This window comes from Notolepis coatsorum (genome assembly GCF_963971535.1).
Source record: "Notolepis coatsorum genome assembly, chromosome: 15".
Lineage (NCBI taxonomy): Eukaryota > Metazoa > Chordata > Actinopteri > Aulopiformes > Paralepididae > Notolepis > Notolepis coatsorum.
In genome coordinates, this window is record NC_140179.1 from 1,915,257 (window position 1) to 1,987,345 (window position 72,089).

At 43.7% G+C, this 72,089-nt stretch overlaps 2 protein-coding genes and 1 long non-coding RNA gene across 3 annotated transcripts; all 3 read right to left on the bottom strand.

Annotated features, from left to right (window-relative positions):
* Positions 1–9,540: 9,540 nt before the first annotated feature.
* On the bottom strand, positions 9,541–39,022 carry LOC311241624 (B-cadherin-like; the record flags this gene model as incomplete). The annotated part of the gene is made up of 12 exons (XM_084330500.1): positions 9,541–9,798; positions 12,222–12,305; positions 17,813–17,976; positions 19,568–19,792; positions 20,469–20,611; positions 21,113–21,357; positions 24,363–24,551; positions 29,218–29,346; positions 30,074–30,246; positions 33,470–33,611; positions 34,071–34,226; positions 38,975–39,022. 12 exons carry the CDS (start codon positions 39,020–39,022, stop codon positions 9,541–9,543), a joined length of 1,956 nt encoding a protein of 651 aa, XP_084186626.1.
* Positions 39,023–39,071: 49 nt separating this feature from the next.
* Positions 39,072–40,244, bottom strand: LOC311241421. Its single transcript, XR_014620538.1, has 3 exons — positions 40,175–40,244; positions 39,487–39,544; positions 39,072–39,100 (listed from the first exon to the last, which is right to left on the bottom strand). It is a non-coding gene; the product is annotated as an uncharacterized lncRNA (long non-coding RNA).
* Positions 40,245–57,180: 16,936 nt separating this feature from the next.
* Positions 57,181–66,179, bottom strand: klhl42 (kelch-like family, member 42). Its single transcript, XM_084330054.1, has 3 exons — positions 64,860–66,179; positions 63,704–63,909; positions 57,181–60,276 (listed from the first exon to the last, which is right to left on the bottom strand). Exons 1-3 carry the CDS (start codon positions 65,624–65,626, stop codon positions 59,822–59,824), a joined length of 1,428 nt encoding a protein of 475 aa, XP_084186180.1. The 5' UTR covers positions 65,627–66,179; the 3' UTR covers positions 57,181–59,821.
* Positions 66,180–72,089: the final 5,910 nt, after the last annotated feature.

Consider the following 72,089-nt stretch of genomic DNA (forward strand, 5'->3'; position numbering starts at 1 on the left):
GACAGCTGCCCACAGAAAAGCCCATACGATCGGCAGACGTCATGAACGTGCAGGGGCACCCTCAACCGGAGAACCGGGAGTTGACACTGCAGCAACACACCAGAGAACCAACCACCCAGGCATCACCCCATGCAATGGTTGGTCCCATAACCCCTCAGGAAAGAACCCCGAAACACACCTGCGGCACCGCCGCAGCCCGCGTTCCGGTTCCCAACAGGGCTATCCCGGGCCTACGGGTCAACGAGCATCACCCCGGACCGGGCCCGGTGATACGGGGAGCACAGGATCCCAGAGGAGGTTAACCCCACCCAACAGGCTCCTCAGCGCCAAAACGCAAGAGAAGAGCGTAATATGGAAGACCAGCCCCAGCACCCCGCACTCGGTATTCCCAGGAGGTCACCCAACCAAGTACCAACCAAGACCAACCCGTACAGCGGCCGAGATCCGACGAGATCGGACGCGTACAGGTCGGCACGGCCGTAAGCCATTACGACAGTGCAGAATACAACGCACCCAACAAGGGTCCCATAACGCTCAACCCTGTGACACCCGGATCGACCTAGCATTTTTCCCCCTGAAAAAACCCCAAGTCCCTCAGGGTACCAGAACAGCAGATCTGCATCCCCAGCGGACAACGGGTGCACTGATCTGGACCAGCGCGACCAGAACCAGTCCCGTGCCCTAATCACGCCGACCTGCCAACCCCAGGAGAAGGGGCAGATATGCGCGTTTGATCCCAACATAAAAAAGAAGGCGCCACCCAGACGTGTCGGTATGAACCGCGTCCGGTGGCCCACCCCTAGGGCGTGAGACCCTTCCCCATATGTCCAGACCCATTCCGTCATCATCCCCTGACATGAACGGGAACCCATCAACAACACACAGGATGTCGGAAGAGGAAAAACCCCCATCCCAATTGCTCCATAAAAACGCTGTTTTACCCAAGCAAACGAGGCGCGCCAGTCAGCAAACGGCCCAAAGCACATCCTGAGCCAGCACTATGTGTGCGTTCTGACATACCCACATCAACAATAGGCCGTTTAGACCACCATATTGAATCCCCAAGACGCCCAGGGAACGACAAGAGGGGCGAGATGCAATCAACTCCATGAATGAATGAATGAAAATATTTACCCAACAGACTGCAGTACAGGAATACATACAAAAAGATAAGGGGAGGCAGACCTGAGAAAGACGTTAGTCTTGTTTCCATCAGGGACCCTCATTTCATATCCATCAAGACACATTCAACTCTTTATAAAATAAAGAAAAGGCATCACCCGTATGACCCAACTGCACAGCTGGGAGTAAAAACCCTGTTTTTCACATGATTTTAATCCAGTCACTCCTTTTAATCAGAGTGTAAGACCAGACTCCCCCAGAAAACACCTTCCCACATGAGACTACGGTCAAGAAAAAGATATGTAAACTTTGAGACACGTGACCAACAGACTCAAGTTTGACACATAAAACGGGCGCAGCAGGCCTGTAAGTCCTGCGCCCAACCTCGACATCTTTAAGACACCAGCTCATGGAAGGCGTCGCCATAGCAACAACGCTACAACGGGCGGGGAAACCCACCGGATCCTGTCATAACAGGAGTCGGTAGAATACCCCTTCCCCCCCCCCCCCCCCCCCCCCCTGTCAAGCACTGGCTTGGTCCTGACTGGCTCAGCAGAAAAGATCAACAAATCCTCTAAACCAATCAAGTGGGAAAAAGGAGGGGTTTATTCGACACCCCCTCCCGAAAACACACCCTTTATCCCTACACACAGAAAACAACCGTAGCCATCTTGAAAACCTCCGGTAGAACAAAGCATAGCATAAGCTAATACAATGCCTGCTACCCACAAAAGTGTAAAAGGGTTTACAACAAAACACAAGTCGCCTCAACCCAAGCCTGGAAAAACTGCGGACGAGGCAGGCGCCAGAAAGGACAGCTGAACAGCCGCCCCGGCGGAAGGGGCGTATGCTGGCGTTGTCGCATAACCAAGCTTTCAAACAGCACGTCAGAAGTGGGATCCGTAGACCACTCGACCCCTGACAGCTGCCCACAGAAAAGCCCATACGATCGGCAGACGTCATGAACGTGCAGGGGCACCCTCAACCGGAGAACCGGGAGTTGACACTGCAGCAACACACCAGAGAACCAACCACCCAGGCATCACCCCATGCAATGGTTGGTCCCATAACCCCTCAGGAAAGAACCCCGAAACACACCTGCGGCACCGGCGCAGCCCGCGTTCCGGTTCCCAACAGGGCTATCCCGGGCCTACGGGTCAACGAGCATCACCCCGGACCGGGCCCGGTGATACGGGGAGCACAGGATCCCAGAGGAGGTTAACCCCACCCAACAGGCTCCTCAGCGCCAAAACGCAAGAGAAGAGCGTAATATGGAAGACCAGCCCCAGCACCCCGCACTCGGTATTCCCAGGAGGTCACCCAACCAAGTACCAACCAAGACCAACCCGTACAGCGGCCGAGATCCGACGAGATCGGACGCGTACAGGTCGGCACGGCCGTAAGCCATTACGACAGTGCAGAATACAACGCACCCAACAAGGGTCCCATAACGCTCAACCCTGTGACACCCGGATCGACCTAGCATTTTTCCCCCTGAAAAAACCCCAAGTCCCTCAGGGTACCAGAACAGCAGATCTGCATCCCCAGCGGACAACGGGTGCACTGATCTGGACCAGCGCGACCAGAACCAGTCCCGTGCCCTAATCACGCCGACCTGCCAACCCCAGGAGAAGGGGCAGATATGCACGTTTGATCCCAACATAAAAAAGAAGGCGCCACCCAGACGTGTCGGTATGAACCGCGTCCGGTGGCCCACCCCTAGGGCGTGAGACCCTTCCCCATATGTCCAGACCCATTCCGTCATCATCCCCTGACATGAACGGGAACCCATCGACAACACACAGGATGTCGGAAGAGGAAAAACCCCCATCCCAATTGCTCCATAAAAACGCTGTTTTACCCAAGCAAACGAGGCGCGCCAGTCAGCAAACGGCCCAAAGCACATCCTGAGCCAGCACTATGTGTGCGTTCTGACATACCCACATCAACAATAGGCCGTTTAGACCACCATATTGAATCCCCAAGACGCCCAGGGAACGACAAGAGGGGCGAGATGCAATCAACTCCATGAATGAATGAATGAAAATATTTACCCAACAGACTGCAGTACAGGAATACATACAAAAAGATAAGGGGAGGCAGACCTGAGAAAGACGTTAGTCTTGTTTCCATCAGGGACCCTCATTTCATATCCATCAAGACACATTCAACTCTTTATAAAATAAAGAAAAGGCATCACCCGTATGACCCAACTGCACAGCTGGGAGTAAAAACCCTGTTTTTCACATGATTTTAATCCAGTCACTCCTTTTAATCAGAGTGTAAGACCAGACTCCCCCAGAAAACACCTTCCCACATGAGACTACGGTCAAGAAAAAGATATGTAAACTTTGAGACACGTGACCAACAGACTCAAGTTTGACACATAAAACGGGCGCAGCAGGCCTGTAAGTCCTGCGCCCAACCTCGACATCTTTAAGACACCAGCTCATGGAAGGCGTCGCCATAGCAACAACGCTACAACGGGCGGGGAAACCCACCGGATCCTGTCATAACAGGAGTCGGTAGAATACCCCTTCCCCCCCCCCCCCCCCCCCCCCCCCCCTGTCAAGCACTGGCTTGGTCCTGACTGGCTCAGCAGAAAAGATCAACAAATCCTCTAAACCAATCAAGTGGGAAAAAGGAGGGGTTTATTCGACACCCCCTCCCGAAAACACACCCTTTATCCCTACACACAGAAAACAACCGTAGCCATCTTGAAAACCTCCGGTAGAACAAAGCATAGCATAAGCTAATACAATGCCTGCTACCCACAAAAGTGTAAAAGGGTTTACAACAAAACACAAGTCGCCTGTGCGTGAATCCCATACCCGTTGCCTATGTCATACATAGGAAGAACGCTGAACGAGAGTAATGGCTAGGCCATGAAAAATGTGCGTACGAGCATTACTGCAACTAACAACACAGCGTTGTGAAACACATATACTTAGTTAAAGCAATGGAATAACACCAGTTCTAATTGCATGTGGAGCATCAAGCTAAATAGAACCTATTACCGAGTGTAAGTTGCAGACCTTGCTTAAAACTCGTAACACAACACAACTCACCCCCCAACGTAACAGGGTAGATTCATATATACACAACCCCACCATATGATTTGTATGAAGAAACACACAGTTTGTTCGGCCAAACACAGTCCCCCTTATGTCGGGGAACTTTTTTTATTAATTAAAAAGTGTAAGGCACAATATCACAGAGGGGCCGGGAAGGGTGTAGGGGAGGGGACACAAAGGGGAAAAAGTCACTCCTAACGGCGTCTGCCACCTCGCGCCGCTCGAGTCTTGCCACCCCGGGGAGCCCCGGAGGGACGGTAGGTTACAGTCTGCTGGACACGACGTTCCCTACCGTCTCCTCCGGTCTGGGATGGGCCGGCGGTGGCCGAAGCGCCGTTTCGTCCCCTGGCCCTCTTGGCAGGGCCAGCAGCGGCGGCGGAGGCAGTGGTAGCGGCGACGGAGACAGCTCGACGTCGCGGAAGCCTTCTGCCCCCACCGGCAAGGACGGGAGGCAGAAAATGGGGTTGAAGGACGGATCTCTCCTCTGCCATTTCTCTGCATGTTGAGGTCATCAATTGCAGGGCCTTCCCGAACAGGCCAGCGTCGGAGAGGGCGGCCGTCAGAAGAGGGGCTCTCTTCTTCTCTGGCACACGGGCCTGCTCCAGCCAAAGGTGACGCTGGCCCAGGGTGGCCAGGGCGCGCACTTTCCCCATGGCTATGGCCAGCACCTGGGAAAGGTGCAGAACAGCTCCCGCAGCCTGGGTGATCTGATCGCATTTTACCTCGTTCAGATCCGTGCCGCCCGTCATTATCCCCGATACAAATCTAGCCAGGTGGGCGATGTTAGACGCCGCAGCCAGCGACTGTGTACCAGCGATGAATGACTGGTCACCCCAATAAGCCAATCGCCTAGCCGACTTCCCCTGGAGGACCGGCTTGCATAGGGGTTTCCACACCATATCCGGACAGAGGAGCGCGGCCATCGGATTGTCAAGCCGAGGTACGCCCTCCCCCATACCTTTGACTAACCCCGACACCCGCGTAACTGGTACGTAGGCGGGAGTTAGTCCCATGATGTTGGACACCGCCTGACCCCGACGAACATAGGCCCCCATCGATGGGAAAAATGGGTAGACAACGTCCACCCCTCTCACTGGGGGACGCTGCCAGGGATGGCCTATGAGGTCATCAGGGACAGGTGCAGGCAATGGCAGCGGCAGCGGCACACCGTTTGCGGTGGCGGCTACCGCCATGAGCTCGGGAAACAAGGCCCGCAGTTCCCCCTGCGAACCCTCCTCCACCGACCCCGCATCCCTCGCATACAGCAGGCTGCGACTGGTCAAGGAGCCACAATCCGATGCGGCCGACAGTAGGGCATCCTGCTGATGAGGCCAAGGTGGTTCCTCGACATCCTCGAACAAGGCGCCCCATGGAGCCATTTCTCCCCCCTCCGGGGTCTCCGGAGGAGGGATACTCTCCTCCACGGGACCATCATACAAGAACCCGTCCGCCTCCTCCATGAAGTCTTCAGTTTCCATCAGAAATCCAGAGTCGGACGCGTCCTCGCTGGTCTCCAGCAATTCCCCAAACCCAGGCCGTTCGCGTCTGCACGCCACCATCTTGCGACGCGAGCGAGCAGACGCAAAAAGTTTTCGTCGCAAATCCTCCGGCTCCAAAACAATCCCCCGTTCATCAACGGGCGATTCCCCAGAACCAGAGGAACCAGAGTCGAGATCAGGCCATCGCCGGAGCGACGGCACCGAACCCTCGGCTCGTCGGTGAGGAAAACTATCCACCGGCAGTCTCCCGGGCTGGGTCGGCAACCACGAGAGTGGCAACAGCCCAGCACCGAGGCGCACGACGGAGGCGGGAATGGAGAACCGGTGGTGAAGAGTAGGTCTAGCGGGTCTACTCTCCGCGGAATACATTATGACCCAAACCTTTTCTTATACAACAAGTGAGAGAAGAAAAGGTTAAGCACAATGTAAACCAGTCACAACTCTTTTCAACTAACAAACACGTCAAGTGGGGTACTACCGAGGCACTTTCCTTGTGGTGAAAGCGAGAAGGAGGAGAGCAGGTGACCACACACCTGCTTATGAAGGTAAGCTGATGAGGGGTGTGGTCAGACTAATACTGGTATTAGAGGTACATTTGTGGAATTTATTCAGTACGCGTGCACGTACGCGAGATAGTGCAGTAAGGTGATGCCAAGCTGAGCCCCTTAACGAAACAGAACTGGTAGTCTGTAAAGATGACACTCTTATGGTTCTGTTGATGCTGTTGTCGTTCAGATCCTTTGAGGTGAAAGTTCAAGGGATCCCTTGGAAAACAACCAATTATTCACCTCAAAAACGTTGCTAAACCTGGGTTAGTTCTAGTTCAACATGATTCCACTATCTTCGCTCTAGCTTTAAAACATCCAATGAAATTAAAAGTGTTTTCCTCCCCCCTCCATTTTAAATGTTTTTTGTCTGCACCTAGTTCTCAATCTATTTATCACTATATGCCAAAAATAATCACACATCTAAAGAAATATACTGTCTTCTCTTCCTGGAAAAAGTGCGAACACCAAAAAGAAATGTTCAAACAAGCTCATCTCCCGACACGTACGCCGTACGTCTAAATGGCAGGGGTGTAAAAAGTACCCAGAAATTATGCTTAAGTTAAAGTATGGGTACCGTCTCAAAACCTTACTGAAGTAAAAGAGTATCTGGCTAAAAACACACTTGAGTAAAAGTCTAAATGTTTCTACTTTTAAATGTACTTAGGTACTAAAAAGTAAAGTACTAAAACGTAAGTAAAAACTTTTTTTCTGACCATCTATTCTTCTGATAGCAGTTGTTTAATCAAAGACCCTCGCTTTCTAGTCACGCACAAGGACCAATCAGCATGGGTATGGGCGGGTTCATTTTCCATTGATGGGGATTTGATTGGCTGTTAGTTCGGCCAGAGAAACAAATATACAAATTAAAATGGTTGGACCTGCGAGATTTGTACTTTGTAGGTCTGCATATTAAATGTAAGGAGTAAAAAGTATGTATTTTTTCTCTGAAATGTAATTGAGTAAAAGTACAAGTATACAAACCTAATAATACTTGAGTAAAGTACAAATCCACAAAAACAGTACTTAAGTATTGTAACGAAGTACAATTACTCAAGTACTTTACACCCCTGCTAAATGGTAAATGGTGCATTTATATAGTGCTTTTATCCAAAGCGCTTTACAATTTTGTTCCTCACATTCACCCATTCACTCACACATTCACACACAATGACGGTGGAGGCGACCATGCAAGGTGCCAACCTGCTCACTGGGAGCAGTTAGGGCAAAAAAGATAATTTTTTTTTGGTGAAGGCAAGATCTACCTATTGAAGCGTTGAGAGAAAAAGACAGCCAAGATTGTACTTTAAACGAAATGACTTTTATTTGCCTGTATTCAAATTACATGCAATGCTTTGGTCCAACATTAAAACGTCAAAGTAGAACTGTATTGTGTACTTTCTCAGTCAGTGCGAAGTGCAGTCATCTTATGCAGCATCACGTTTCACATCAAAACAAAGATACATTTTTTTTTATTTTTTTGAAAAAAAAAATTTCAGGGAAAGATCTACAGGGAAAGTCTCAAAGATCAACCAATCCAATCCAATCCAATCCACTTTATTTATATAGCACATTTAAAACAACAAAGTTGACCAAAGTGCTGTACAAGTCCACAAACATAGGATAAAACATAAAACATAAAAATGTAATAAAAACACATAATAAAACAGTACAATGTGTCACATAAAAAGGCCAACCTCTCGAAAACGGTTTAAAAAACAAAAGCCAGAGCAAATAAGTGTGTTTTGAGGCGTGATTTAAACACCTGCAGAGTGGGGGCCTGCCTAACATGCAGTGGCAGCTCATTCCAGAGCTTTGGGGCTGCCACTGCAAAAGCACGGTCCCCCCTAAGCTTCAGCCTGGAGTTTGGAACGGCCAAGAGGAGCTGGTCAGAGGACCTGAGGGACCTTAGAGGAACATAGGGTTCCAGCAGGTCTGAGAGGTAACCCGGTGCCAAGCCGTTCAAACATTTAAAAACAAACAGTAAAACCTTAAAATCAACCCTAAAACGCACAGGAAGCCAGTGGAGGGCAGCCAGCACAGGGGAAATGTGCTCCCTCTTTCGCGTTCCCGTCAGCAGACGGGCAGCAGCGTCTTGCACCAACTGCAAACGAGAGAGGGAGGCCTGACTGACGCCCACGTACAGGGCATTACAGTAATCAAGGCGAGAGGTCATAAAAGCATGGATAACCGTTTCAAAAACAGAACGGGATAAAAAAGGTTTGACCTTAGACAGCCTCCTAAGCTGGAAAAAGCTCCTTCCCACCACAGTATTGATCTGCTTGTCCAGCTTTAGGTCACAATCGAATTTCACCCCTAGGTTGGTGACTGTTGGCTTCACAAAAAGCCCAAGAGGGCCCAGATCACCAGGAGGAGGCACATGACCATTGCTGGGACCAAACACCATGACCTCTGTTTTACTGTCATTGAGACAAAGACAGTTTGATGCCAGCCATGTCTTAACATCATCAAGGCATGCTAATAGTGGTTTTACCGGGTTGGTAGTGTTTCTTTTTAATGGCATGTAAATCTGGCTGTCATCTGCGTAGCAGTGAAAGGAGACGCCATGCTTTCGGAGTATAGGCCCTAAGGGGAGCAGGTACAACACAAATAAAATTGGCCCGAGAATTGAGCCTTGGGGAACCCCGCAGGGGAGAGGTGCTGTGGAGGATACAGCGTCGCCCAGGCTAACACAAAAACTTCTCTCAGACAAATATGATCTAAAAAAACTCCAGGGCTTGGCCTTTAATGCCAACCCAGTGCTCCAAACGGGAGAGCAGAATATTGTGATCCACTGTGTCGAAGGCAGCAGTTAGATCTAAAAGTACGAGAATAAGGGAGTCACCAGAGTCAGTGGCGAGAAGGATATCATTAAAATCAAGATCGACGGGTTGGTGACCACTGAGTTAGGGGTTAAGTGTCTTGCTCAAGGACACTTCGGCACGCTTAGTTGTACTGTCAGAAGATTTGCTGGGAATATTCATGACCCCTAGGGGGAGAGTTAATCTGGGTGACCCTGTGACCTTTCCTCTGGCGCCACCATAATGATCTATAGCCAGAAATAAATGTTGCAACATCAACTCTTGTGTCGTCTACCCAGTAAAGTGTTGCATGTGAGTTATGGCAAAGTGGGTGGAGGTCTGCACCGTGTGCATTCTTGTAGTTGTGTGACTAACAAGATACGCTCATTTGAAAACTGAAAGTTTGGCCTGATGGTGGCATTAGAGGAAAAGGTCATAGGGTCACCAAAATCAACAGGTGTCTTCCGTTCGAAGTATTACTTTTCCAGATATATATTGTTCACAGACATCCAAACGGGGGACGAATACGATACTGTGTGGTGTCCAGTCCTGTTTTCCCTGGCAGTGTTTCTGTGTCGTCGTCGTCCTCCTCCTCAGCCTGAGTGGTGTACAGGTCGGCCAGCCTGCTGAAGCGGGGCCCCCAGCCGCGCAGGCGCCCGTAATCCGGCTCCTCCTCTGAGCTGGAGGAGTAGATGGTGCTGAGGGAGCCGGCGTTGGAGCCCTCGCCTTCGTAGTCAAACACCAGGAGACGGTCGTTCTGGGAGAGAAGCGTCGTATTAGCTACACAATCATCACGTCACACAATGAAACGTCCCCATCCCGGGTAGAATTAGACTTCCATCTATCTCATCATATCTTCTTTTAACACATATGAATATGATATACACCTGTTTTTAAAGAAAACTGCTACCTTATTTTCATAATTTGATAACTGATGTGGAATCATTTGACCAGATTATTTGTGGAGGTGGACAGCAGTCTTTGATTAAGGATAGAGTCGACCGACAGATTGACACGACAGACCTAAAGGTTACAGCAATGGTCCTACAGCCTAGATCTCTAAAGATGGCAAGCTATGCATTTATACAGGAAAGTAGACCAAACAAAGTGGCACCATGACGTACAGACTATGAGTTATAGATATGATATGCAGACTATGAGTTATAGATTTGATATGCAGACTATGAGAAGGCTATGTGTGTGCATGTGTGTGTACAAGTTGAAGGTTATGTGTATGCATTTGTGTGCATGTGTGTGGGATAGAAAGATAGAGAGAGAGAAAGTGTGTTGGTAGATTTCAATAGCTAATAATAACTTCAATAGTGTCCCATGAGGAGTCACAAAATCCATGTGTCAAAATGTCCAAATGTCCAAATGCTGGAAATCTCGTTTTGGAATGAAATTGTATAAAAAAAAAATAACTAAGTATTTTTACACAAGTACTGTACTTAAGTACAATTTTGAGCTACTTGTACTTTGCGTATTTTCATTTTATAAACTGAAATGTATACCACATTTCAAAGGAAATATTGTACTTTTTACTCCACCACATCTATCTGAACCCATCAGTTACTAGTTACTTTGAAGAAACCTTTCAACTTCAAGAGGACATAATCAGAGCAGCATAACTGTACCACATACCACTTCAACATCACCTCTCTGGTAAACAAGAATACCCTGAAGACTCTGGCAGGAGCACTCATTCAGGGGTACTACGACTATGCTTGCACCTCATGGTACCAAAGCACCTCAAAGGCGCTAAAAACAAAATTACAAACATCTCAAAACAAACTGGTCAGACTACTGCTTGACCTTACTCCTAGAACCCACCTCACCCCTGCCCACTTTGACAACCTAGGATGGCTTAGAGTAGACGACAGAGTACAGCAACTTGCAATGGGCCTGGTCTACAAGATACACTACACGACCAAGGTACCCATGTACATGTCAAAATACTTCCCAAAGGTCAGTGAATACCACGATCACAACACCAGAGGGAGCTCCACAAATCATGTTAAACCCAGATTCGGCTCAAATAAGGGACTAAACACGTTTCGCAATTATGCCACATCAATGTGGAACGCCCTACCCAAAGCTGTAAAGGAATGTGGATCACTACCCACTTTCAAAACCTCTCTCAAGGGACACCTACGGGAGACTGCAATTCAACACTGGCCCCTGTAAATATCCTAACCCAACCCCCTCCAATGTACAGTCATTTACCTAGTATGGTTTTGTCAATAGTCCAATGTACAATTTTGTTTGTTTATACAGTGTCTCCTCCCCCCCCCCCCTCAATGTACAGTTTTGCTTGTTTATACAGTGTGCCCCCCCCCCCCCCAACCACCTCCAATGTAGATTACCCAGTATGGTTGTCAATATCCCAATGTACCCAAGCCCCCCCACCCAACCTCCTCCAATGTACAGTTTCTACGTCAAATGTATATACTCCCTTTTCTTGACTCCTTCTGTATCACAAACAGTACTGTATTTGCAAATCTGGTATGTCATAAATGTATAGATGTAGCAGTACTGACTATCTGTATGTCATGTATGTCATATAATTTGTCCTGATGAATTGAAAATGGGGGACCCTGATGTAAACAAGACGAAAGTCTTTCTCTGGTCTGCATCCCCTTAACAATTGTGTGTATTGAGCTGTACTGTATTGTACCCATTCTGCAATCTGTTAATAACGTTTTCAATCAATCAATCAATCAATCAATCAATCAATCAATCAATCAATCAATCAATTCAAAACCTTTAAATGGTAAATGGTGCATTTACATAGCGCTTTTATCCAAAGCGCTTTACAATTTTTGTTCCTCACATTCACCCATTCACTCACACACCGATGGCAGAGGCGACCATGCGAGGAGCAAGCGGGGAGCGAGGAGTGGGGGCCTCTGTCGGCCCTTTAGAGGTCAATGGTTTGAGGATTCCCAAGCCCAAGCACTGGGATACACAGACATCATGTAGACTTTAGATACTTAAGTACATTCAAATACTCCACTTTTACTTAAGTAGACATTGAATGGAGGACTTTTACCAGAGTACTCGTTTATCTGGGTATTTCTACTTTTACTTAAGTAAAGGAACTGTGTACTTCTTCCACCACTGATACTACAATTGTATACTTCATACTACATGCATACTATAGAACAATACAGGAACACTCACATCTTCAATACGGTTGTCAATCTCCTCAGACTCCCGTGGTGGTGAGCGGTAGACGGGGAAGCGGAGCTGGCTGAGGTCATAGTTCTACAACAGAGGGGAACATTCAAAACACCTGCTCACTAGTCCAACAGCTCTGAGTAGATCATAATCATTTGTAATATTAATAATAATAATAATAATAATAATAATAATAATAATAATAATAATAATAATAATAATAATAATAATAATAATAATAATAATAATAATAATAATAATAATAATAATAATAACAATAGTAATAGTAGTAATAATATCAACAATAATAATAACAACCTTTATAGAATACTTTTCAAAACACAGTACAAGTCAAGTCAAGTCAAGTCAAGAGTTTTATTTGTCACGGCATACAAGTATACTTTGAAATGCGGGTGGTCTTGCCCGCAACGATGTGCAATACAGTGGTACAACATATAATAGAATCCAATAAAAACAACATTGTGCAATAACAGGTAACAGGTAACATGGTGTGACATCTCGGTATCTGTACATAGTTATTTACAGAGCATATAGGACATGCTAGGTAGCTTTGGTAGTGCAATACACTGTTACTGTTGCTATACTAATTTAAAGTGGCCTTTCCTTTTGGCAATAAGTGTGGGTGAGTGCGGCATGAGTGTGTGCCCGCTCATGTTAAAGTGTTAAAGTGGCTGCTAGTGCACAGCGTGCGTGTCGTGTGTGTGCTCATGTGTGCTTGTGTGTGGATAGTTCAGTGTTCTGTGGGACTCAATGTTCATTGTTCAAGGCTCTGATGGCCTGGGGGAAGAAGCTGAGCCTAAGCCTCTCTGTCCTAGTAGCTGGGGTTCGCAGGCGTCTGCCTGACCTCAGCAGCTGGAACAGGCTGTTATTGGGGTGGTGGGGGTCTTTCATTATTCTGCAGGCTCTGGATTTGCACCTCTTGTTGTATAGAACCTGCAGGGGAGGTAGTGCAATACCCGTGGTACGCTCGGCTGAGCGCACCACTCTCTGTAGGGCCTTCTTGTCCTGTGCCGTGCTGTTTCCATACCAGGCAGTGATGTTTCCGGTCAAGATGCTCTCTACAGCTCCTGAGTAGAAGGACTGGAGTATCTTCCCCGATACTCTGAACTTCCTTAACTGTCTCAGGTGGTAGAGGCGCTGCTTCGCCTTCTTTACTACTGTGTCTATGTGTGTTGACCATGTCAGATCCTCTGAGATGTGGACCCCCAGGTACTTAAAGCTGCTCACCCTGTCCACGGTAGCCCCGTTAATCCTCAGTGGTGTGTGTGTCTCCTGCTGTCCTCTCCTATAATCCACAATCAGCTCCTTGGTTTTACCAATGTTCAGGAGCAGGCTGTTGTCCTGGCACCAGCGTTCCAGTACCTCAACCTCCTCCCGGTAGGCCTTCTCGTCGTTGTCCGAGATCAGCCCCACCACCACCGTGTCGTCTGCGAACTTCACTATGGAGTTGGAGCTGAACTTGGCCACACAATCGTGTGTGTAGAGTGAGTACAGCAGGGGGCTCAGAACACAGCCCTGGGGGGACCCGATGCTCAGGGTGATGGTGTTGGAGGTCTGACCCCCCACCCTGACCGCCTGGGGTCTTTCGCTCAGAAAGTCCAGTACCCAGGCGCTCAGGGTGGAGCTCAGACCTAGCTCGATCAGCTTGTCCACCAGTCTGGTGGGGACTATGGTGTTGAACGCTGAGCTGTAGTCAATGAACAACAGTCTCACATAGCCCCCCTTCTGACGGTCAAGGTGCGAGAGGGTGCTGTGCAGTACCTGGGAGACCGCGTCGTCAGTGGACCTGTTTGTCCTGTATGCAAATTGCATAGGGTCCATATCACTGGGGAGGGAGGCACAAATGTGGTCCTTGACCAGCCTCTCGAAACATTTCATGACCACAGAGGTGAGTGCCACCGGTCTGTAGTCATTTGGACATGTTGGGGAGGGTTTCTTCGGTACAGGGATGATGGTAGACATCTTGAAGCAGGCAAGTCCCCGCCATAAGCCTCTTGTGTCGTTTTGTGCCATTTGTGTCTCCAGTTTGTCAGCATATGTCCTCTTAGCAAGTTTAACAGCCTTGCGTAGAGTATAGACTGAAGCCTTATACTCCTCCATGTTTCCTGACTCTCTGCCCAGGTTGTAAGCGGTGGTGCGAGAGTTCAGAGCTGCTCTAATAGTACTGTCCACCCACGGTTTCTGGTTTGGGAAAACCCGCACCTTTTTCGTGGGGACAATACCATCAGCTATTGTTGTTATATAGCTCACCACTGTGTCTGCGAGCTCGCTGACGTCACTGGCGCTGCCTTGGAACATATCCCAATCCGTGTCTGCTAACACGTCCTGGAGCGTGGCCTCTGATTCGTCAGTCCACTTCTTTGTCTCACGTGATCTTTGTTTGTAGGCGGGGAATAGCAAGATGGAGTCGTGATCGCTCAAGCTTGAAGACCCCGTTAATGGCGGAGCTGCTACCGCCTTGTAGCCGGCTCTGAACGGGGAATAACAGTGGTCGAGTGTGTTCCTCCCTCTGGTGGAGCAGGCGATGTGCTGAAAAAAGGACGGCATCACTTTCTTCAGGTTCGCCTGGTTGAAATCGCCAGCCACTATCATATCAGGTGGTCATGTAGTTCCCCCAGCGCTTTGCCAGTATTCGCCTGTGGGGGTATATATACGGCGGTCATGATGACCGCGGTAAACTCCCGGGGGAGGTGGAACGGGCGGCACAGGATTGACAGATGTTCCATGTCTGGGGAGCATGAGCTCGAGAGAACATGCACTTCTTTGGGGTTAACCCAGACATTGTTCGTGAGGAGGCAGACCCCACCTCCGACGCTCTTTCCAGAGGCTGCCGTTCGGTCCGCACGTAATACGGTAAAGGCGTCCGAGGGAGAGACGCTGTTGTCCGGAGTCGCTGACTTGAGCCATGTTTCCGTGAAACACATGATGTTGATGTCTCTCATCTCCCGTTGGAAGCGGACCCTCGCCCTTAAGTCATCCATCCTACCCTCCAGCGAACGTGCATTCGCCAGAAAGATGGATGGAATTGCTGGACGGTAAGCAGCTCTTTTTAATCGCAGCCTAATACCTCCTCGTCTCCCTCTGTGCCTCTTCCTGCCGGTCCATAAGTGTCTGACGGTCGTATGACGTACCCGCCAGTGTTGCTTTAATAAAAAAAGTAGAAAAAACAAACATAATAGCTAAAAGTGTGTACATCGTTGCAGAGCTAAAACCAGAGGCGTCTGACCGGGGTCGCGTCCTCTTTATCTACAAAGTGCTTCACAAAATACCAACAAGTAGAATGGTTAAGAAAGGAAAACAGGAAATTAAATAAGTCAGTATAAATAAAACAAAGGGTAAAAGAACCACCATTAAAGCCAATCCAAAAACAACAATCAAGTGAAAGTAAGTGTGCAGAAGTGCGTGTGTGTAAAAGACACTCGGGTAACAAGCTCAGGTCATCTTCCCCCTTCACTGTTCTCCTACACTGTGGAACCACCAGGTCTCTCTCCCCAGTACGTCAGCCCTTCTCCTCTTCCCATGCACCCACTCCTTCTTTTACCTGCTCCTCTCTTTCCTCCTGCACCTCCTCTCCTGTGCCCTCTCTCTCTCACCTGGTCCTCCTCTCCTCCTCCTCCTCCTCTCCTGTGCTCACTCTCTCTCACCGCGTCCTCCTCTCCTCATCCTTCCCCTCCTCCTCTCCTGTGCCCACTCTCTCACCGCGTCCTCCTCTCCTCATCCTTCCCCTCCTCCTCTCCTGTGCCCACTCTCTCACCACGTCCTCCGCTTCCTCCTCCTCCTCCTCCTCCTCCTCCTCCTCCTCCTCCTCTCCTGTGTGCACTCTCTCTCTCACCTGGTCCCCCTCTCCTCCCCTTCCTCCTCCTCCTCTCCTGTGCCCACTCTCTCACCACGTCCTCCTCCTCCTCCTCCTCCTCCTCCTCCTCCTCCTCCTCCTCCTCCTCCTCCTCCTCCTCTCCTGTGCCCACTCTCTCACCACGTCCTCCTCCTCCTCCTCCTCCTCCTCCTCCTCCTCCTCCTGTGCACTCTCTCTCTCACCTGGTCCCCCTCTCCTCCTCCTCCTCCTCCTCCTCCTCTCCTGTGTGCACTCTCTCTCACCTGGTCCCCCTCTCCTCCCCTTCCTCCTCCTCCTCTCCTGTGCCCTCTCTCTCTCACCTGGTCCCCCTCTCCTCCCCTTCCTCCTCCTCCTCTCCTGTGCCCTCTCTCTCTCACCTGGTCCTCCTCTCCTCCTCCTCCTCCTCCTCCTCCTCTCCTGTGCCCACTCTCTCTCACCTGGTCCCCCTCTCCTCCCCTTCCTCCTCCTCCTCTCCTGTGCCCACTCTCTCTCACCTGGTCCCCCTCTCCTCCCCTTCCTCCTCCTCCTCTCATGTGCACTCTCTCTCTCACCTGGTCCTCCTCTCCTCCTCCTTCCTCGTCGTAGAGGACCAGGTAGTCTCTGGCCTCCTCCTCCAGCAGAGGGAGCTCCTTCTCCACGGAGCTCCTCCTCCTCCTCCTCCTCCTCCCCAGGAAGAGCAGCAGCAGCAGCACTTATGATCAAAAGAGAACTGGGTGTTTGAAAACAGCAAGAGTCAAAAGCAAGCCAGTGTTAAAGCAAATAGAGAGGGGGACGCGCCGCCCAGGGGCGGGGCTAGGGGGTGGCTACTTGGGCTCAAGCCCCTATTGTTTTCTGAAAAGCCCCGAATCTATTTAAAAAAAAAAAAAAAAAAAACGTTTTTTTTTTTTTTTTTTTTTTTTTGACAATTCATCATTGTTACATGAAAATATGTTTGCACCAGATTTAGCAGAAGCTAATTTCCATCTGTGGTCTATCCAGCTGCTAACTGTATTTGAGTGAGTTAAGTCTTGGTGTCATGGTAGACTCAGACCTAAGCTTTAAATCACAATCAACAAGTTGACAAAAACTTAATTCTTCCACCTTAGAAACATAGCTAAAGTACGGCCATTTATAAATCAAAAGGACGCTGAAAACCAGATCCATGCCTTTATCTCAAGCCAACTCGACTACTGTAATGCACTCTTTACCGGCCTCCCGAAAAAATACGATGATAACTATTTTATTGCAATGCACTATTGCATTATTTTATTCTATTTTACTAACTATTTTATTGCACTGCACTATTTTACTTTGTATCAGTGAATCATAGACGCCTGGCCATAAGAGCATTCGGAGCATCTCTGCTCTCCCACTATTGAACTTGGGGGAGCAAAGGTATGCTCTTGCTCCACCACTTTTTGATCATATGAAAAATATGATATATCCCCCCCCAATATATAAATCTAACCATAACTACGTTATGGTTAACTGAGTTTTATAGTGAAAAGAGCAGCTTTATTGGTCAAGATTGAAGGCTCTATATTGCAGGAAATTGCACGTACAGGTTAATTAAATTCAAAAAAAATCTGCCGTGGAGGGGGTCGTGCCTGACCACCCATTGCCTGAAAGAAAAAAAGAAAAAAAAAAGAAAAACAGGCACCTATCTGGGCTAAGCCCCGGATCTCCTATAATCCTAAATCCGCCCCTGGCGCCGCCACATACACAGCGATCCAAAGATGACTCCAAGTGCGAGGAAGGAGACGCGTGCCGGCGAGGCCGCCCAGAGCGGGACGACACCACGGCACTGGCGCACCTCCACGTCCAGCGTGCTGTCCTGGTGGAGCATCCCGGCGTCGTAGACACGCATCAGCACGGAGTAGTCGCCTGGGGACAACGGCCTCTTCGGCACCAAGGCTGCCACGTCACCTGCAGACACGGTAGAGGGTTAAGAGGGGTAAGATTGACTTCATTGTCAGTTTACACAAGGCAATTGTGGGGTGCAGCGCCCCTGGAGCCCCTTGCTGACGGGCACTGAAGATGTAAGACCAACCCCACCATCCTGTTGGTACCGAGGTCACTAGTCTGCCTCTCGACCTCTCGGCCGTCCTGCCACCATCTCAAAACAAACTGGTCAGACTACTGCTTGACCTGAACCCCAGAACCCACCTCACCCCTGCCCACTTTGACAACCTAGGATGGCTTAGACAGTAGACGACAGAGTACAGCAACTTGCAATGGGCCTGGTCTACAAGATACACTACACGACCAAGGTACCCATGTACATGTCAAAATACTTCCCAAAGGTCAGTGAATACCACGACCACAACACCAGAGGAAGCTCAACAAATCATGTTAAACCCAGATTCGGCTCAAACAAGGGACTAAACACGTTTTGCAATTATGCCACAACAATGTGGAACGCCCTACCCAAAGCTGTAAAGGAATGTGAATCCCTGCCCACATTCAAAACCGCTCTTAAAGAGCACCTACGGGAGGCTGCAATTCGAAACTGGCCACCGTAAATGCCCAAAACCCCCACCACCTCCTAATAGACAGTCTCCTCCCCACCGCATGTATATATTCCCTCCCCGCCGTATGTATATTTCTCTCCCACCCACCCACCCCCTCCTAATGTACAGTCCCCTCCCCATCATATGTATATACTCTGTCAGGATCTAGGGGTAACAGTACTGTATATTTGAATACCGCTTATGTCACAAATGTATCAGTACTAAATACCTATATGTCCCTATGCCATAAATGTCATGTATGTTGTGTATGTCATAAATGTCTATATGAATTGAAAATGGGGGACCCTGATGGAAACAAGACAAACGTCTTTCTTAGGTCTGCATCCCCTTAACAATTGTATGTATTGAGCCGTACTGTATTGTACCCATTCTGCAATCTGTTAAATAAAGTTTTCATTCATTCATTCATTCATCCTGTTGGTACTGAGGTCACTAGTCTGCCTCTCCACCTCCTGTGTTATTCACTCCATGATGCAATTAAAAGAACCTTTCACGTCAGCATACAGGATGATTTTTGTATGGTCTTGTTCATCATGCATGTCATGTATGAAGTAACTGGTAGAGAACTGAGCATTTTCGCCACGTGTCAAGGTGATCTGTCGATGTGTTTATTCGATTCTAAGCACCTCTGGTAATGTCACTAACTAACTCACTCATTAATTCACTCACTCACTCACAATTAGCCACTCTGTCCCTAGTGGTGGCTCACATACATGGGACTTTAATAAGACCAGTTCAATCCATGCACTTTGCATTCATGACACGTTGGGCCAGTTTCACAGACAGTGAGTAAGGACTAAGGACTAATGATTCTCAATTGATAGTGAAAGTTTAGTCTAGGACTAGGCTTAATCCATGTCCTTTGTGTCCTTGTAATATTATCATTGCTTGTATACAGTAGTTCCTTGTTAGCGGTCAATTATAGTGTTGCTCATCACACGTCACCTAGCTGGTGTTCAGTGGTGTTGTCCAGTAGGGGTTCTTACTTGCGGAGTCGGTGCTGATGGTCCAGTTGGTCCGATGCTCCGCCTGAAGCTCCACAGTGAACGGCCCGGCGTACCCAGGCCCGTCTGGGTCCACGATGTCCAACAGAGCAGGAGGCGAGTCCTCGTTGCAAAGCACGACGTGTCTCTGCCTGATCAGAGGAGCGTTGTCGTTGACGTCCAGCAGGTTGAGCAGCAGGGTCCCTGTGCTCGTGGCTGGGACTGGGTCTGGACAGAGGGGAGAGGTGTTGTTTTTCTAGTGCTATGTCCGCCCATCACTAACACGCAAACTGTCTTAACGCCTGTCCCGTCTCCCTGTGAGTGGATGTCTCGTGGTGATGACCGGAGTGGTGGACGTCCCGTGGTGATGGCCGGGAGGATGCGATCCTCTCTACGCCGCCCCCATATGGATCCGTCATCATCAAGCTCTATTTTCAATCTTTCAAAATGTGCTTATGTACCCCAGTTGCTATTGCATGTACTTATTTGTGTTTCATTACACGTACATGCTTACCAACTGTTTCGCCTGTTTTATAGCAACACTACTATCACCGACATCTAAGAAGGGAGATCCCCCCTTGAACAGCCCTTCTAAGGTTTCTCCCCTCCAAATTGCCTGTGGTGGTTTTTTCCTATTGCTAGGTTTTTAGTGAGTTTTTCTTTACCTTCGCGTGGGGTATGTCTGGGAGTGTTGCATTAATTAATTAATTTTACATTTTATTTTGGATTTCATGGTGTTTTTGTTTTGTTCTTGATTCATTGTGATGTTTCTTCTTGACTTGTTTAAAGAAGACGTGTCCAGCCCATGGGGAGAAGGCTTGCTAAACATGTGCAGCTTACTGTACTACAGTCATTCTAGTTGGATAATAACCATCTTATTACAAGAATCCAATACAATATTTACCATTATCATAAGCCAAAATTAGGACAGTGTATTTGCCATCTTTGACAACAGTTGACTCTCGATCCATCGGGCTTTTGACTTTGATCAGTCCAGTATCAATATTGATGTTCAGCCAGTGTGCAGTGTCATTACTCAGTTCAAATCTGAGAGAGAGGGAGAGAGAGAGACCGTTACTTAACAGGATAGTATTGTATTCAATTGCAAGAGGTGTGTGTGTGTGTGTGTGTGTGTGTGTGTGTGTGTGTGTGTGTGTGTGTGTGTGTGTGTGTGTGTGTGTGTGTGTGTGTGTGTGTGTGTGTGTGTGTGTGTGTGTGTGTACTTTATAGTATGGGCAGTTCAGATCACATATTCTGAACATTCCTGTTTCTGATTGTAACTCTTTTAATTGATTTACATTTAATTGAACTCTTTATTTGTCTACTTTGTCTTGTTTTATTGTGCCTTATTATTTTATTGTGATTATTGTGATGTTTTATTGTGATGTGATTATTATTATCTAATTGTGGGTTTTTGTGGTGTTGGATTATATAATGTATGACTTCTTATTGTTTTTTGTAATCTCGGCTGCATTGAAAATGGGGGCTCGTCTCTCGATTGTATTTCATAGTATAAAATAAAGGTCATGATGATGATGATCCTTTTACCTAACCGCCTGTCTCCTGGCCGTGTCTGGGTCCTGGGCTTTGCACTGGGCCACAGTGCCCCCTACAGTCAGATCCTCTGACCTGCTCACATGGAGCTCCGCGGGGCTGAAAACCGGAGGCTCGTTCTTGTCCTCCACCCTCACTGTGACCGTGGCCGTGGAGGTGGTCACAGGCCTGGAGAACCCCACCTCGTTCTCCACCACCACCAGCAGAGTGAAGACGGGGACGCTCTCAAAGTCCAGCTCCTTCAGAGGGCGGAGAGAAAAGAGGTTGGGAGGGATTGATTGAAAAGTTTATTAACAGATTGCAGAAAGGGTACAGTACAGCTCAATACATACAATTGTTAAGAGGATGCAGACCTGAGAAAGACTTTCGTCTTGTTTCCATCAGGGTCCCCCATTTTCAATTCATCATATGACACACACGACATACAGATAGACAGTACTGCTACATCTATACATTTGACATACCAGATTTGCAAATACAGTACTGTTTGTGATACTAAAAAAATCCAGAAAAAGAGTGTATATACATTTGACATAGAAACTGTGCATTGGAGGAGGTTGGGTAGGTGGGGTGGGGCTGTACATTGAAGGTGGGGGGGGGGGGGGGGTTGGGTAGGGGGGACGACGACACTGTACATTGGAATACTGACATACATTTGACATAGATACTGTACATTGGAGGAGGTTGGGTAGGTGGGGTGGGGTTGGGTGGGGCTGTACATTGGAGGTGGGGGGGGGGGGTTGGGTAGGGGGGGGGGCACTGTACATTGGAATACTGACAAAGTCATGCTTGGTCTTTATTGTACAACTGGGTTAGGACATTTGTAGGGGCCAGTTTCGAATTGCAGTCTCCCGTAGGTGTTCTTTGAGAGTGTTTTTGAAGGTGGGTAGTGATTCACATTCCTTTACAGCTTTGGGTAGGGCGTTCCACATTGATGTGGCATAATTGCGAAACGTGTTTAGTCCCTTGTTTGAGCCGAATCTGGGTTTTACATGATTGGTGGAGCTCCCTCTGGTGTTGTGATCACTGACCTTTGGGAAGTATTTTGACATGTACATGGGTACCTTGGTCGTGTAGTGTATCTTGTAGACCAGGCCCATTGCAAGTTGCTGTACTCTGTCGTCTACTCTAAGCCATCCTAGGTTGGCAAAGTGTGCAGGGGTGAGGTGGGTTCTAGGAGTCAGGTCAAGCAGTAGTCTGACTAGTTTGTTTTGAGATGTTTGTAATTTGGTTTTTAGTGCCTTTGAGGTGCTTTGGTACCATGAGGTGCAAGCATAGTCGTAGTACCCTTGAATGAGTGCTCCTGCCAGAGTCTTCAGGGTATTCTTGTTTACCAGAGAGGAGATCCGGTACAAGAATCGAGTTCGTTGGTTGACTTTTTTTATTACATTGGATGCCATTTTGTCACAGGAAAGATTAGCCTCTAGGATGGAACCCAGGTAGGTAATTTCATCTTTCCTTGTGACAATATTGTCACCCACGGTAACTGAGAAGCCGTCGGTCTTGCTGAGTTTGTTATTTGAACCGAAGAGAATGGACTCTGTTTTGCCCATGTGTAATGATAGTTTGTTGTCGGCGAGCCATATGCAGATTTTGCCTAATTCTGAGCTGAGGGCTTTTTCAACCTGTAACTTGTTCTTGTCAGAGACCAGCAGGGCTGAGTCGTCCGCAAACAGGAACAAGTTGCAGTCACAAGCTGACGACATGTCATTTGCATGAATTAGGAACAGTAGTGGTCCTAGTATGCTTCCTTGTGGAACACCACAGTTCACTGTGAGGGGGGGGGATAGGGTACCGTTTACCTCCATCATCTGTTCTCTCCCCTCCAGGTAGGATTGCATCCAGCTCACTGATAAACTATCAAAACCAATTACTTTTAGCTTGTCAATCAGAATGGTGTGATTGACAGTGTCGAAGGCCTTTTGTAGGTCTAGCATGACCATGCCGCAGTATTTGCCCGCGTCCACCTCTTGCTTGATGTGGTCGTTCAAATAGAGAAGGCATGTGTCAGTGGAGTGGGATGTTCTGAAGCCAGATTGGAATTCGTAGATTAGATTTTTTTCCGCTAGGTACTTTTCGACCTGTTTGTATACTATTTTTTCCATGACTTTCGAGATGGATGTAAGGATAGAAACAGGGCGGTAGTTGCCTGGGTCTAATTTGCTGCCCTTTTTGTGCAGGGGTGTTACTCTCGCTATTTTGAAGTCCTTGGGGACGTGTCCCTATTTTATGGAGAGGTTTATTATGTGTGTGATGACTGGGGTGATGGCGGCTGCTGAGTCTCTGAGGAATTTGGAGGGGATGTTGTCATGGCCAGTGGCCTTGTTCGGTTGGAGGGCGCTCAGCTTATTGAGTACCTCATCTGTAGTTACCATTTCCAGTTTGAAATCGTCTTTGTGGACGCCTAGGTTCTTGTAGTATGCTACTATGTGTTCTACCCCATACTGCCCTGAGTGGGAGGGTAGTTTGTTTACCAGTGTTGTGGCTATGTTTGTGAAGAAAGTGTTTAAGTAATTGGCTACATCCAGTTTGTCTGTGATGAGCGTGTTGTCATTTCTTAGTCTGTTTCTTTCTAGTTTGAGTTCAGTCACGTGGTCTTGGAGTTCACTGCTCGTGCTTTTGGTAAGCTTTGACTGACTTTTACGAAACTCAGAGCATTTTTTGTCTCTGGCTTTCATAGCGGTCAGTATTTTGAGGGGGGTTGAGAGTCCATTCCCTTTAGGAGTTTTACAGTGCGATCATTCAGATTCAGGTCACCCTCTCTTCCCAAAGCCATGTGGCTTCTACAAGGAAGACATGTTCCTTTATTGATCCCATTGGGGAAATGTGGGCATCACAGCCGCATGGGGGAGGGGTATGGGCAGGGTAAGAAAGACATAAATATAGGCAATGCAATATCTGAGTATAAAATTGTGAGAAATAAACAGTGTAAAAAAAGGTTATAATATGTGTTACAATAAAATAATTATTGACAATAGATACAAAAATAATAATAATGACATGATAATGGCAATACATTTAAATCTGAATATATACTATGAGTAAGAGTAAACAGTAGACACAAGGTGCAGGTGAGGGGCTGTACCCTAACTGGCATAATATACAGTACGTTATAGCCCGTAAAAAAAAAATGCTCTTTTGTGATGGAGTTCTTTCACTTCCCAGCAGACATCCGGCAGGAAGATCAGCTGAACAGTTAATACCGAGAACAGATAAGAGAGTCTGACATTCCCCCCCCCCCCACCTTGGCCGTAGTCAGGATCCCCTCCATGTTGCCGGGGCCTGTGCTGATGGCGAAGTGTCCTCCCTTGTTGCCTCTGATGATGGAGTACTTGGTGTTGGCGTTAGGGGAGCCGAGCTCGTCCTGGTCGGTCACTTTCAGCCTGGCCACCTCCACACCTGGCTCCCCGTTCTCAGGGACTGACGCAGACATCTGAGGAGAAGAGCAGGACAGAAACACATCCCTCTGTGTCTGTTATCACAGTCATTTACCCTGAATACACAGGATACGTTCATCCCAAACAGATGGGGGGGGTTTGAGAGATGGAAGCAGGAAGGTCTCGCTGTCCACCAAGGGGGTAATCGAATGTTTTGAGGAGCTGGAACTGAGACATGGATTTGGAAACCATGGCTTCTGTAGATATCTCCAAGGCATGTCACTATTTAAATCAAACCATTACAAAAGATCATAGAAGAATCATAGAAGAAGGCGTGTTGAAGGTATTCATAGCAGCATACAATTCGGAGCCGTGTAGAAGGATCATAGCGAAAGTATGAAATGGACTACAGAACCTGAAATTGATAAACACAACATGTATCAACGAGAACTGGGAACAGGGAGTGCATTTTACTATAATGATAGATGAATGGGGGCAAATATGTAAACAACAGTGGAAACACTTGGGAGAGAATTTGAGATGAAAAACACTGTCAGATTCTTGATCACACCCTCTCAAAGAAGGAGCTGTCGGAGGGAATACTGGAATAAAGACGCCGACCACCATCATATCATCTGGGATTGCTCCTCCATTCTCCCTCTATGAAAATAATTTGAAGTCGAAATACCATTAAAAAAGTGATTTATTTAGGGAAAATAGATTTCAACATAAGGGACAATGATGAGGAGTAATTTTTTTTTTACTTATTAAGGGTGGCAACCAAACAGGCTCACAAGGAAGTGGAGGAGTCAGGTGGTGCCGACGGAGGGAGAATGGATGGAAGTGATTCATGAGATCTATGTGATGGAAAGGTTGAGGTACGCACTGAGACAACGGAAGGCAAGGTTTGATGAGAGGTGGAGGAGATGGAGGGAGTTGTTTAAGCCCATGAGGACAGACGTTGTGTGACTGTGTGAAACATGGATGGAAGAGAATGGTGAAATGCCCCTTTTTGTTTAGGCTAATGATCACTTCACTCGAGGAGCCCCATCTCTACTGTGTGTAGACGCTCTACACTCATCTACTCACATCAGTCACGGTGACCTGGAGCCCCATCTCTACTGTGTGTGTAGACGCTCTACACTCATGTTCTCACATCAGTCACGGTGAACTGGAGCCCCATCTCTACTGTGTGTGTAGACGCTCTACACTCATGTTCTCACATCAGTCACGGTGAACTGGAGCCCCATCTCTACTGTGTGTGTAGACGCTCTACACTCATGTACTCACATCAGTCACGGTGACCTGGAGCCCCATCTCTACTGTGTGTGTAGACGCTCTACACTCATGTTCTCACATCAGTCACGGTGAACTGGAGCCCCATCTCTACTGTGTGTGTAGACGCTCTACACTCATGTTCTCACATCAGTCACGGTGAACTGGAGCCCCATCTCTACTGTGTGTGTAGACGCTCTACACTCATGTACTCACATCAGTCACGGTGAACTGGAGCCCCATCTCTACTGTGTGTGTAGACGCTCTACACTCATGTTCTCACATCAGTCACGGTGAACTGGAGCCCCATCTCTACTGTGTGTGTAGACGCTCTACACTCATGTACTCACATCAGTCACGGTGAACTGGAGCCCCATCTCTACTGTGTGTGTAGACGCTCTACACTCATGTTCTCACATCAGTCACGGTGACCTGGAGCCCCATCTCTACTGTATTCGTTTTAGTTCGTTCGTTTTTTTGCATTTTTGTTTTAGTTCGTTCGTTTTTTTGCGTACTTTTTTTTCGTTCGTTTTTTTGTGTTCTTTTTTTTGCGTTCGTTTTCGTTTTAGTTCGTAAATTTTTTTGCATACTTTTTTTCCGTTCGTTTTTTTGTGTTATTTTTTGCGTTCGTTTTCGTTTTCGTTCGTTAATCTTTTTGCGTACTTTTTTTTTTGTTCTTTTTCGTTTTCGTTTTAGTTCGTTCTTTTTTTGCTTTTTTTTTTTTTGCGTTTTCGTTTGTTCGTTTTTTTGCGTTTGTTTTTTTGCGTTTTCGTTTTAGTTCGTTAGTTTTTTTGCATTTTTGTTTTAGTTCGTTCTTTTTTTTGTGTTCTTTTTTTTCGTTCGTTTTCATTTTATAAGTTATCTACTGTATACCATCATATAAGTTATATACTGTATACATCAGTCACGGTGAACTGGAGCCCCATCTCTACTGTGTGTGTAGACGCTCTACACTCATGTACTCACATCAGTCACGGTGACCTGGAGCCCCATCTCTACTGTGTGTGTAGACGCTCTACACTCATGTACTCACATCAGTCACGGTGAACTGGAGCCCCATCTCTACTGTGTGTGTAGACGCTCTACACTCATGTTCTCACATCAGTCACGGTGACCTGGAGCCCCATCTCTACTGTGTGTGTAGACGCTCTACACTCATGTACTCACATCAGTCACGGTGACCTGGAGCCCCATCTCTACTGTGTGTGTAGACGCTCTACACTCATGTTCTCACATCAGTCACGGTGACCTGGAGCCCCATCTCTACTGTGTGTGTAGACGCTCTACACTCATGTACTCACATCAGTCACGGTGAACTGGAGCCCCATCTCTACTGTGTGTGTAGACGCTCTACACTCATGTTCTCACATCAGTCACGGTGACCTGGAGCCCCATCTCTACTGTATTCGTTTTAGTTCGTTCGTTTTTTTGCATTTTTGTTTTAGTTCGTTCGTTTTTTTGCGTACTTTTTTTTCGTTCGTTTTTTTGTGTTCTTTTTTTTGCGTTCGTTTTCGTTTTAGTTCGTAAATTTTTTTGCATACTTTTTTTCCGTTCGTTTTTTTGTGTTATTTTTTGCGTTCGTTTTCGTTTTCGTTCGTTAATCTTTTTGCGTACTTTTTTTTTTGTTCTTTTTCGTTTTCATTTTAGTTCGTTCTTTTTTTGCGTTTTCGTTTGTTCGTTTTTTTGCGTTTGTTTTTTTGCGTTTTCGTTTTAGTTCGTTAGTTTTTTTGCATTTTTGTTTTAGTTCGTTCTTTTTTTTGTGTTCTTTTTTTTCGTTCGTTTTCATTTTATAAGTTATCTACTGTATACCATCATATAAGTTATATACTGTATACATCAGTCACGGTGAACTGGAGACCCATCTCTACTGTGTGTGTAGACGCTCTACACTCATGTTCTCACATCAGTCACGGTGACCTGGAGCCCCATCTCTACTGTGTGTGTAGACGCTCTACACTCATGTACTCACATCAGTCACGGTGAACTGGAGCCCCATCTCTACTGTGTGTGTAGACGCTCTACACTCATGTACTCACATCAGTCACGGTGACCTGGAGCCCCATCTCTACTGTGTCAAGTTCTCACATCAGTCACGGTGACCTGGAGCCCCATCTCTACTGTATTCGTTTTAGTTCGTTCGTTTTTTTGCAGTTCGTTCGTTTTTTTGTGTTCTTTTTTTTGCGTTCGTTTTCGTTTTAGTTAGTAAATTTTTTTGCATACTTTTTTTCCGTTCGTTTTTGGGTTCTTTTTTTGTGTTCTTTTTTTGCGTTCGTTTTCGTTTTAGTTCGTTAATTTTTTTGCGTACTTTTTTTTTTTTGTTCTTTTTCGTTTTCGTTTTAGTTTGTTCGTTTTTTTGCGTTTTCGTTTTAGTTCGTTCTTTTTTTTGCGTTCGTTTTTTTGCGTTTTCGTTTTAGTTTGTTCATTTTTTTGCCTTTTCTTTGCCTTTTCGTTTTAGTTTGTTCGTTTTTTTGCATTTTTGTTTTAGTTCGTTCTTTTTTTTGTGTTCTTTTTTTTCGTTCGTTTTCATTTTATAAGTTATCTACTGTATACCATCATATAAGTTATATACTGTATACATCAGTCACGGTGAACTGGAGCCCCATCTCTACTGTGTGTGTAGACGCTCTACACTCATGTACTCACATCAGTCACGGTGACCTGGAGCCCCATCTCTACTGTGTGTGTAGACGCTCTACACTCATGTACTCACATCAGTCACGGTGACCTGGAGCCCCATCTCTACTGTGTGTGTAGACGCTCTACACTCATGTACTCACATCAGTCACGGTGACCTGGAGCCCCATCTCTACTGTGTGTGTAGACGCTCTACACTCATGTACTCACATCAGTCACGGTGACCTGGAGCCCCATCTCTACTGTGTGTGTAGACGCTCTACACTCATGTTCTCACATCAGTCACGGTGAACTGGAGCCCCATCTCTACTGTGTGTGTAGACGCTCTACACTCATGTACTCACATCAGTCACGGTGAACTGGAGCCCCATCTCTACTGTGTTTGTAGACGCTCTACACTCATGTACTCACATCAGTCACGGTGACCTGGAGCCCCATCTCTACTGTGTGTGTAGACGCTCTACACTCATGTTCTCACATCAGTCACGGTGAACTGGAGCCCCATCTCTACTGTGTGTGTAGACGCTCTACACTCATGTTCTCACATCAGTCACGGTGAACTGGAGCCCCATCTCTACTGTGTGTGTAGACGCTCTACACTCATGTTCTCACATCAGTCACGGTGACCTGGAGCCCCATCTCTACTGTGTGTGTAGACGCTCTACACTCATGTTCTCACATCAGTCACGGTGACCTGGAGCCCCATCTCTACTGTGTGTGTAGACGCTCTACACTCATGTTCTCACATCAGTCACGGTGACCTGGAGCCCCATCTCTACTGTGTGTGTAGACGCTCTACACTCATGTACTCACATCAGTCACGGTGAACTGCGGGGCGTGATCGTTGCTGTCAGTGATGGTGATGATAGCGGTGCAGGAGGTTGTGAGCCCTCTCCCTTCCACATCAGCAGCCTCGATGACCAGCGTGTACTTTGGATGAGTCTAGATGTAAATGTAAGAAGGGGGGGGGGGGGGGGTTAGAATGAAGATCTATGTACAGTATGGATTAGGGATGGGATGATAAGAGTAACTCACAATACGATACTGATATCTAGCCCTCCATAATGATAATATCACTCAGATACACAATATCTGCGATAATCAATATATTGCAAGAAATGTAATCCTAATATACACAATATATGTAACTGAAGAAGAAAAGATACCCATGAAAAGGCACAAAGCAGGGATTATGTATTTTTCCACAGAATTGACATGAAAGCGTATCAGATTATTTAGTGTGCGTCTCAAACTGCCCAATTGTATATTAAACAATGTACAACAAAAATTGCATAGTGGCTCTTTAATACACACCGACCGCAACTTGATTATTAATTATGAATTATGTGCCCAACGGAGAACTTTGTTACCATCTGCAATAAAAACAAAATATATGCATCATCTGTTTCATCTAAATAAGATAACGTTTTCAGTCTGTTCACCTCATTCCAATCATTTTTGTCGCAGTAAAATGGGATTGTCAAGAAAAAAGAAAAAGAAAACATCTTCTTTAAAAAAAAAACATATAGAGAGAAAAGTATCGATAACATGTGGAGGATGTACGGCGATATATGGCAGTATGGACCTTTTGTCCCGCCCCTAGTATGGATGGATGACAAAGTGAACAATAGAGGCGTGGAAGAGGACATTGCTGTAGGAACTACTTTACCTCTCTGTCCAGTCCGGATGCTGCCACACGGATCACTCCGCTCACTGGGTTTATATCAAACATCGCTGGCCGGGGGAGCGCCGGCACCTGAGTCAGTATCCGATAGCTAACGATGCCGTTATAGGTCTCTGGGTCGTCTAGATCCACAGCCGTGACCCTCATGAAGGGATGATCTGGGTGGTTTGAAGCAAAGGGAATAGATTATTTTGAACTGGCAAATTATATTTGAAATGAAATCAAGTTGGGAGGACTCAAGTTTAAACCTTTATCAGAAACACGCCAAGAGGCACAATGATAGCGATCAAGCAGGAGGAACTAATGAGGAATCATTGGAGCACATTATGTCCTCATGATAGTGGGTCATGTATAGTTCCCCCCCAATGAATGAAGGACATATGGCATCATGTACACGTACGTTTTAGTGCTTTCACACACACACACACACACACACACACACACACACACACACACACACACACACACACACACACACACACACACACACACACACACACACACACACACACACACACCTACACACACACACACACACACACACACACACACACACACACACACACACACACACACACACACACACACACACACACACACACACACACACACACACACACACACACACACACACACACACACACACACAGCACAGTCCATGCTGTTCTTCACACTGGATACCTGCAGCTCTGGCTGGTTCGCCACAAAACCAATATAAAGTAATGGGGCCACACTTCAGTCTGTACAACCCCTGAAATAAGCAAGCGCACCTTTTGAGTATGTTTAAATGTGTAAACATGTTAAGTGCCATTCAACAATATCACAGCATGGATTGTGCCGAGAGAGGAGCCTACCATTCAGCAATATCACCAATGAGTGGGTAATAAGGCTAGGTATCCAAAATCGGACCATATTGAAGGATTTGGGGTGCTTTTTCAATGTATGTGATGTATAGATTGGGGGGAGATGATCACAGCTAAAACGGTGAGATCGAAATGTGCATGGAAGACGGTGATAGAAGAAGCGGTTCAGAGGCAGTAGCCAGCAGAATGTTTAGCAGCCAGCCGAATGTTTGTTGACATTCCTTGTAAGAACATCTGAGATAAGAGCGAGTGTCTCCCAGAGCAGGAGGGAGAGAGGTTCATCTTAATGAAACGTGAAATGTGTGTAAAGGTTATTAACGCAGTTGTCATGACAGCACGTCGCATGACAACCAGAAGGCGGGCCGTCGTTGCTACGGCGAAGATCTATAAGTCGAACGGTGTTTCCGGGTGTAGGGCAGACTAGAATCTGACCAAGAGCGAGTAGGACTGAGATCACACAGAAGACGCTCTCTCCTCCCATCACAGAGAGGGGGGGGGGGGGGGGGGGGGAAGAATGCCACATCATCATTAGCTTCGGCTAACACGAGGAGGGTTCAGGCTAACGACCAGGCCTGACCACTATTGGACATAACAGCAAAAGGACGATAATCTGAACACACCGAAAGATCATTAGAATAGACTCTTCAAGGACAATACAATCTGTTAAAGGGGAACTATCTTATAAATGGCCTTTTTGAGTGTTTAGCATTGTTTCCTAGCTATGTGAACTTATATTAATATGATCTATGTCTCAAAATTCTCATATTGGCGCATTCTTCCAATTCTCCTCTCACAATATTCACCCTCACTGAACTGAGTCATTTGAAAATGTGCCCTATATGTGATGTCAGAGAGACACCGCTGCATGTTAATGTTCAGCCGGGGCCGACGCTGCGCAGTGGTTTAGGAGCCCAGGCTCAAAACAGCTCGAGATCTTGAGGTAGAAAAATGCAGTTTTTGAGGACTTGATTAGAAATACAAAACAATGAATAAAAAAAATATATATATTACAGAGGTGTTCCATAGACTCACAGGAATTGTGTAAAAGTGCCCAAATAGTGAAAGAAATAGTAAAATAGTTCCCCTTTAACATCTGAGCTGAGGTTTCTGTTTATCAAATAAAACCACGCTTTTCCTTGTAAGGTATTTCACGTTGTCGAAGTGTCGAATTCTTACGGAGGTGGAGAATTAGTATGGTTTATGGATTGCACTAACGGGGGAGATAAGGATCTTATCAGCCAGTGTCGGAGAGACGTCAGGACCATTAAAATGACACAACGCAGAGGAATTGGATGGAGAGCCAAAACAGATGAAGACGTGATACTGGCCAGTTTGATCAGGATCTAACAATATCCAATAACCATCTGTTACTCAAGTCTCAAATCTGTAGCACTTTTTGTAATATGGATGTGTTGTGTATTACATATTGAAATGATGTATGGTGTAAGGCTGTCTCCCTCATAGGTAATCGCTAGGTTTGGTCTCAGTCAAGATGTTGCTAGCCGATTAGTTGATTTTTATGCTTTTCTTTTCAAGCTGAACAAGTTATTTCCTGATAAATGATAAGCACATCTCTGGTAAGCACTAGATTTAAACAGGTCCTTCTGTATGACGCAGGGAAATAGAAATTTGACAGATGTGTTGATGAAATAAATGTATCAATTAGTTGACAAATCCTATAACTATTGGTGGACTGAGAATTTGTTTAGGACCATCCCTGGTATGTTGTCATGGGGTTTCCGCCTTCGGTAGTGTGGTAGTGAAAGGGTTAACCATTTGTAGTGTGGTAGTGAAGGGATTAACCATATGTAGTGTGGTAGTGAAAGGGTTAACCAACTGTAGTGTGGTAGTGAAGGGGTTAACCCTTTGTAGTGTGGTAGTGAAATGGTTCCATTTGTAGTGCGATAGTGGTGGTGTAGTGAAGGGGTTAACCATCTGTAGTGTGGTAGTGAAAGGGTTAACCATCTGTAGTGTGGTAGTGAAAGGTTAACCTTCTGTAGTGTGGTAGTGAAAGGGTTAACCCTTTGTAGTGTGGTAGTGAAAGGGTTAACCAGCTGTAGTGTGGTAGTGAAAGGGTTAACCATCTGTAGTGTGATAGTGAAAGGCTTAAACATCTGTAGTGTGGTAGTGAAAGGGTTAACCATCTGTAGTGCGGTAGTGAAAGGGTTAACCATTTGTAGTGTGGTAGTGAAAGGGTTAACCAGCTGTAGTGTGGTAGTAAAAAAAAATGGTTAACCATCTGTAGTGTGGTAGTGAAAGGGTTAACCATCTGTAGTGTGGTAGTGAAAGGGTTAACCATCTGTAGTGTGGTAGTGAAATGGTTAACCATCTGTAGTGTGGTAGTGAACGGGTTAACCCTTTGTAGTGTGGTAGTGAAAGGGTTAACCATCTGTAGTGTGGTAGTGAAAGGGTTAACCCTTTGTAGTGCGGTAGTGAAAGGGTTAACCATCTGTAGTGTGGTAGTGAAAGGGTTAACCCTTTGTAGTGTGGTAGTGAAAGGGTTAAATAACGATCTCACCGATGGCTGTGCCCTCGCTGACGTGGCCGTGGGAGGGGTCTTGGCTGAATACAGGTCTATTGTCGTTCTGGTCAATGACTTTGATAATGACATCCAAGGGTTTTTCAACCTGGGTTCCCTGGACCAGGGCATGGGCCAACAACTAGGAAACACCACAGAGCACAAACAAACATGCTACATTAAAGGAACACGCCAACATTATGGGATATGTGCTCAGCGTCTTCTCCAGAGTCAGACAAGAAGATTTCCTCTCTGTGTGCGTTCAGGAAGCAAGCTATCTGGCTGCAAACTAGCCTAGATTAGCACAAATGAGCGGATACGGACCAGCTAGCAGAGCTGTTGGCCAAGAGCACCTCTCCCAGAGTTTTAAGCTAGGCTAGTGGTCCGTATCCGCTTCCATTCATTTGTGCTAAGCTACAGTAAACTAGCTTGCAGGAAATTGGTGTCCATCTTCTTGTCGGACTCTGGAAAAGACGGTAATCACATTTCCCATAATGTTGCCGTATTACTTTAAGTAATGGATTGGTGATGGATGAACAATATAAAATAATTATACTGTGTGTTGTTATTACGCGGTTCTCTGAATTTTGCCTCAACTCACCCTGTATTCAGCCTTCTTCTCTCTGTCCAGTTGCTGGGTCACGTACATCCATCCAGATCCCTGGTTGATGGTGAACAGGCCCTCCGGAGGTTCGTCAGCCCCTGGCCCAGAGATCTTGTAGTTGATAGCAAACCGTCTGTCCAAGTTTGACCTGATCTAAATTAGAAAATAAGAACGACAAGAAAGTCCGAAAGTTTATTCAAAAAATGTTTTAGTCATGTGCTACAAACAATTTAAGTATTGATTCAAGAATATATGTTTGACTATTGCAAAGGTCATAGATTTCATTGTGAATAGTAGTTACCTGCGCCATGACTTTTGGATACGGGCCGTTGTCGTTTTCTGGGACTTTTATATCTGGAAGAACCCAAGCCCTCTTCCTCCGATTCAAACCACCGTTGAAAACATGTGGAAATTCCAGGACTAGAAGTTGATGGGTGCCCAGTTTGGAACTGTTCTGTTTGAGTAATTACATACCATAAGCATAATTATACTACTTTATGTCACTGAATTTGATTCTTACATTCAACATTGTCTATTGTACAGTCTTGCCAGGGTTTCTTGAAATAATAATTAATCATTCCCACCAATAATCTTGGTGATATTATGTGGTATTATGTGGCATAATGCCCTCCTATATTATACACTGTATAAAAACATTGTTTCAAATAAAATAGAAAAATATAACCCGAGAAAACTACTCACAATTGGATTACTAAAGACTGGGTGCTGAATGGTCAGTGTATGTCAAGATCAGGACGACGCTCCGAGGTGAGGTTTTATTGCCCTTATTCCGCGTGTATCTGACGAACATTCTATAGTCACGGGTGGGGTTGATTATAGGCGGCCCCAGCCATCCAGACAGGTACAGTACAGTACATCCCACCAGGAGGGCTGGCTGGGGTCGACTGTGACTATTTTCAAGTTTTGTTTTATTTGTCACATATAAGGTACATTACAGTTAAATGCTTGGTTCTGTATGAGGCGCCTGAAGTTGTGCTTCATACAGTAACAAGTCAAAAGAATAAAGACAAAAAATGTTGTATACATTTTTGTAAATTAGTTTGTACATTTTAATATACAATATACAAACTAAAGTACAACATGCAACCAAAATGCAAAAATTAGGTAGAGATGTAGTGTATAGTGCAAATCCTTTAGTAATACATATATAAAACATGGTGTCGTGTTAAAAAGTGTTCTAAGTGTCTAAAGTGAATGTTAAATGTCAATGTTTAAAGTGAGTGTGTACATGTGGATGTGTGTGCAATGAATATAATTCTAAACTATAGATTAGAATGTTTGCCAGATACACGCTGAAGAAGTGTCTTGCCTGAAACGTCCTTATGACAATGCAAGGTCAAATTGGGAGTGCTGTCCTGCTCTCTAACCCATTCAGTGCCAACCACGAGATTATTTGGGTAAACTCGCCATGCGTTGAGTGCCAAGACCCGAGAAAACTCGGGTTTTACCACTTTGAGTGCCAGCAGGGGGCGCACGATTTAGCGCTTGAGTGCCGGCGCTGTAGTCAATGGGAGGGCGAGCACATTTGCGAACGCATAAACTATATCTTAAATTATGGCTGTGTCTAATACGCCCGTCGCTTATAAATGACTTGTTTGCAGTCAACATTGTCAAAACGGATTGTTTTTTTAATCGGTACATTTCCGTTTTATACCATTTTGAAAAACGCTCGTTTTTTGAAACTTCCAGAAAAAAAAGGTGATTTTGCAGGAATCACGCTTTAGTGGAATACACAAAACACGTTGTCATTTTTCGGCCTATTTATGAATAGTTTTCGAATAAACGCTAGATTATCGATAGTATGTGTACTTATGCACGCTAGAGAAGCGGGCTGAAAAATCTATTATCTTATTTCCTGATCAGCACACACACACACATATGGGACACGTTGATATATAGGTGAAAAAAACTCTGATTATCCCCAAGACTGGTAAAATAGATTCCTTACCTCAGATCAGATGTTCTCCAAAAAGATTATTCCAATTCCTGATCGCCATTCCAAATATCGATTGCGTTTATTGATCCAACGCTGGGTACTGGAAACACATATTCCACGCTGTTCTGCGGCTCGGCAATGAATGGAATCGTCTCCGGTTACATGCCTGACAAGTAAAATGTGGATTCCGGACTCTTTTTTTCCCATCCATTTCATTCAGTCCAATCCAATGGGTGCAATACCATCCGGAGAGACGATAGGGGGCTGTACTTTCCCTGTTCGAGCTCAGATAGATCCCCAATGGTAACGTGAGGCTAGATTGATGAAAAATGAATGGAAATCGATAATAAAAAAAATAACGATTAAATAACGAGATTTCTCGTTCTTGGCACTCAACGCATGGCATGAACTAAGGAGATTTCTCGTGGCTGGCACTCAAAGTGTTAATTGTTATTTATTTTATTAGCAATATCCATACATTTTTCATCCATCCAGCCTGACGTTATCATTGAGAATGGGTCTGAGCTCGAAAAGGGCAAATACCGCCACCTATCGTCTCCCGGATGGTATTGCACATCATTGGATTGGATTGGGTGGGACTGTGCATCAAAAAAATAAGTCCGTCCAGGTTTTACTTCTCAGGCATGCAGCTGGATGCTATTGCATTGAGTCCCCCCACTGGGAGCAGCGTCGATTATGTGTTTTGGTCCTATAATGTTAGATCAACAAACGCGATCAATATTTGGAATGGCGATCAGGAATTGTATTAATCTTTTTGCAGAACATCTGATGTGAAGTAAGGACTCTATTTTACCAGTCTTGGGTTAATCAGATGTTTTTTTCTCCGCCATCGCAGCGTGTGTGTGTGTGTGTGCGTAACGTTAGCCGTATCCACGGCATGGATAATCGATTTTTCAGCCCGCTTCTCTAGCGTCTAGATATACTATCGATAATCTAGCGTTTATTTGAAAACTATTCATAAATCAGCCGAAAAATTACATGTTTTGTGTATTCCAGTAAAGGCCGATTATCGCGGAATTTCTCTGGAATTACTAGACATCTCCAAAACTATACTCGTATTCAAAACGGTATAAAACGGAAATGTACCAATGAAAAAACAATACGTTTTGTACATGTTGACTGCAAGCAAGTCATTGATAAGCGAGGGGTGTTTTAGACCCATAGCCATAATTTAAGATATATAGTTTAACCGTTCGCAAATTTCCCCGTCCTCCCATTGACTTCCTTATTGGCACGCTATCCCTAATAAAGGGGCGTGGCTCTGAATGAAAAACACATTTAAGTAAGGCAAGCTCAAGCACACACATGAAATAAGTGTAAAGACAATGTGTTACCTGTAATTGGATATCATTTTTAGTTTTTGGGACTTGATAGCTGATGAGGCTCTCTGCTTCAGCCAAAGCAGCCCAACAACACTATAGGATGCAAAAGTCATAATCATAATATGTAGAACTCACTACATTACTTTGCCACGAATATTAAAGGGTCTGTTCTATGAGTGAAAACTTAACAAAAGCTAAAGTAAGGCTGTAACCATGAATAAATGTGCTGCATTAAGAGGCCCATCTCACATGGGATTAGAAAAAAGCTACAAGTCGGGGCGGCTAGGTGGCGCAGTGGGCAAGGCGCTCGCCACCAACGCAGGAGATGCTGGGTTCGAGCCCAGCTCTCTGCGTTGCTACCAGCTTGGCTGGTCGTTCATACTAATACAATTGGCAGTATTAGGGGGTGGGAAGCTGGTGGGTGGGGATCGGACGTTGTGGACAGCGACTCCTACAGGTCGGTTGGTGCGCCTGCGCAGTAGAATCAGGAAGCGACGAGGGCAGCGTGTCCCTCCCACGCGTTACTCCTCGCCGCTGAGAGGCCGCGCTGTGCAGGTGAAAAGATGCGACGGCTGCCTCCTCGAGTACCGGAGGGGACACGTGATGCAAGGCTTGGTCCACATTGCAGCCGGCCTGTGGGAGGCATGGCCTAACAGCATTCGAGACAGGGGAGGGGAGAATTGGACAATACGAAATTGGGGACGGGAGAAAAATAGAAAAAATTGGGAGAAAAAGTAGATAAAAAAGTTTAAAAAAGAAAAGGCTACAAGTCGGCGGACCGGTGCTCCCTGTCCTGAGCCCACAGCCTCATACAGACACAACCCCACGGTACGAAGATCTTTAGTGAGGCAACAGGTGAATAAATAGAGGCCCATATTACTGTTATTCTGACTCTGGCATCGCAACCCCTGGAGCCCCACACACAGGGGCGGACCTAGCACATTTGGCGCCCTAGGCGAGATTCACCACTTTTTTTTATGGCTTTTGCCTCTTCATAGTTCTCTAACGTTAGTCTTTCTTTCCTCAACGCTCAATTCTATAAACACTTGACCGATACCCATCAATGCACAGCGCTCTAGCATGTTCTGACTGTGAACACCTAAAGCTGAGGCTCAGACCGACTGACCGTTTTAGATTTTTGACTCATTTTCCCTTATGTTAGAATTTTTTTTATGTAAAAATAATGGTTGCATATATAGAGGGGGGCGCCAAAACTGCACAGAAAAAAAAAATTTAATTTTTTTTTTTTTTTTTTTGGCGCCCCCCTCTGGGTGGCGCTCTAGGCGACCGCCTATATCGCCTGTAGGAAGGTCCGCCCCTGCCCACACACATAATACAAAATATACACATATGCAGACTGAAAGATAATCATTATCTTTCTCATTTGCCAAGCCTTTTTCCTACTATTCGGCATAAAGAAAATAATTACGGTTTACACTATGTGTGATTCATGAATACATGCCGACTGTCACTTTTTTTCATCCAAAGGATCATTTATTAGCTGTATTGATATTACACTTGTAAACTTGGTGTTTTACCCATTTCTCTAATAATTCACAAGCATTGCTAATGCGGGTCTGCGAGATGTCACACAGGTTTACCTGGAGCAGGACCAGAGAGATGAGCCCCGTGGTCCTGCGGGCCTCCATGATGTCCACAGCTCTGTCCGCACCTCGGGGTTTGGACTGCTCCGCTTGCCGCTCCTCTCTCCGGGCTTATCTCCAGATCTGAATGAATGAAAACTTTATTTAACAGATTGCAGAATGGGTACAATACAGTACGGCTCAATACACACAATTGTTAAGGGGATGCAGACCTGAGAAAGACGTTTGTCTTGTTTCCATCAGGGTCCCCCATTTTCAATTCATATAGACATTTATGACATACACAACATACATGACATCATGGCATAGGGACATATAGGTATTTAGTACTGATACATTTGTGACATAAACGGTATTCAAATATCCTAGATCCTGACAGAGTATATACATATGATGGGGAGGGGACTGTACATTAGGAGGGGGTGGGTGGGTGGGAGAGAAATACGTATCGACAGTTACAGTTACTTTCTATTACACCGCCGACTCGACACATGAAAATTCCTCCTCACCTGAAAGCCGTAAATCAACTTGCCGGCTCTTTCCACAGCGAAACGGTCGGCAAGGCACCTTGGTTGAGAGATGCAGGCTTCAATCTATGTTGTTTAGTCTATCTGTTCAACAATGAGCTCTTCAGAGGGAATTGTTGAATATATATAGATACACAAATGTTCTAGAATGTTTGATTATGACATTACTGTGACATCATCACGAATGCTCTAGAATGTTTGACTAAAACATCATACTGTGACATCACGAATTTTCTAGAAGGTTCTATCTAGGGATGGGTACCGAATTCGGTACTTTTAAAGGTACTTACTGAAACACATCAGTACTACCGAGTATCGATTCACGTAAAAGAAAGAAATAATAAATAGTTTGCACTTTTTTTTAACCTTTTTTCTTTTCATGTCAAGTTCACACGCACAATATACGTATCAGGGCCGACCACTCTACTGGTTAAAGTTGCTTACTCGTGAGTAGTATGTTCATTGATAAAGAAAAATAAGGTCCACAGCCGCTCTGGTGTAAAACAAAGCTATCCAAATGGTTTATTTCTCTTCCACAGCGAAGTCTTTCTTTACAGAAGTGATCCTAAAGCTATTTTCCTAAATATTCACGTCACTACAAGGTAAGAAAACTGTATTTTCCCAGTCTCCAAAATCACCTCCAACTCGACACATGAAAATTCCTCCTCACCTGAAAGCCGTAAATCAACTTGCCGGCTCTTTCCACAGCGAAACGGTCAGCAAGGCACCTTGGTTGAGCGATGCAGGCTTCAATCTATGTTGTTTAGTCTATCTGTTCAACAATGAGCTCTTCTTCTTCTTCTTCTTCTTCTTCTTATTTGAATTTCCGGCAGTGTAGACGAGAGGGAATTGTTGAATATATATAGATACACAAATGTTCTAGAATGTTTGATTATGACATCATACTGTGACATCACAAATGCTCTAGAATGTTTGACTATGACATCATACTGTGACATCACGAATTTTCTAGAAGGTTCTATTATGACAAATAATACAGTTCAATGACTATCTAAATCCAATCAATATTCCTAATGCCGTTTCAATGTAAGGTTATAAAAATAAACATATAAACATTCATATAATACAATAACCTAAATATATAGCTTTGGCTCCACTACAATACACTTACCTAGGATTTGACTTGATTCAACAACAAAGCAGTCGGGGCAATGGCAAGTCGAACACGGTCGAAAGTGTAGTTATTTGAAGTTTGGATTTTTTTTTACGACTGAGGTAGGTAGATTAAATTTTTAGAGACTAAAGTACCGAAAAAGGGTACCGGTATAGATTCACAGGTACCAGTACCGTATCGGTTCAAATGTGAACGGTACCCATCCCTATTATGTCCAGAGATTCCACCATTGATAACTAAAGTAATGACACTTGACTTATACCTGTTATATTATGTTTTGCCTTTTTAAACATGTCCCTTATCACGCTGTCCTCTGGCTGCGCTTAAGCCACGACAGCTGTCACGAGACGCGCACTGAGAGCTGGCCAGTATACCGCGGGACTTTTTATGAAACATTCTGATATTTTCGCGGGCACGAGACCACTGCACAAGACCCGCGAAAATATCTCCTAACAGTTAAATACGCCTATACGGGCTAAAGAGTTATGATAATAATAATAAATGTAACGAGTGATCCTAATAAAATGTCTATTCGATTCATGCATGTCTGACTGTTAAACAAGTAAAAAATTATGTAAATATGTTGTTAGAATGGTACAAATATTCATCTGGTGACATTCTTCATAGCATTAACACATTGACCATATACATTATTGACCCAGAAAATGTATAGTTTGACACCCAAATTGATCTTCTATGTTCAACATTCTAACAACAAATCCTAACCCAACATTCAAATTTTTGGCAGTTGTTAGAATGTTCGACACATTTGTACCACATGCACAAACCTGCTTGATCAAGGAGGTCTTCATATTTTTCATCTTAACACTTTAAGTGCCGAAAACGTGTTTAGGCGTCTTTCCTAGCCATGCTAAAGTTGCCGAGGACGCCCTAACTCGTCTTTAATATCAATATTTAAAAAATCTGTGATCGGAATCATATTTCCCCTCTGCAGCCTTCACACACAGTTCTGAGCTCCTCTCAATCCTCTAGCGGTTCAAGAGCACCATCTGGTGGCCGATCGGCAGAAGCGCCAAACAGGAAGTCATGTGGATGAAGTGGTGATCACCCATATTACTTCCGGGCACTCGCTATAGTTCCCGGGACTCGAGCTCAACACAATACATAGCGATCCGTTGCCAATAACTCGATAAACAACATGATTTGGACGTACAGTATATACTATTATACAACCTGGAAATGGACCGGGTATTTCGACATCCCATAATGGAAAACTGTCTACCCCACGCTGATCGCCCAACGGCCCGCAGAGACTGAGGTGAGTTTTAGCGTGTAGTATTACCGTGTTCGACACTAACTGCTATGATGAACATTTGACCCACATTAGATGAATGGTATAACGTTGCCCACGGAATTATAAACGATCCCCCGCCCATCCGGTCATCATCAGATGATACGTAGAAACTTCTAGAAGCACGTCCATTTGAAATTTTACATCTGGCACCGATCGCTACCAAACTGTATTTGATCATCAATATAATGCATTTGGGGCTATAAATCACGTTCTGGAGAAAGCTGCAGAAAGAGATGAAAACATACTTATACTTTAGATCATATTTTAGTATGAATATGTGAATGAAAAAGTTTAACGTTCATACACCCTGAACAATACATATATGACATTGAATGGGCCCTAATAATGGCAATCTAGCAATAGAATTTAAAAAGTTATAGCCCTGCAAAGAAGGGGAACTTCTCCATAGACAAATAGAGCTGGCAACGGATGGTATATCATGAATTTAACCTTAGGCAATCAAAGTGTTAATGTAAATAGCCTCAGGCACAAACTGGCAGAAATAAGGCAACATTTCATTAGCGGTAAGGTAAACATACTATGTTTCTCTGAAACTAAACTGGACTCATCAGTAACAGACCCGGAAATTGAATTGGAGAACTATTCTTTAGTCCGCAATGACAGGAACAGGCATGGAGGAGGTGTCTGTATGTACATCCATAAAGACACCAAATTTATTAACCGTACAGACCTAGATCATGAGGCTATTGAAACTGTTTTTGTAGAAATTCTATTTGAAAGGGCTAAATCTGTTCTAGTCGGCACAATTTACAGACCGCCAGACCAAAATGGCTTTTATGATGTGTTGGATGCGTGCTTAGCTGGAGTTGAGGATGCAGAAATGATTCTTATTGGGGATTGGAACACGGATATGCAACAAAAAGATGCACCCGTCTTCAAATCCTACAATAGGTTTTGTGATCTGCACGGCCTCAGCCAGCTAATCACACAACCCACACGTGTGTGTGAGTCAACTCAGACTACCATTGACCTCATCCTGACCTCTGACAAGTCCAAGATCGCCAATAAAGGGGTTATAGCATGCGGGTTAAGTGATCATTATATGATATTCTGTACCCGCAAAAAGCTAAAACAAGAGGCTGGCTGTCACAAAACAGTCACATCTAGAGACCTCAAAACCTACTCTAGCGAGGCCTTTAACCTTGAACTGGAGAGTCTGGACTGGTCAGATGAGCTCAATGGTACACTGGTTGAAGAAACATGGCTTGGCTTCAAAACCAAATTTTCAACGATACTAAACAACATGGCCCCCCTAAGAACCACCAGGGTAAAAAATCGCGCGGAGCCGTGGATGCACGCTGAAATACTGACCGCTATGAAAACCAGAGACAAAAAATGCTCTGAGTTTCGTAAAAGTCAGTCAAAGCTTACCATAAGCACGAGCAGTGAACTCCAAGCCCACGTGACTGAACTCAAACTAGAAAGAAACAGACTAAGAAATGATGTAAACTCCATGATCAAAACAGCAAAAAAAGAATTCATCAATGACAAAACCGAGGAAAACAAAAACAAACCACGTGAGCTTTGGAAATTACTCAATAACCAACTAGGCTGCAGTAAAAAACTTAAAACCAGATTCTCAAACATAAACATAAAGACGGACAACACGCTCATCACAGAAAAGCTGGATGTAGCCAATTACTTAAATAGTTTCTTCACAAACATAGCCACAACACTGGTAAACAAACTACCCTCCCACTCAGGGCATTATGGGGTAGAACACATAGTAGCATACTACAAGAACCTAGGGGTCCACAAAGACGACTTCAAACTGGAAATGGTAACAACAGATGAGGTACTCAAAAAACTGAGCGCCCTCCAACCTAACAAGGCCACTGGCCATGACAACATCCCCTCCAAATTCCTCAGAGACTCAGCAGCCGCCATCACCCCAGTCATCACACACATAATAAACCTCTCCATAAAACAGGGACACGTCCCCAAGGACTTCAAAATTGCGAGAGTGACCCCTCTGCACAAAAAAGGCAGTAAATTAGACCCAGGCAACTACCGCCCTGTTTCTATCCTTACCTCCATCTCGAAAGTCATGGAAAAAATTGTATACGAACAGGTCGAAAAATACCTTGCGGAAAAAAATCGAATCTACGAATTCCAATCTGGCTTCAGAACATCCCACTCCACTGACACATGCCTTCTCTATTTAAACGACCACATCAAACAAGAGGTGGACGCGGGCAAATACTGCGGCATGGTCATGCTGGACCTACAAAAGGCCTTCGACACTATCAATCACACCATTCTGATTGACAAGCTAAAAGCAATTGGTTTTGATAGTCTATCAGTGAGCTGGATGCAATCCTACCTGGAGGGGAGAGAGCAGATGGTGGAGGTAAACGGTACCCTACCCCCCCCCCTCACAGTAAGCTGTGGTGTTCCACAAGGAAGCATACTAGGTCCGCTACTGTTCCTAATTTATGCAAATGACATGTCGTCAGCTTGTGACTGCAACTTGTTCCTGTTTGCGGACGACTCAGCCCTGCTGGTCTCTGACAAGAACAAGTTACAGGTTGAAAAAACCCTCAGCTCAGAACTAGGCAAAATATGCATATGGCTCGCTGATAACAAACTATCATTACACATGGGCAAAACAGAGTCCATTCTCTTCGGTTCAAATAACAAACTCAGCAAGACCGACGGCTTCTCAGTTACAGTGGGTGACAATATTGTCACAAGGAAAGAAGATATTACCTACCTGGGTTCCATCCTAGAGGCAAATCTTTCCTGTGACAAAATGGCATCCAATGTAATAAAAAAAGTCAACCAACGAACTCGATTCTTGTACCGGATCTCCTCACTGGTAAACAGGAATACCCTGAAGACTCTGGCAGGAGCACTCATTCAAGGGTACTACGACTATGCTTGTACCTCATGGTACCAATGCACCTCAAAGGCGCTAAAAACAAAATTACAAACATCTCAAAACAAACTGGTCAGACTACTGCTTGACCTTACTCCTAGAACCCACCTCACCCCTGCCCACTTTGACAACCTAGGATGGCTTAGAGTAGACAACAGAGTACAGCAACTTGCAATGGGCCTGGTCTACAAGATACACTACATGACCAAGGTACCCATGTACATGTCAAAATACTTCCCAAAGGTCAGTGAATACCACGATCACAACACCAGAGGGAGCTCCACAAATCATGTTAAACCCAGATTCGGCTCAAACAAGGGACTAAACACGTTTCGCAATTATGCCACATCAATGTGGAACGCCCTACCCAAAGCTGTAAAGGAATGTGAATCACTACCCACTTTCAAAAACACTCTCAAAAAACACCTAAGGGAGACTGCAATTCGAAACTGGCCCCTGTAAATGTCCGAACACAACCCCCTCCAATGTACAGTAAATTACCAAGTATGGTCTTGTCAATATTCCAATGTACAGTTTTGTTTGTACAGTTGTACAGTGTACCCCACCCACCCCACTCCTACCCAACCTCCCCCCCCCCCCAACCACCCAACCACCTCCAATGTACAGTCCCCCCCCCCCCACCTACCCAATCCAATGTACAGTTTCTACGTCAAATATATATACTTTTTTTCTGGACTCTTTTTGTATCACAAACAGTACTGTATTTGCAAATCTGGTATGTCATAAATGTATAGATGTAGCAGTACTGTCTATCTGTATGTCATGTATGTCATATATGTTACGATGAATTGAAAATGGGGGACCCTGATGTAAACAAGACGAAAGTCTTTCTCTGATCTGCATCCCCTTAACAATTGTATGTATTGAGCCGTACTGTATTGTACCCATTCTGCAATCTGTTAATAAAGTTTTCAATCAATCAATCAATCAATACTGTACTTATATACTGTAGGCTACTTGTACTGTACTTATATACTGTAGGCTACTTGTACTGTACTTATATACTGTAGGCTAATTATACTGTACTTATATACTGTAGGCTACTTGTACTGTACTTATATACTGTAGGCTACTTATACTGTACTTATATAATGTAGGCTACTTATACTGTACTTATATACTGTAGGCTAATTATACTGTACTTATATACTGTAGGCTACTTGTACTGTACTTATATACTGTAGGCTAATTATACTGTACTTATATACTGTAGGCTAATTATACTGTACTTATATACTGTAGGCTACTTGTACTGTACTTATATACTGTAGGCTAATTATACTGTACTTATATACTGTAGGCTACTTATACTGTACTTATATACTGTAGGCTAATTATACTGTACTTATATACTGTAGGCTACTTGTACTGTACTTATATACTGTAGGCTAATTATACTGTACTTATATACTGTAGGCTACTTGTACTGTACTTATATACTGTAGGTTACTTGTACTGTACTTATATACTGTAGGCTAATTATACTGTACTTATATACTGTAGGCTACTTGTACTGTACTTATATACTGTAGGCTAATTATACTGTACTTATATACTGTAGGCTACTTGTACTGTACTTATATACTGTAGGCTACTTATACTGTACTTATATACTGTAGGCTAATTATACTGTACTTATATACTGTAGGCTACTTGTACTGTACTTATATACTGTAGGCTACTTATACTGTACTTATATACTGTAGGATACTTATACTGTACTTATATACTGTAGGCTAATTATACTGTACTTATATACTGTAGGCTACTTATACTGTACTTATATACTGTAGGATACTTATACTGTACTTATATACTGTAGGCTACTTGTACTGTACTTATATACTGTAGGCTAATTATACTGTACTTATATACTGTAGGCTACTTGTACTGTACTTATATACTGTAGGTTACTTGTACTGTACTTATATACTGTAGGCTAATTATACTGTACTTATATACTGTAGGCTACTTATACTGTACTTATATACTGTAGGCTAATTATACTGTACTTATATACTGTAGGCTACTTATACTGTACTTATATACTGTAGGATACTTATACTGTACTTATATACTGTAGGATACTTATACTGTACTTATATACTGTAGGATACTTATACTGTACTTATATACTGTAGGATACTTATACTGTACTTATATACTGTAGGCTACTTATACTGTACTTATATACTGTAGGCTAATTATACTGTACTTATATACTGTAGGCTACTTATACTGTACTTATATACTGTAGGATACTTATACTGTACTTATATACTGTAGGCTACTTGTACTGTACTTATATACTGTAGGATACTTATACTGTACTTATATACTGTAGGATACTTATACTGTACTTATATACTGTAGGCTACTTGTACTGTACTTATATACTGTAGGATACTTATACTGTACTTATATACTGTAGGATACTTATACTGTACTTATATACTGTAGGATACTTATACTGTACTTATATACTGTAGGATACTTATACTGTACTTATATACTGTAGGCTAATTATACTGTACTTATATACTGTAGGATACTTATACTGTACTTATATACTGTAGGATACTTATACTGTACTTATATACTGTAGGCTAATTATACTGTACTTATATACTGTAGGATACTTATACTGTACTTATATACTGTAGGATACTTATACTGTACTTATATACTGTAGGCTAATTATACTGTACTTATATACTGTAGGCTACTTGTACTGTACTTATATACTGTAGGCTAATTATACTGTACTTATATACTGTAGGATACTTATACTGTACTTATATACTGTAGGATACTTATACTGTACTTATATACTGTAGACTACTTGTACTGTACTTATATACTGTAGGCTAATTATACTGTACTTATATACTGTAGGCTACTTGTACTGTACTTATATACTGTAGGATACTTATACTGTACTTATATACTGTAGGCTACTTGTACTGTACTTATATACTGTAGGATACTTATACTGTACTTATATACTGTAGGCTACTTGTACTGTACTTATATACTGTAGGCTACTTATACTGTACTTATATACTGTAGGATACTTATACTGTACTTATATACTGTAGGTTACTTGTACTGTACTTATATAATGTAGGCTACTTGTACTGTACTTATATACTGTAGGCTAATTATACTGTAGTTATATACTGTAGGCTAATTATACTGTACTTATATACTGTAGGCTACTTGTACTGTACTTATATACTGTAGGCTAATTATACTGTACTTATATACTGTAGGCTACTTATACTGTACTTATATACTGTAGGCTAATTATACTGTACTTATATACTGTAGGCTACTTGTACTGTACTTATATACTGTAGGCTAATTATACTGTACTTATATACTGTAGGCTACTTGTACTGTACTTATATACTGTAGGTTACTTGTACTGTACTTATATACTGTAGGCTAATTATACTGTACTTATATACTGTAGGCTACTTGTACTGTACTTATATACTGTAGGCTAATTATACTGTACTTATATACTGTAGGCTACTTGTACTGTACTTATATACTGTAGGCTACTTATACTGTACTTATATACTGTAGGCTAATTATACTGTACTTATATACTGTAGGCTACTTGTACTGTACTTATATACTGTAGGCTACTTATACTGTACTTATATACTGTAGGCTACTTATACTGTACTTATATACTGTAGGCTAATTATACTGTACTTATATACTGTAGGCTACTTATACTGTACTTATATACTGTAGGATACTTATACTGTACTTATATACTGTAGGCTACTTGTACTGTACTTATATACTGTAGGCTAATTATACTGTACTTATATACTGTAGGCTACTTGTACTGTACTTATATACTGTAGGTTACTTGTACTGTACTTATATACTGTAGGCTAATTATACTGTACTTATATACTGTAGGCTACTTATACTGTACTTATATACTGTAGGCTAATTATACTGTACTTATATACTGTAGGCTACTTATACTGTACTTATATACTGTAGGATACTTATACTGTACTTATATACTGTAGGATACTTATACTGTACTTATATACTGTAGGATACTTATACTGTACTTATATACTGTAGGATACTTATACTGTACTTATATACTGTAGGCTACTTATACTGTACTTATATACTGTAGGCTAATTATACTGTACTTATATACTGTAGGCTACTTATACTGTACTTATATACTGTAGGATACTTATACTGTACTTATATACTGTAGGCTACTTGTACTGTACTTATATACTGTAGGATACTTATACTGTACTTATATACTGTAGGATACTTATACTGTACTTATATACTGTAGGCTACTTGTACTGTACTTATATACTGTAGGATACTTATACTGTACTTATATACTGTAGGATACTTATACTGTACTTATATACTGTAGGATACTTATACTGTACTTATATACTGTAGGATACTTATACTGTACTTATATACTGTAGGCTAATTATACTGTACTTATATACTGTAGGATACTTATACTGTACTTATATACTGTAGGATACTTATACTGTACTTATATACTGTAGGCTAATTATACTGTACTTATATACTGTAGGATACTTATACTGTACTTATATACTGTAGGATACTTATACTGTACTTATATACTGTAGGCTAATTATACTGTACTTATATACTGTAGGATACTTATACTGTACTTATATACTGTAGGATACTTATACTGTACTTATATACTGTAGGCTAATTATACTGTACTTATATACTGTAGGCTACTTGTACTGTACTTATATACTGTAGGCTAATTATACTGTACTTATATACTGTAGGATACTTATACTGTACTTATATACTGTAGGATACTTATACTGTACTTATATACTGTAGACTACTTGTACTGTACTTATATACTGTAGGCTAATTATACTGTACTTATATACTGTAGGCTACTTGTACTGTACTTATATACTGTAGGATACTTATACTGTACTTATATACTGTAGGCTACTTGTACTGTACTTATATACTGTAGGATACTTATACTGTACTTATATACTGTAGGCTACTTGTACTGTACTTATATACTGTAGGCTACTTATACTGTACTTATATACTGTAGGATACTTATACTGTACTTATATACTGTAGGTTACTTGTACTGTACTTATATAATGTAGGCTAATTATACTGTACTTATATACTGTAGGATACTTATACTGTACTTATATACTGTAGGCTACTTATACTGTACTTATATACTGTAGGCTACTTATACTGTACTTATATACTGTAGGCTACTTATACTGTACTTATATACTGTAGGCTACTTGTACTGTACTTATATACTGTAGGCTACTTGTACTGTACTTATATACTGTAGGCTACTTGTACTGTACTTATATACTGTAGGCTAATTATACTGTACTTATATACTGTAGGATACTTATACTGTACTTATATACTGTAGACTACTTGTACTGTACTTATATACTGTAGGCTAATTATACTGTACTTATATACTGTAGGCTACTTGTACTGTACTTATATACTGTAGGATACTTATACTGTACTTATATACTGTAGGATACTTATACTGTACTTATATACTGTAGGATACTTATACTGTACTTATATACTGTAGGATACTTATACTGTACTTATATACTGTAGGATACTTGTACTGTACTTATATACTGTAGGATACTTATACTGTACTTATATACTGTAGGCTACTTATACTGTACTTATATACTGTAGGCTACTTGTACTGTACTTATATACTGTAGGATACTTATACTGTACTTATATACTGTAGGCTACTTGTACTGTACTTATATACTGTAGGCTAATTATACTGTACTTATATACTGTAGGATACTTATACTGTACTTATATACTGTAGGCTACTTGTACTGTACTTATATACTGTAGGATACTTATACTGTACTTATATACTGTAGGATACTTATACTGTACTTATATACTGTAGGATACTTATACTGTACTTATATACTGTAGGCTACTTGTACTGTACTTATATACTGTAGGATACTTATACTGTACTTATATACTGTAGGCTACTTTACTGTAGGCTACTTGTACTGTACTTATATACTGTAGGATACTTATACTGTACTTATATACTGTAGGCTACTTGTACTGTACTTATATACTGTAGGCTAATTATACTGTACTTATATACTGTAGGCTACTTGTACTGTACTTATATACTGTAGGATACTTATACTGTACTTATATACTGTAGGATACTTATACTGTACTTATATACTGTAGGCTACTTGTACTGTACTTATATACTGTAGGATACTTATACTGTACTTATATACTGTAGGCTACTTGTACTGTACTTATATACTGTAGGATACTTATACTGTACTTATATACTGTAGGCTACTTGTACTGTACTTATATACTGTAGGATACTTATACTGTACTTATATACTGTAGGCTACTTGTACTGTACTTATATACTGTAGGATACTTATACTGTACTTATATACTGTAGGATACTTATACTGTACTTATATACTGTAGGCTAATTATACTGTACTTATATACTGTAGGATACTTATACTGTACTTATATACTGTAGGCTACTTGTACTGTACTTATATACTGTAGGATACTTATACTGTACTTATATACTGTAGGCTACTTGTACTGTACTTATATACTGTAGGATACTTATACTGTACTTATATACTGTAGGATACTTATACTGTACTTATATACTGTAGGATACTTATACTGTACTTATATACTGTAGGCTAATTATACTGTACTTATATACTGTAGGCTACTTGTACTGTACTTATATACTGTAGGATACTTATACTGTACTTATATACTGTAGGCTACTTATACTGTACTTATATACTGTAGGCTACTTATACTGTACTTATATACTGTAGGATACTTATACTGTACTTATATACTGTAGGATACTTATACTGTACTTATATACTGTAGGATACTTGTACTGTACTCATCGGCGTATTTAGACCACTATCACTAGGGCACGTGCCCTAGTGATGATCATCTGTGCCCCAGTGATGAAAAAAATAAATAAAATGTTTTTTTTTTTTTTTTTTTTTTAACAAATGTTTTTTATTTTCCCTTTTTTAACATGATCAAATGATCATTTAACATGATCAAATAATTATTATAATATTTTTTACTTCGCTTTGAAATATTATAGTGAAATATTTTGCACTGCATTTATCTTGTTGAAATCCTCCAACAGGCTCTTTTTTGTAAGTTGACTGGTTTGCACACCAATAATACAGTGCAATAATAGAATAGTAGAATAGATAGTAAAATTATGCAATAGAATGGCCAGAGTAAAATAGTGCTACAGTACAATCAACAGCAGGGTGTATTAGAAGGCTATGGTGAAGAGGTACGTTTTTAGCTTATTTCTGAAAATATTAAGAGATCTAGCTTCCCTAATGTCCATAGGTAGTGTGTTCCATAACTTTGGTGCATAGTTAGCAAAGGCTGCATCCCTGATTTTCTTTAGACTGTGGCTTGGAACCTTCAATAGACCAGTAGTAGATGATCACAATGTTTATACTTTGTATATAAGGAGGAGGACCTTGAAATCAATTCTAAATGTTACCAGAAGCCAGTGTAGGTTACTTACTTGTAACTTCGGGTTTGATCCAAGGAGTAAGTTGCCCCATATTGCTCTGTAACATTTCTCTTTTTGTTATAGGACTGACTAGTAGGATTTCAGTTTTGCCCTCATTTAATTTTAGGAAGTTGTTCGTCATCCATTTGTTTATTGCTAAGAGACAGGCGGAAATGGAGTTTATAGCTGTGTGATCATTTGGTTCAGCGGAGATGTACAATTGTGTGTCATCTGCGTAACTATGGAAACATACATTGTGCTTTCTAATGATGTCTCCTCAATGTTCAATGTTCAATGCAATGTTCAATGCAAGTAAAGCACTTTAAACTTTAAGTATGACTAAATGCTTTATTGACTATATATATAGTAACTGTTCCAAAATGCATAGATTTCTATGTATTTTAGGGGTTTGGGTGGCTAGCTCTTTTTAATATAAATGTCAGATTGTTTTATTTATTTCATAGATTTCTATGCATTTCAGGAGTTTGGGGGGCTGGCTCCCCAAAATAATTAAATAACATAACCCTAACCTAACCCTAAAACCGAAATAAAGTTAAAAAAAAATAGTTACAAAATCCACCCATTTTCGCCCACAAACCGGCCAAAACCGGCAAAAAGATTTTCGTAGTTGTTGGTGCCCTTCGGTGCCCTACTGAAGTGCTGGGTCTAGATACGCCCCTGACTGTACTTATATACTGTAGGCTAATTATACTGTACTTATATACTGTAGGCTACTTGTACTGTACTTATATACTGTAGGCTAATTATACTGTACTTATATACTGTAGGCTACTTGTACTGTACTTATATACTGTAGGCTACTTATACTGTACTTATATACTGTAGGCTACTTGTACTGTACGTATATACTGTAGGCTACTTGTACTGTACTTATATACTGTAGGCTACTTATACTGTACTTATATACTGTAGGCTACTTGTACTGTACTTATATACTGTAGGCTACTTATACTGTACTTATATACTGTAGGCTAATTATACTGTACTTATATACTGTAGGCTACTTGTACTGTACTTATATACTGTAGGCTACTTATACTGTACTTATATACTGTAGGCTAATTATACTGTACTTATATACTGTAGGCTAATTATACTGTACTTATATACTGTAGGCTACTTGTACTGTACTTATATACTGTAGGCTAATTATACTGTACTTATATACTGTAGGCTAATTATACTGTACTTATATACTGTAGGCTAATTATACTGTACTTATATAATGTAGGTTACTTGTACTGTACTTATTTACTGTAGGCTAATTATACTGTACTTATATACTGTAGGCTAATTATACTGTACTTATATACTGTAGGCTAATTATACTGTACTTATATACTGTAGGCTAATTATACTGTACTTATATACTGTAGGCTAATTATACTGTACTTATATACTGTAGGCTAATTATACTGTACTTATATACTGTAGGCTACTTGTACTTATCCCACAAGATCTTCTTTGATAATCATGTGAAAGAGAGGATAGGTTTTTCTTTAGTTTTTTTAAAACATTTTGTTTACCCCCTACACTAGCACTGCTAATAAATGCAGATTTGTCCATTTCTCAGAGGTGAAAGCTCTAATCTAATGTGTCAAACCCGTTTGAATGTCTCAGGAAGGGACTTAGTTAATAGGATATAGGCTTAGAACTAAGAAAAATACAGAATGGTCCCTTTAAATACTCTAATATGGTTACCCAGTGTTGCCTGTAGGGCCTTCTTGTCCTGTGCCGTGCTGTTTCCATACCAGGCAGTGATGTTTCCAGTCAGGATGCTCTCTACAGCTCCGGAGTAGAAGGACTGGAGTATCTTCCCAGATACTCTGAACTTCCTTAACTGTCTCAGGTGGTAGAGGCGCTGCTTCGCCTTTTTTACGACTGAGTCTATGTGTGTTGTCCATGTCAGGTCCAGTGGCGTCCTTTCAGTAAAAGGCAAGGTATGGCGAGGAGGGGGGGGGGGGGTGGTGAAGGGGGGTTTTCCCCCCTTGGTGGATTTTTTTTGTCAAATCAGTTGTGCAATAGTCACTTTTGGTGAGTTTCAGTTATATGACATTTAGGTATGACACAGGACTACACAAGCATTTTAGTGTAGAAATGTGTCAACAGACTAAAGCAGGGAACCACAATATTTTGCATACGAATTATGCAGAATGTAATATCATAACTGTCTATTACTTTTCTTGCAATTGAGACAATTTTCCTTAGGTACGGTTTTGAGGTGTGTGTTCAACAGAATGTAGTATCAAAAACACATTCACAAAAAGTATGGGTTACTGAATGCTGAACTGCACTGTTATAATCACTAAGCCAGACCTTACCTGTGTCCCTGTATCACTTGTCTCTGCTGCCCTTTGATAAAAAAAAAACATCCCTATGTCCATTTTCCTTTTTTTTGGGGCATATTTCAGTTAGTCACAGTAAAAGTCACCTAGTAAACGTGAGATAATTGACAATATCAAAACATGCTAGGGCTGTACCGAATAGTTCGAAGCTTCGTTCATAATGTTGACATTCGAATTCTAAATCAACATAAAAAAATTGTACAATTATTTTTTTTTTTTTTTAATTTTTTTTTGCCAAGGTATGGCGAGTGCCATACCTTGCCATACCAAATGGACGCCCCTGGTCAGGTCCTCTGAGTTTTAGGAGAGAGTGTGCGTGTGTGTGTTGCTCAGTATCTACTGTTATTGGTAGCTGCTCAGTATGGAGGAGACGCTGCTTTTTTGTAACCGTCTCTCAATATCTGATCATTCTCAATATCTCAATATCAGCATTATTAGTGTTCCTTGATATACTTGTATTTATGTGGATATAAATAAATCATTCAAATGTGTGTGTGTGCGTGTTTGCTTTCAGACATGGTACCTACTGTATATAATACCACAAACAAACCAATTATTCAAGCCCACTCACACATGGGTTTCTGTTATGTTGTATGTTATGTTATGTTCTGTCTGTTATGGCAGGTGACCTTCTATCTATCTTCTCTAAATCTTATAATGCAAATCTTTTTTTTAATTATTATTATTATATTTATCTAATATATTATAATATAACATAAGACATCTATAAATAAAACAATTAAATACAAATGGAAGATTAATCAAAACCGTTTACCTCGTATTAAAAAAAGTCATTAAAATTGTAGTTGCTGCACTTTCGCCTTTTACATGACATTTGTATAACTTTTTTCAATATGAGGAAAACAGTTTTAATTAATCTTCCAGTGTCTTACGAGTTGAAATAAAGTTTTGAAATGAAAATATGAACTTCCTTGGGCCGGGGAAGACGACTCTCCACCTAGGGCTGCAACTAATGACTAATTTGGTAGTCGACTAATCTGTAGATTATTTTTTCGATTAGTCGACTAATCGAAAAACAATTATATTAAAAAAAATATATATATATATATATAATTTTTTTTTGCACTACCTATCTTTGTGAAAGTGGCTTCTCAGCTCTGGTCCAGCTGAAGACAGAGCAGAGGAACAGATTGGACATTGAGCATGACCTCAGAGTTGCTTTGAGACTCTTGTCAGGACCAAACAACATCCCCAGTTATCCCATTAGTTCCCCCAAACTTGTTATGTTAAGCTAAGAAGTCTTCAGCTGGCTGGACCAGAGCTGAGAAGCCACTTTCACAAAGATAGGTAGTGCAAAAAATAAAAATAAAAAATTATAATAATTTTTTCTTTTTTTAATGAGTAATCGACGCAACAATATCTCGTCGACGATTTTTCATAATCGACGACTAATCGTTGCAGCCCTATCTCCACCTATATCCTGGTTCCCAGCTCCCAGGGGTGGAGAGCACTGTTTCAGACTGGTTGGTCTCCGATGGATCGTAACCTTTTTTGGGGGAAAGAATGGAGCACGGTGACCCACAGGGACCAATGCGTATTCTAGAGCCGTGTCTCGGGGTCACGCGGGGAGATGAAACAGATATAGTCGGAGGACGTAACGTCACAGTGACATGGGTTGTGAACAACTCGTCCTCTCACGTTGCGTGAAGACTCCACGAGAATGGACCTCAGGGATTACAAGGAAGGGAGAGAGGCCAAGTACCAGGATGTAAGGAGCGGCAGACAGACAGCAGAAATGACTGTGTAGGCGAAGCATACTTCATCTAACTTGAAGGAACATGCCAACATTTTGGGAAATTAGCTTACCGTCTTCTCCAGAGAGAGACAAGAAGATAGATACCAGTTTGTTTCCTCTCTGTGCGTTCAGTAGAAAGCGATCTGGCTGCATGTTAGCCTAGCTTAGCACAATGAATGGAAGCGGACATGTACGGGTAGCCTACGCATTTGTCCAACTAACACCTCTCCTGAAGGCTACCCGTACATGTCCGCTTCCATTCATTGTGCTAAGCTAGGCTAACATGCAGCCAGATAGCTGAATGTTGGCGTGTTCTTTTAATCAATGTTTAGCTGCTGTGGACATTTTGTGTGCGAGATTATGTGCAAAATAAATCTAGTTTTTTGGTGAAGTGCCCCTTTAAGGATCACAACCCCATTCTCCAAGCAGAGATCTAATCAAACTATTTATAATATGTATATATTTTCTTATCGGTTATCTATTTTTCCAGTTAGAAGAATGAATGGCAACAGCACGTCCCTGAATCTTTTCTTTATTGTCGCGACTCAATAACTTTCCATGGCATGTGTCAGAACAAGCGAGTGACAGACGACATAAACGTAAAACATGAAACGGCACACGTTTCCTCAGTACAAAGAATTGCATTTGTAAGTGCTATATTTTCACAGGATTTAAATCATACAGATGCCTAAAGTCGTACAGATGCCTAAAGTAATTTTCTGTACATCCGTTCTCCTTAGTGAACTGCAGAGAAGACGGTGAACTGCAGAGTACCTTAATGAAAATTCTAATTCAGCAGTGAGAAACGAAAGAAAACACAGCGGTTTGTCAGTTGCTGGTTATTTAACAGTCTTGCAAATTCTTTTTTGGATCCACTTTTTCTCCCCATTTTCTATTTTCCTCCCATCCCAATTTCGTATTTCCAATTCTTCCCTCCCCTGTCTTGAACGTTGCTAGACTATGCCTCCCACTGGTCGGCTGTAGTGAGGATAGAAGCCTTGCATCACGTGTCCCCTCCGGTACACGAGGAGGCAGCCTGTCGCATCTTTTCACCGCAGCAGCTCGAACTCTCAGTGGCGAGGAGTAACGCGTGGGAGGCTCACGCTGCCCCCGATACTTCCTGTTTCCGCCGCACCGGCGTCACCAAACCGACCTGTAGGAGTCGCTGTCCACAATGTCCAATCCCCACCCACCGGCTTTCCCACCCTCTAACACTGCCAATTGTGTTAGTATGACGGCCGGCCAGCCGGTAGCAACGCCGAGAGCTGGGCTCGATACCAGCATCTCCTGCGTTAGTGGCGAGCGCCTTGCCCACTGCACCACTCAGCCGCGCACAGTCTTGCAATTTGTGCTTCTTTCTAGTGATAAGAGTCATCGGTCAGGTCCGGCCAATATCTGGCATTTGGAAATAAAAGACATCGGCTGATAACGGCGTACGCTCTGATTATCAAAAGTGGTCTAGCGCTCGCCCCTTGTGTTAATCTCGTATAAAGTCTAATTTGATATATATTTTGGGATTCCTATTTTCAATCCGTTTATTTTGTTCGATACATTTACTTACTAAAGAAAAGAAGAGAAATGTTTTGTGTCTCATGTGTTATTATTAGACTGTTGTACTTTATCAGATGCAAAAGAAAATCATTATATCTGTATTGGCCATTGAAATCGGTCGAGTGTATGAAGCATAAAAAACTCTGGGTGCTGAAGGCATATATCCATTAAGGGACCTGGGCTGTAGCTTTGCATAGTGTATCCTTGAAAAATAAGACTTTGTAAGTGTAATCGATGCCAAGCTCCTTCTCAGTCACCTCACATCTAATGGTACTTTGTCTAATAATTACCTGTTCAAACAATAAGTTCTTGAAGTGATATTTCACTCTTAGAGAACATTTTAATTATATATTTTTTTGGAGTCAGAAGACGACCCTGCCTGCCTTGTGTTTCAGCCTTCACCGTCCACATTCAGGATAGTTTTAATTAATGTTGTGACAGAGGTACTTGGTTGTAGAGTTGGGTGATAATTCAATATTATGAATATTATTATTAAGTTTATCGTATCATATCGTGATGAGATGATATTATTATTATATTATATTGCACAGAATTTGGGGCAGAACATATATTATAAGAAATATATAAGAAATATTTTCAAATCCTTAAACCAAATTTGACAACTCCCCTTCCCAATCAGAACGCTTCCAAAGCCATGCCCCACTGGGTAGCTAGCAGGCGGCTATGTGCAGGCCCTTGTGTACACACGCAACTGTTGTGCACATAACAAGCACGTGTGTCACTAGAGGGTTTGATAGACAGCTCGCTCGTTCCAATCATTTGACTTGGTCATTGGTTTGATTGGATGCCATTGCCCTTACTGGAACGACAGATAATTTTTTTTTCCGGTGTCGAACATCTTATTTCTTGAGTACTATCAAATACTGTTGAGATACAATAAGAAATCTAAAATGTTGCCAAAGATCGGCAGCTGCCTATTGATCCTTTAACTAAAATCTCTCTCAAAATGAGATCTTGCATCATCATGCAGTTCAGCGTGATGAACAGCAATTTGATCATATATCTTGTAGTTTTGGCCACGTGAACAGATAATATCGTGATGTATATTATCACCCACCCAGCCCCACTCGGTACTGTTGGGACAAGCTGCAAAGCCAGAACTCATCATAGTTTACTACTTGTGTGTTTTGCCGCGCTAATGTATTAGAGAGGTATGACTTTCAGACTAACGGTTTCTAAATGACCAGTCAATAATAGGTGGAGATGACTGGTCTGTTTAGTTGATAAATCACTAATGTGCCTACATGTGCACTAATTCAAAAATAATTTTTTTTACATGTTATACCGTAGTGAAAAAAACAACAACTTTGAATCTCTCAATAGTGCCAGTGTAAAACCAAAGCCATGTTTTCATCTGTATCCGTTAGGCCATAACAATAGACACGTGTTCAGTTTCAGAGATATTCGCAGTAGCTTTTAAGGTCGGTAGTGAATAAACATTTGTGCGAATCCCACCTATTGCAGGGTAAATATCAGGAATGTATCACGACCCACATAATCTGACGAGCATGCCGTTTTTACCATGCTACGTCGCCAGTGGCCACAGGGTGGCACCGCAGTCACTCTCAGCGTCCTCCGCCCCTCTGTGGTCGGTCACAGCGCGCCGGGCAGGTAGAGGGAGCAGAGGAGCATGTTCTGGCCCAGCGCCGGGATCCGTCGGAAGGCCTCCCAGGCGTCCGAGAAGACGTTGTACTTGAGGAAGACCCGGTGCGCCGGGCTGGCGGGCGCCGGGCTGACGTCGCGGCTCATGATGTAGACGCCGTCGTTGTGCAGCGCGCAGGTCAGATTCAGGCCCGTCTTGGACGTGTTCTCCTTCAGCCGGAGCCACTCCCCCGTGGCCACGTTGTACGACTGCACCGTCAGCGTGTCCTCCGTCTGGCTGGGCCGCCACCGCCGGTCCGGCTCCAGCTGGTGCGTGTAGCCGCCCACCAGGTAGATGGTGTCCTCCACCGAGAGCATCTGCTGCTTGCGGACGTGCGCCGGGCAGGAGCGGAACACCGTCCAGGTGTCGGAGGACGGGCAGTAGCGAAGGACGCTTGTGTTCCGGTCTGTGGGACGAACAGAAACAGCATACTTTTAATAAAACACGGCAGCTGACCACAGTGGCGGCACGGGGTCTTCGGTGGTTTACAGCAGGACGGCCCCAAAGTGAGGCCCCCCGTGGGACAGATGTGGCCCCAAAGTGAGGCCCCCCGTGGGACAGATGTGGCCCCAAAGTGAGGCCCCCCGTGGGACAGATGTGGCTCCAAAGTGAGGCCCCCCGTGGGACAGATGTGGCCCCAAAGTGAGGCCCCCCGTGGGACAGATGTGGCCCCAAAGTGAGGCCCCCCGTGGGACAGATGTGGCCCCAAAGTGAGGCCCCCCGTGGGACAGATGTGGCCCCAAAGTGAGGCCCCCCGTGGGACAGATGTGGCCCCAAAGTGAGGCCCCCCGTGGGACAGATGTGGCCCCAAAGTGAGGCCCCCCGTGGGACAGATGTGGCCCCAAAGTGAGGCCCCCCGTGGGACAGATGTGGCCCCACGACATTATTATACCCTCCAGAGGGTTCCAGAGAATTATTAGACATTTAGTTTTGATCTATTTTGACACACTTTACACTACTACTACACGAGAAGGGATTCTTAAAGTAACTTGACTATTACAAGGTACAGTACAAACGCACTTGTAACGTGTCTGGCTGTGACGTTCAACTGAATAATAACACAAACATATAATAGGCACATTTGTTTAGACTGCCCGCCACCCGTGATACATTGCGGCCGTTGGCCCTCCTCCCATGTGCCAAAGGTTTTGAGGCAAACCCTGATTCATAGTAACTGATAGGGCTGGGGGCGATATGGCCTCAAAATAAAATCCCAGATTTTTTTTTTTTTTTTTTTTTTTATAAATCTGATTTACGATTTTAATCAATTTTTTTCTCTTGAGCAAAACAAATATTATTTTTTATTTTACACAAAAAAATTATCAAACCAAGATGAATGTCCCTATTGGGATTGAAGTGCAAACCTAACTTTCACCAATCTTCACTTAATTTTTTTATAATATATATATATATATAATATAAAAGGTTACTCTTGATCAAACAAAGATGAATGTCCCTATTGGGATTAATAGTGCAATAACTTGCTTTTTCACCAAACTTCACTTAAAACAAATAAAAGGTGCCTCTTGATCATCAAACAAGAATGAATTTCTCTATTGGGATTAATAAAGTGCAAATCTAACTTTTCACCAAACATCACTTTTTGTCAAATAAAAGGTGACTATTAAAAAAGAAAAAGAAAAAAAAGATAAAGATTTTGAAAATCGATTTAAATTTTTCAAAATCGTCCTAAATCATTCATTCGAATTAATCGAAATATCGATTAATCGCCCAGCCCTAGTAACTGATCAAATAAATATGTACAGTATTTGTTCACATTCTACCCGGCTGGAAAATAATGTCGACCTTCAGTGTCGACCATACCAACCTCTAGAGGTGTAACCTCCCATGACGTAGATCATACCAACCTCTAGAGGTGTAACCTCCCTCTGTTTTCCACCATCAACACACTTCTTAAACCCTCTGACACAATCTCCTGTTCCTTCACTGTCAGTAAATGTGTCTCCTATCTGTCACATCTCCAAACAAAAATTGACAAAATCCACACCCAACTAACAATTGCCTCCGCCAACACTATCTCCCCTCCGGATTCAACCCCCTCTCCACCGCCCAACCCACCTTTTACATCCTTCACTGAAATCACTGCATCGGACCTATCCTCCATTCTCTCTACAATGAAAACTTCTACCTGCATCCTGGACCCTATCCCCTCCATCCTAGTCAAGGCTCGTCTCCCTGCCCTTTCTCCCCTAATCACCTCCATCGTAAACACCTCTCTGACCACTGGCCTATTTCCCCCCCGCCCTCAAAATTGCTTCCGTCACCCCCTTACTAAAAAAACCCGGTCTCAACCCTGAAACCCTTGATAATTTCCGCCCCATTTCCAACCTCCCCTTCCTCTCAAAAATAATTGAGCGAGCCATTGCCTCCCAATTAAAATCCTACCTCGACAACAATAACCTTTATGATACATTTCAATCCGGATTCCGCACCAAACACAGCACCGAAACTGCTCTTCTAAAGGTCACCAACGACATACTCCTCTCTGCCGACTCTGGTTCCCTCTCCATCCTCATTCTCCTAGACCTCAGCGCTGCTTTTGACACCATCAGTCACCCCATCCTCATCACTCGTCTCCAGTCCTCCGTTGGCATCTCCGGAATCCCCCTCACCTTGCTCCAATCATACCTCTCACACAGGCACCAATTCATCTCTATCAACAACTGCAAATCCCCCACTGCCCCCATCACTCATGGTGTCCCCCAAGGCTCAGTACTTGGTCCCCTGCTCTTCATCCTCTACATCCTTCCACTTGGTCTGATTCTCCGCCAACATGGCCTGCGTTTTCACTGTTATGCAGACGACACTCAGCTCTACCTCTCCACCAAGACTATCACTCCAGCCACTCTCTCCACCCTCAGCACCTGCCTCACAGACATCAAAACATGGATGCAAAATAACTTTCTTAAACTAAACTGCAATAAATCAGAAATCATCATTATCGGTCCAAAATCCCTCACCAGCCACACCCAGGATTTCACCCTAAATATTGATGGTACCATTGTCACCCCCTCCACTCACGTCCGTAACCTTGGCATCATCCTGGACCCCACCCTTTCTTTCCTCCGCCATGTGAACCACATAACCAAATCGGCCTTCTACCACCTCCGGAACATTGCTCGTCTCCGCCCCTCCCTATCACTCTCCGCTGCTGAAACACTGGTTCATGCATTCATATCATCACGACTAGATTACTGCAACAGCATCCTCTACGGCTCACCAAACACTATCCTCAATAAACTCCAATATGTCCAAAACTCTGCTGCCCGCATGCTCACCTCCACCCGTCGCTCTGATCACATCACCCCTGTCCTCCACGACCTCCACTGGCTTCCAATCAAATACAGGATACATTTTAAAATACTACTCATCACATTCAAAGCCCTCAACAACCTTGCCCCTCCCTACCTGTCCGACCTCCTCCACCGTCACACGCCCACCCGTCGCCTTAGGTCTGCAGATGCCAACCTCCTAACACCTCCCACGACCAGGCTCCGGACCTGGGGCGACAGGGCCTTCGCTGCTGCTACCCCCTCCCTCTGGAATGCCCTCCCCAGCCATATCCGTGATGCAAACACCCTGACATCTTTTAAATCAGCCCTCAAAACTCACCTTTTCAATCTTGCTTTTGACCTCTAATTCTGTCGGTGTTATTTTATTTTTGTCATGTATTATTTTTGTTCTGTTTTTTTTTGTTTTGCCATAGTTTGTCTCTCCTGCCCATGTAAAGCGTCTTTGAGCACCTGGAAAAGCGCTATATAAAATAGATGTATTATTATTATTATTATTATTATGACGTAGATCATACCAACCTCTAGAGGTGTAACCTCCCATGACGTAGATCAGGCCCCGGCACTCGCAGGCGGAGAACTCGGCCAGGGGGTCTGGCATGGAGGACACAGGGGTCCACCAGTCCTGCTCCGGGCTGTAGCACTCCACCGTCCCCAGACACTGGTGGCCTGAGTGGCCTCCCACGGCGTAAAGCTTCCCTCGCACCGCCAGCAGTTTGAAGTTGGACCTGCGAGCAGATGATGTCAACTCACAGTCGGCTCTGAATTTTTAACAGATTTGGGTGCATTGGACTGTAGAAGGATATGTGTACAGTATGGATGCACCAACAACACCATCAGATTCCACTTTTGTTCCACTGTCAATATACAAATTCTGAGTCCTTAATTTTTAAGTATCAGCTGCTGCAGATATAGTTATTTTAAGTAACTGAAAAAGTACTTAAAAAGGAACACGCCAACATTATCATCTTCTCCAGAGTCAGACGAGAAGATAGATACCAATTCCCTCTCCCTCTGTGCGTTCAGTAGAAAGCTAGGCTAGCTTAGCACAAATGAATGAAAGCGGTTACAGACCACTAGCCTAGCTTAAAACTTGACTTTCTACTGAATGCAGAGAGAAAATTGGTATCTCTATCTATCTTCTTGTCAGACTCTGGAGAAGGACGGTATTAAAGCGCATTTCCCATAATGTTATTGTGTCCCTTTAACATTTAACATATTTGGGTGCACTGGATCATGTGTACAGTACGGATGATGCACCAACACAATCAGATACCACTTTTTCCCACTGTCAATATACTCATTCGGAGTCCTTAATTTTAAGTATCGGCTACGGATACAATCCATTACTTTTACTGAAGAAGTACAATAAGCTTGGATTCACAGCACAAAAATTAACTAGAACACTGTCTCCATTATTTAAGAGATCTAACAATGCTTCCGTGTGCCAGAAATACTTAGTAAGTGACTTGACATTCTGTGTTTCTGGCACAAGAGAGCATTGTTAATACGCATTGTTGATTTCCAACGCGGTGCACACATAGCTCTCGGTGTCTGGTTTTAGTATAGATGGGAACTTCTCCAGATATACCCTGCTTTTAGCCTGGCGTCGGCCTGATATACTGTATATATATCGGTGCATCTCTGGTGTTCGGGTCAAAGGTCGATCTAGGCCTACCTCTTCTGGTTCAAAGGAGCGATGTGGTTCCATTGGTTTCTACAGGGGTTGTAGCAGTGTGCCACAGAGATCTCCTGGCCCGTCATCCTGTATCCACCGACCACAAACAGATAGTTGTCTAGGACCGCAGAGCCATAGCCTCTGACGTTGATCATGTCCGGGGGGAGGTTGTTCGCCAGGGGCTTCCAACGCTGCTCCAAGTCCCCGTACCTCAGCATGGACCAGGGCTCCTCCTGCTCGGGGACGTCCAGCGCCAGACAGGCGAAGTCTCCGATGGCCACCAGGGTGGCCGTGCCTTTCATGCGCATCTCCCGGACCTGGTCTCGCAGGGCAGAGGGCAAACTGCTGAACTCCGGCCGCCTCAGCATCGCGTGGTAGTAGCAGGCCATGTACCTCAGGCAGGCTTCCCGCAGGTCATGGGTCCCGTAGACTCCGGAGAGACCGTAGAGCTCCACGCAGTTCTCCAGCCTGATCTCCGAGGAGAGGAGCTTGAGGATGGACGTGACTTGCAGGAAAGAGGCCGCCTCGATCAGGTCTTCGAGTGTCTCGTTGACGACCTGCACTTTGGACGTGTTGATGAACTCCAGCACCAGCTCCAGCCCCGGGACACTGAGCCCGGCTTGCAGCTGCACAGAGTCCCCTGTGGACTCTCGCATGCCAGAACTATACAATGCACTAAAGTAATCACTTTTTTCAATGAGCTTCCTTTTGTTTACCTCATAGGTTTTGTCATCCATGACGATTGCAATAATTTGGTCAGATGACATATTTACCTGGCTAGTGGTTTGGTGGTTTCGGCTTGATGACTTGATGTTGCACAGCTAGATTTTTGTAACTTATTGCCTACCCTCTTACAACCAGAGGACAAGAAGCCTTCAGTCGACTCCTTCAGACATTAAGCACCCCCACAGCCCAAATGGAATGATAAATATAATAATAATAAATAAATAAAAAGAAATATTATACTTAAGTTAGCTAGCTAAGGCACTGAGGGAGTAATACATCGTTACATTTCACCAGAGAAGGAGGTCTCAGGTCTGCACTCTGCAGCTCCAAAGGCACCTATATATGGTGATGTTCAGCCCATAGATCTGGATGATGACGTTTGGCTAAGTTATGCTAAAAAGACTGCAGCTATCTATGCTGGTCAAATAAACCGCTTATCTCTGATCAGCAATCATCATTGGTCCACTGCACGGGCATTCCAAAATATATGGACTAAATGGTAGCGATTATTTCTGCCATTTGTTGTTGCATTTCTATAGCGTTCTCTTGGCCGTTTGTAAATAAGTTGAGAGGGTGTGCTGCCGAACTGTCAACATTAACTGTTTTGGTTTTGTGAATGCGTCATTTCCTGGATTTATTCTTCTTCTGAAGATTACGTTATTATAGAGCTCTGGTAGTACTGCCACCTGCTGGTGAATATAGGCTATTGCGTACTATTCTAAATCAAATACAAATCGACCAGAGATAGCATAGCAAAAGTATACGTTACCTTATATTTATTATGTAAATAAGTAAGGCAATTGAAATATAACAGAACTTGCGGCATCATATTGTTAATTTTGTTGTCAAAATCTGCAGTACAGCTCAATACACACAATTGTTGGGGGGATGCAGACCAGAGAAAGACGTCCGTCTTGTTTACATCAGGGACAGGGTCCCCCATTTTCAATTCATCATAATGTACAGTTCCCTCCCCCTTGTATATATTTACTATTAGGATCTCTGTTTAACAGTACTGTATATTTGCATATCTTGTATGTCACAAATGTAACAGTACTGCATATATGTATGTCATAAATGTCATGATTAGTTTAGATTAGATTATTAGATTAGATTTTTATATCTGTATATTGAGTATGTCATAAATGTCATTATGAATTGAAATCGGGGGACCCTGATGTAAACAAGACGAAAGTCTTTCTCTGGTCTGCATCCTCTTAACAATTGTGTGTATTGAGCCGTACTGTATTGTACCCATTCTGCAATCTGTTAATAACAGTTTAAATAAACGCATTCATTCTCGATTTCTGAGCTTTTTACTGTACTTAATATGCAGCATCACTTTTCACATCAAAACAAAAGTAGAACTGTAATGTGGACTTTCTCATATTATTAACATTGACAAACATATTTACAATTAGCATTTTATAAAGTAGAACTGTAATGTGTACTTTCTCAGTCAGTGCTAATTGCAGTCATCTTATGCAGCATCACTTTTCACATCAAAACAAAAGTAGAACTGTAATGTGGACTCTCAGGGAAAGATACTTTTATTGAATTTTTTGACATTTTTTGACATTTTTTTTTCAGGGAAAGATCTACAGGGAAGGTCTCAAAGATCGACCAGTCGATCAAGATCGACGGGTTGGTGACCACTGAGTTAGGGGTTAAGTGTCTTGCTCAAGGACACTTCGGCACGCTTAGTTGTACTGTCAGAAGATTTGCTGGGAATATTCATGACCCCTAGGGGGAGAGTTAATCTGGGTGACCCTGTGCGGCATGAGTGTGTGCCCGCCATAATGATCTATAGGCAGAAATAAATGTTGCAACATCAACTCTTGTGTCGTCTACCCAGTAAAGTGTTGCATGTGAGTTATGGCAAAGTGGGTGGAGGTCTGCACCGTGTGCATTCTTGTAGTTGTGTGACTAACAAGATACGCTCATTTGAAAACTGAAAGTTTGGCCTGATGGTGGCATTAGAGGAAAAGGTCATAGGGTCACCAAAATCAACAGGTGTCTTCCGTTCGAAGTATTACTTTTCCAGATATATATTGTTCAAAGACATCCAAACGGGGGACGAATACGATACTGTGTGGTGTCCAGTCCTGTTTTCCCTGGCAGTGTGTCTGTGTCGTCATCGTCCTCCTCCTCGGCCTGAGTGGTGTACAGGTCGGCCAGCCTGCTGAAGCGTGGCCCCCAGCCGCGCAGGCGCCCGTAATCCGGCTCCTCCTCTGAGCTGGAGGAGTAGATGGTGCTGAGGGAGCCGGCGTTGGAGCCCTCGCCTTCGTAGTCAAACACCAGGAGACGGTCGTTCTGGGAGAGAAGCGTCGTATTAGCTACACAATCATCACGTCACACAATGAAACGTCCCCATCTCGGGTAGAATTAGACTTCCATCTATCTCATCATATCTTCTTTTAACCAGGCATGCGTTGTTCATGGGACGGGGTAGCACGGTGTGCAAGCTCACTCACTATTTGCATATCAATAGCGCCGGTCGTCAGGTGTGTTAAATACGTTCTCAGACACATTCACACCTAACTTGTTGTGAAGACGTGTTACATTCCATTCGTAGAGGCAATTAGGCACTGTCTTTAGTCTGTGCCCAAGCGAGGGGACATTAAATGCGCATTCGCGGGAGCGCGCGCACGCGCCGGGAGCGAGCGTGCACGTGGTGCGTGTCACCCCAGATGATTTCAATAACGCACCACTGCTTTTAACACATATGAATATGATATACACCTGTTTTTAAAGAAAACTGCTACCTTATTTTCATAATTTGATAACTGATGTGGAATCATTTGACCAGATTATTTGTGGAGGCGGACAGCAGTCTTTGATTAAGGATAGAGTCGACTGACAGATTGACATGACAGACCTAAAGGTTACAGCAATGGTCCTACAGCCTAGATCTCTAAAGATGGCAAGCTATGCATTTATACAGGAAAGTAGGCCAAACAAAGTGGCACCATGACGTACAGACTATGAGTTATAGATATGATATGCAGACTATGAGTTATAGATTTGATATGCAGACTATGAGAAGGCTATGTGTGTGCATGTGTGTGTACAAGTTGAAGGTTATGTGTATGCATTTGTGTGCATGTGTGTGGGATAGAAAGATAGAGAGAGAGAAAGTGTGTTGGTAGATTTCAATAGCTAATAATAACTTCAATAGTGTCCCATGAGGAGTCACAAAATCCATGTGTCAAAATGTCCAAATGCTGGAAATCTCGTTTTGGAATGAAATTGTATAAAAAAAAAATAACTAAGTATTTTTACACAAGTACTGTTGTTACGAAGGATCAGATTAAACCGAATATATATATTTATTGATTGATATATATTGCATAATATTTGTATATCGTTTGATATCCCTTGTATATTCCTTGTACATATACACGGAATATCCCTTTAGCCTAGTACAGACCATAATATTTCATTCTCCTATTGGACAGCGGTCCACAGGCGCCATGGCCATACCTTCAAGGTCTGGTTCAAAGTCACCGCCGGGGACTTGCCTGGACATGAACGGTTCTGCGCAAGGATATGAGACAGGAATAAAGCTGGTACTAGTTTGTTCACCTAAGCGTATAAATACGGCGCAGGTGAATACAGAAGCACTTAGTAACTAAAAGTTGAAGCCTCACCCACGCTACAACGTGCGGTGAAGTATGGCCTGTTTGGCCCCAAATAGAGCATTGAGACCGCATGCGAATTAATAACTGAAGTGTCAGAGTTTAACGCTGTACCGTCGAGTTCGACCTATTCTATTAAGTCAGTAATAGTCTATTTGTGTATAGTGTATCGTGCGGCTAAAGTTCTACAGTGACCAGCATCACCAACGTTTCCTCGTATCAGCTAGAGTGCTTATCCAGGCTGGGCTGCTTACCATGGCGCTTTCACCCGAGGGGCCCTAGACGAGGACCGTGTGGATTATGTACACTGGATAACCTACCGACGACTGCATAGCCCTTTTCGGCTGGATTATATTTGCTTTTGGTCCTGTAATTAATGGAGCGGAGAATCGCCGACACCCACAAGTGTGTGGGATTTACCCTGTGAGGAGCCACGTCGAGTCCGCCTCTCAGAAGTCTGAGGCCGGCTAGCTTTCTTCCATGTGGAGCTACATGCTACGGAGAACAGCTGTATTCGTCTGCGGATCAAGATCTTATTGCACCGTCTCCTGTACTTGGAGTCTCCTTATCATCGTTGACCCAGACTCTACTACCGACAAATCCTCTACCCTTGCTGGCTTACAACCGGGGGGACCCTACCAGTATCTCCCGCTATATTACTAGTGTACCATAGATATAATTCCTAAGATTCAGGTTGTATTATTATCTCCTGCGTAATATGAGAATGGACATTCGTTATTGATTTGCCTACGCACATTCCTTTGCCTTATAAGCGCATCCAGAGTAAAGTAAAGTAAAGTATATTATGTACCTTTTGCTGCTAATAAATACTTAAATCCAGTTTTGTGTGGAACCGAGTCATTGTGGGAAGTGTTAATCATTAGATACCTGTGTACTGTATGGCCAGTAGGAATGTACATAAGACGGTAGTGGTTTAATGATACCATACTTATCAATACAGTCAGGGAATTGTACCCCTCAGTTACAATTGGTCCTTCGAGCCGGAGGGTAACTAGCGTAATATTAATATAGTGGTATTAATATTGACATGGCCAATGATGAACACTCCACAAAACGGTTCTCCTAAAATAGATCGCCCGCAGCGTAGACGGCAGACACCTCAGTACTTAGAGGATTACGTTGCCAGTATACTACCTAGCTTTCTACAGACGGTAAACGCGGAAAAAGTAGATAGTAAAATTATGTCCGACCCTACCGACCAGGCTACCCCGCCAATAGAGACCCTAGTGGGTTCTAACGTAACTGACCAAGCTCACGGTGGGGACCAGGAGGGACCTGACATGACTTTACCCCCCGCCAAGACCGAAGAAGTAGTCCCCGGAGAGCTCCAGGATAAAGAAAGCCCTCCAGGGATGGAACTCGACCCACTACAAGAAGGGACGAGCACGCCGGAGATGGATCTCCTCGATTCGCCACAGGAGAACGGATCTCCAACGAGTACTACCAGGAGCGGATCACCTCAACCAGCGTCTTCCCCCAGCGAGGCGGACAAGATGCTGGCGCAGGCCTTCCTCGCCAGCCTGGCAGCCTCAACCGAGCGCGATCGACTCCAAGCACAGACGCTTAGTGAGCGCGAACATTCTTCCATGGAAAGAGAACGCCTTCAAGCGCAGCAACGGAGTGACGAAGACCGTACGCGTCTAGAGATTAGACGCCTTCAGACGGAAGAGAATATGGGAAGAGACCGCGCCGAAGCCCAGCGCGCCGCCGCCGAAGCCCAGCGCGCCGCTGCCGGTGCCCAAAGAGAAGCAGAGCGCGACCTCGCTCTCACCAAGCGCGAAGCCGAGCGCGACCGATTACAAGCGCAGATAATGGAGCAGCTGATTACCAGGGCAACCCCCCCTCCCTCCGCACGGGGCTCCAGGGCCTCGTCAAGACAAGGGTCAAGGGCACCCTCCCCTACCCGATCAAGCGACCCTGAGCCCGACGACCAGAGGAGAGCTCCAGACTTACCGGATGACGTCAAGTACCCGATAGTCTTAAACAGCCGACACAAGGTCACAGAGCTTATCATAAAGAAATACGACGAGGACGTGCATCACGCCGGGGCAGAGAGAGTCTTCGCGGAGATCAGACGTCGTTATTGGATTCTGCAAGGGAGAGAAGCAGTACGACGTTTCCAGCGGACTTGTCTAGACTGTCGTAAATGGGGAGCACAGCCCAGTATACCCCGGATGGCTGACCTACCTCCCTGTCGCCTCCGACTCGGCGACAAGCCTTTTCACTCCACCGGTATGGACTGTTTCGGCCCGCTGTATGTAAAGAAAGGAAGAGGGACCGAGAAGCGGTGGGGTATTGTATTCAAATGCATGACCACCCGAGCGATGCACATAGAACTCCTTCCAACCATGAGCACAGACTCATTCCTTATGGCCTTCCGAAGATTCACATCGCGGAAAGGCAAACCGTCTATATTATTGTCTGATCACGGGACAAACTTCAAAGGCGGAGAAAGAGAGCTGAGAGAGAGCTTCCAAGCTATGGGCCCAGAACTTAAGACCCACCTCGCTCCATACCAGATTGATTTCCAGTTTAATCCCCCGAATGCACCTCACTCCGGTGGAACTTGGGAACGAGAAGTACGTTCAATAAAGACAGCCCTGTACGCCGTGCTTGGGGTCCAGACCGTGGCGGAAGAAGTCCTAATGACAGTCCTCACGGAGATCGAGGGAGTATTGAACTCAAAGCCCCTCGGTTACGTCTCAAGTGATGTAGCAGATGTCGACCCAGTCACCCCCAACACTCTCTTGATGGGGCGGCTGGACCCCGCGCTACCACAGACAGTGTACAGGCCTGAAGAAGTGAACGGCCGAAGAATGTGGAGGTACAGTCAAGTATTGGCTGA

What these genes read in the sequence shown, in the direction of transcription:
- klhl42 (XM_084330054.1), bottom strand. Translation starts at nt 65,626, where the DNA reads ATGTCATCTGACCAAATTATTGCAATCGTCATGGATGACAAAACCTAT. An exon ending in GCTCCTTTGAACCAGAAGAG is followed by an intron (nt 63,910 to 64,859) that starts GTAGGCCTAGAT and finishes ATCTGCTCGCAG; the next exon opens with GTCCAACTTCAAACTGCTGG. An exon ending in GGGAGGTTACACCTCTAGAG is followed by an intron (nt 60,277 to 63,703) that starts GTTGGTATGATC and finishes TTCGTCCCACAG; the next exon opens with ACCGGAACACAAGCGTCCTT.